At 40.5% G+C, this 61,586-nt stretch overlaps 1 protein-coding gene and 1 pseudogene across 5 annotated transcripts; one reads left to right on the top strand and one right to left on the bottom strand.

Annotated features, from left to right (window-relative positions):
• Nucleotides 1-24,801: 24,801 nt before the first annotated feature.
• FAM111B (FAM111 trypsin like peptidase B) lies at nucleotides 24,802-42,464 on the bottom strand. Of its 4 annotated transcripts, none has more exons than XM_082476088.1 (4): nucleotides 42,367-42,464; nucleotides 36,287-36,336; nucleotides 35,200-35,312; nucleotides 24,802-28,668 (listed from the first exon to the last, which is right to left on the bottom strand). In XM_082476088.1, the coding sequence occupies exons 3-4, from the start codon at nucleotides 35,278-35,280 to the stop codon at nucleotides 26,533-26,535; spliced, it is 2,217 nt and encodes a 738-aa protein (XP_082332214.1). In that variant the 5' UTR covers nucleotides 35,281-35,312; nucleotides 36,287-36,336; nucleotides 42,367-42,464; the 3' UTR covers nucleotides 24,802-26,532. The 4 variants fall into 4 exon arrangements, with proteins under 4 accessions (XP_082332214.1, XP_082332212.1, XP_082332213.1 ...); XM_082476086.1 differs by lacking the exon at nucleotides 42,367-42,464 and adding an exon at nucleotides 37,555-39,359; XM_082476087.1 differs by lacking the exon at nucleotides 42,367-42,464 and adding an exon at nucleotides 37,348-39,358.
• Nucleotides 39,234-60,419, top strand: LOC309667853 (elongation factor 1-alpha 1 pseudogene; annotated as a pseudogene). The gene is made up of 3 exons (XR_014268528.1): nucleotides 39,234-39,356; nucleotides 53,419-56,782; nucleotides 60,324-60,419. The product of XR_014268528.1 is annotated as an elongation factor 1-alpha 1 pseudogene (transcript).
• The last annotated feature ends 1,167 nt before the right edge of the window (nucleotides 60,420-61,586 follow it).

The following is a 61,586-nucleotide window of genomic DNA, read 5'->3' as shown; positions in this document are numbered from 1 at the left end:
TTCTCTCCCTATTGTCTCTCCCTTTGATGATTTTTTAAAATTAATGCACTTTATTTTGGGGGCAGTTTTAGGTTTATAAAAATGCTTAGTGGAAAATACATAGAATTCTCATGTATCCCATCAGTGCCCTACCCCTTCAGTTTCCCCTAATATTAATATCTTGGGTTAGTGTGGTACATTTGCTATAATTGCAGAGCGAATATTGATACATTATTATTAATTAAAGGCCACATTTTCCATTAGGGTTCACTCTTGGTGTTGTAAATTCTATGAGTTTTTATGTAGAACCCATAGAACATAGGTAGTTGTAACTCATTACTGTTTTAAGTTGCAGTTTTCTAATGACGTGTGACATTGAGCATCTTTTAACCTGCTTATTTGCCATCTGTCTTTGGTGAGATGTCTGTTAAGATCTTTGCCCATCTTTTTAATAGGGTTATTTGCTTTCTCGTTGTTGAGTTTTAAAAGTTTTTGTGTATTTTAGGTAACAGTCTTTTCTCAGATGTGTCTTTCACAAATATTTTATCTTAATCTGTGACTTGTCTATTCATTCTTGCTCTTTCTCTCTGCCTCTCTTTAAAGTAACAGGAGCTTGCCCCAGCTGGCCTGCTGCAGGTGCCACAGGGCCCAAGAGTGACAGGAAGTACCTCGTGTCCCAGTGCTCAGGCGCACATGGACTTTCTCCAACCTTGCCAGCACTCACCTTTGCACTGCATGGTGGTGGGGGTGAGGTGTCTTTCACAGAGCAGAAGTTTTCAGTTTTAACCAAGTCCAGCATAACATTTTTTTCTTTCCTTGGTTATGCTTTCGTGCCAAAACCAAGTTCACCTAGATTTTCCTTTGTTATCTTCTAGGAATGTTATAGTTATGTGTTTTACATTTAGGTCTATGATTCATTTTGAGTCTACTTTTGTGAAAGGTGTATAGTATATATCTAGATTCTTTTTTTTTTTTTGGATTTTTTGGCATGGAGCTGTCTAGTTGTTCTAGCACCTTTCGTGGAACAAACCATTTTGCTCCATCATATTGCTTTTGTTCCTTCATGAAAGATCAGCTGACTATATTTTGGTGTGTCTATTTCTGGGCTATGTTCCACTGATTTTCTTCTTTATTCTTTGACCAACACAACCCTATCTTGATTAGTGTAGCTTTATAATAATAAGTAGTAAAGTCAAGTAGTCACAGTCTTCCAATTTTGTTCTTCTCCTTTAATATTGTGTTAGCTATTCTGGGTCTTTTGCCTCTCCTTATAAACTTTAGTATCAGGTTGTCAATATTCACAAAATAACTTGCTGGGATGGTGATTGGGATTACATTGATGACAGATCAAGTGGGGAAGAACTGACAATGTGACAACACTGAGTCTTCTTATACATGTACATGGAATATATCTCCAGTTATTTAGATTTTCTTGATTTCTTTCATCAGAGTTTTGTAGTTTTCATCATACAGATCTTGTACATATTTTGTTAGATTTATGCCTGAATATTTCTCTTTGCGGGGAGTGGTAAAGTAAATGGTATTATGTTTTAAACTCCAAATTCCAATTCCTCACTGCTGGTTCATACAGAAGCAATTATTTTTGTATATTAATCATGTAACATGCAACCTTGCTGTAATTGCTTATTAGTTCCAGGGGTTTTTTTGTTGATTCTTTGCGATTTTCTGCAAAGTACATAGACAACTATATCATCTGTGATCAAAGATTAGTTTTATTTTTTCCTTCCCAAATAGTGTACCTTTTACTTCCTTTTCTTGTGTTATTGCATTAGCTAGGACTTTCAGTATGATATTGAATAGGTGTGGTGAAAGCCAACATTCTTGCCTTGTTTCTGATCTTAGCAAGAAAGCATCTAGTTTCTCATCATGAAGTATGATATTGGCTGTAAGATTTTTGTAGGTGTTCTTTATCAACTTGAGAAAGTTTCCCTCTATTTCTAGTTTGTTGATAGTTTTTATAAATGGGTATTGGATTTTGTCAAAATATATTTTATTGGAGTATAATTGCTTTACAATGTTGTGTTAGTTTCTGCTGTACAATGAAGCGAGTCAGCTATATGTGTACTTATCCCCTCCCTCTTGGACCTCCCTCGCCCCCCACCATCCCACCCATCTAGGTAGTCACAGGGCACTGAGCTGAGCTCCCTGTGCTATACAGCAGGTTCCCACTAGCCATCTATTTTACACATGCGGTGTATTTATGTCAAACCTAATCTCCCATTTCGTCCCACCCTTCCCTTCCCCTCACGATGTCCACATGTCCATTCTCTACCTCTACGTCTCTATTCCTGCCCTGTAAATAGGTTCATCTGTACCATTTTTCTAGATTCCACATATATGCGTTAATATACGATATTTGTTTTTCTCTTTCTGACTTACTGCACTCTTATGACAGTCTCTAGGTCCAACTATGTCTCCACAAGTGACCCAATTTCATTCCTTTTTATGGCTGAGTAATATTCCATTGTATTTATATACCACATCTTCTTTATCCATTCATCTGTTGTTGGACACTTAGGTTGTTTCCATGTCCTGGTTATTGTAAATAGTGCTGCAATGAACATTGGGTACATGTGTCCTTTTGAATTATGGTTTTCTCAGGGTGTATGCCCAGTAGTGGGATTTTTGGGTCATATGGTAGTTCTATTTTTAGTTTTTTAAGGAACCTCCATACTGTTCTCCATCATGGCAGTATCAATTTACATTCCCACCAACAGTGCAAAAGGGTTCCCTTTTCTCCACACCCTCTCTAGCATTTACTGTTTGTAGATTTTTTGATGATGGCCATTTTGACTGGTGTGAGGTGATACCTCATTGTAGTTTTGATTTGCATTTCTCTAATGATTAATGACGTTGAGCATCCTCTCATGTGTTTGTTGGCAATCTGTATATCTTCTTTGGAGAAATGTCTATTTAGGTCTTCTGCCCATTTTTGGATTGGGTTGTTTGTTTTTTTGATATTGAGCTGCATGAGCTTCTTGTATATTTTGGAGATTAATCCTTTGTCAGTTGCTTCATTTGCAAATATTTTCTCCCATTCTGAGGGTTGTCTTTTCGTCTTGTTTATGGTTTCCTTTGCTGTGCAAAAGCTTTGAAGTTTCATTAGGTCCCATTTGTTTATTTTTGTTTTTATTTTCATTATTCTAGGCGGTGGGTCAAAAAAGATCTTGCTTTGGCTTATGTCAAAGAGTGTTTTTCCTATGTTTTGCTCTAAGAGTTTTATAGTGTCCAGTCTTACATTTAAGTCTTTAATCCATTTTGAGTTTATTTTTGTGTATGGTGTTAAGGACTGTTCTAATTTCATTCTTTTACATGTAGCTGTCCAGTTTTCTCAGCACCACTTAGTGAAGAGGCTGTCTTTTCTCAATTGTATGTTCTTGCCTCCTTTGTCATAAATTAGGTGACCATATGTGCATGGGTTTATCTCTGGACTTTCTATCCTGTTCCATTGATCTATATTTCCGTTTTTGTGCCAGTACCATATTGTCTTGATTACTGTAGCTTTGTAGTATAGTCTGAAGTCTGAGAGCCTGATTCCTCCAACTCTATTTTTCTTTCTCAAGATTGCTTTGGCTATTCGGGGTCTTCTGTGTTTCCATACAAACTGTGAAATATTTTTTTCTATTTCTGTGAAGAATGCCATTGCTAGTTTGATAGGGATTGCATTGAATCTGTATATTGCTTTGGGTAGTATAGTCATTTTCACAATATTGATTCTTCCAATCCAAGAACATGGTATATTTCTCTATCTGTTTATGTCATCTTTGTTTTTTGTTTGTTTGTTTGTTTATGTCATCTTTGATTTCTTTCATCAGTGTTTTATAGTTTTCTGAGTACAAGTCTTTTGCCTCCTTAGGTAGGTTTATTCCTAGGTATTTTATTCTTTTTCTTACGATGGTAAATGGAATTGTTTCCTTAATTTCTCTTTCTGATTTTTTGTTGTTAGTATATAGGAATGCCAGAGATTTCTGTGCACTAATTTTGTATTCTGCAAACTTACCAAATTCATTGATTAGTTCTAGTAGATTTTTGGTGACATCTTTAGGTTTCTCTGTGTATAGTATCATGTCTTGTTGAATGTTTTAATGTATCTATTGATATGATCATATGGCTTTTCTTCTTTAGCCAGTTCATGTGAAGAATCACATCAATAAGGTTTTGAATGTTGACTCAGCCTTGTATGCCTAGAATAAATCTAACTCCTTTGCTGATTTTTATCTGTATCCTTTCACTGTCATAAACCATACCATGGGGGCTTCCCTGGTGGTGCAGTGGTTGAGAATCCACCTGCTAATGCAGGGGACATGGGTTCGAGCCCTGGTCTGGGAAGATCCCACATGCCGCGGAGCAACTGGGCCCGTGAGCCACAGCTACTGAGCCTGCGCGTCTGGAGCCTGTGCTCCGCAACAAGAGAGGCCGCGATAGTGAGAGGCCCACGCACCGCCATGAAGAGTGGCCCCCGCTTGCTGCAACTAGAGAAAGCACTCGCACAGAAACGAAGACCCAACACAGCCAAAAATAAATAAATAAATAAATAAATAATAAAAGAAAACAAAAAAAGATGACTACTATCTTAAAAAAACAAAAAAAACCATACCATGAGTATAATGGTTTTCTGAGCTCTACTAATCTTTTAGCAAATTATTGAACCTGAAGTTGGTCTTTGGGAACTTTGGAACTTGTACCCTATAAGAGTCTTGCCCAACAGGAAGCTCAGGAGCTAAAAGCGGTCAATCTGAGATGCCTCTCATTTGCCCTTTATCAAATAACTTAACATATTCATAGGTTCCAAGAATAAGGACATGGATGTCTTTGCAGGAATGCTCCCCACATTGCCCATGCAACTCACTTGTGGTTTTTATCTCACTCATGCTCAGTTCTGGGTGTACCACTTCCAAATTACAAGGGGATATTTTTGGCCACACCTGAATTATGACTTGGCAAATCTGATAGAACTCACCGCACAATGGGCAGTTCTGGATGAATTGTCACATGACGTCTCATGGTCAGGTGCTCCATCTTTACCTGGGTTCACTTGCTAGTGAACCAACCAACCAAAAGTTGTTATTCCAAAGACATATAATTCTCCACTGCAAATGGCATGGCCTTGCTGCAGAACCACAGGAGCCTGCATTGTGATTCTCCCACATGTGCTGTAATCTCTACATGGTATCTTTTTTCCACATCTGATACTTCTAATACCATAGGGTCAGCTAGGCTGGATCATCCAAGCAGCAGCACTCTTTTCACCACAGACTGGATTTTCTGTAGAACCCTTTCCTAATCTAAGTCCCATTCAAAGCTGGCAGCCTGTAACTGGGCCGAAGCAGTATACCCAGGTGTGAAATATGCTACTGCCAGAAACCAGAGGCAGTGTTACCTCCTTCTTCATAGTGGGGTATATCATTTTCTTTAGATGAGATGTCCTGGCATGCCCCTGACTTAGTGGGTTCTCCATAGGAATTATCTCCCAATATCTGAAATGTGTGAGTGCCAGGGCCTCTAAGATGTTGACTACTTCTTGGTCATCTGGCTTGATTAGCAATGTGATAGTCTGCTGGAAGTACACGCCATCCAGATTTTTCTCTCTCTATTGTAACAAAAGGAGAGTGTGTTAATACAGTCTTGGGGCAAAACTAAACAATATATACTATTGTCTCTTCTGTGTGAGTTCAACTACTTATGATCCCCTTTTTTTAATAGTAAAAGAAAAAAAAAATCACATTCATCCAATCAATGACCACATACCATATACCTGAGACCGTGTTTCTTTGCTTTAGCAAAGATACCACATCTGGCACAGTGGCCACAACTGGACCTACCACTTGGCTGACTTTGTGGAAGTCAACTGTCATTCTCCAGGACTTACTAGATTTCTGCAGGGGCCAGACTGATAAAGCAAATGCATATATGACAGAGATGGTTAATTCTGTGTTCTTCAGATCCTTAAGGCTGGCACTAATTTTCAGGCTTCCCCCACCCCAATGAGGGTAGGTAAGTCAATGAAAAGTGGAGCAGAGTTCCCTAAAGGCTTATGGTGCTGATGAGATAAAAATTGGAGTTCAGAATTTGATAAGGGAAGGGGTATTAGTAAATATCCCAAGCTCTCAGCTGGGACCCCTGGAGGGCAGAGCAGACCAGAGGTAGACAGAGTCCCAACATTTTGTAACTCCGTTTCAAGGCAGTTTCATCTCTGACTGGATTAAGATGATCTGATTTCTCTGTATCAGAAGGCAAGATGACTCCTCCTTGGAGGGAAAAAAAAGTCCTGGGGCGGGGTGGGGCGGGGATGAAGTAGGGTTTATGATTTCTCCCAGAAAGGCAGCTGCCACTTTTTCATGTAAAATCCAACAGGACGACTAGGCTGGGGGCTGACTGAGCTCCTGAATATACCATTTGCATTTGACTGCCAATGCCTTTCAATCCTTCCTTTGTTAGTCGGTGAGTGGGAGTTGAAAAACCCCCCAAAATGAGACGCCAGATGGAAATTCCCCTGGTCAGTTTCAACATCAGTTTAACTACCAGTGAAGGGCTGCTTTTGTTTAGAAAGTGTGCATTTTGTGGCTCTATCCAGCAGGTGGCGATGTGGTACCAGGAAAAGGCCTCTGAGAGTTCAGGCCCCCTTTCGGTCTTTAAGAAAAGCCCCGAATTCGCTTTCTCCTTTTGGGATTCTGTGTTATTTTTTTTGCTGGAATATCCAGACGGGACAGGGAAATAGTTTGGGGAAAATCTACACATCCCACATGAAGCAGTTCCTAAACAGGAGAAATCCCCTCTGGTGCTTATGAGATGGGAGTGGAGGCATATATGGCATCAATTCCACAACAGCCGTACATTGAGTCCATCCAAAGGGTCTCATCCACAAGTTCACGTCATTTCTTTCCTCACCTCAAATCTTGCTTAAACCCCATCGACTGAATTAGGTACCTTTCCTCCTATAGAAGCACAATGTAAATCAGGGGTTACAACAAAAGCTGCCATCTAGGGGGCCCAGGGAAGTCCAGGGTGTTGGAGAAAGGCCAGCTAGGGTTGAAAAGGGAGGATAGTGGGGGTAGGAGAGAGAAAACTTGATTGTCAGTCTCTTTTCCTCCTTTGGCCCCTTGCTCCAAGGTCATTGCCCAAGTGCCAGTGCTAGTTCCTTTCCCATGTACCTCTCAGTGTCTGGTGAGAACCAAGTTCAGGGGCTTCCTTCTCCCTCCACACACACTGCCTCAGCTCCATCCCTCAGGCCTTGGTGCCTTTGACCACTTGCTCCTGTGCCCAGAATCTTTTCCTCTTCCAGGGCAAGAAAGTGACTTGGGTGTCTGAGTAGCACAATGACTGACGCATGAATATGTTAACTTTTCCTTTCCTTCTTGGTAATGGTACTAATATTTTGGATCCAAAAAAAACAAAAAAGGAACAAAAGGTAATATAAAGGTACTCTGGGCATCCATACAGACTCTCAAAAAGTATCCCTTTGGCTTGATGCTTTCAGAAATGTCATACACCCCAATGGAACACTGTAATGGATTTCTGACTAGTTAAAAGATTCTTGGGCAGATATAGACACTTTCAAAAGGGGACAGGGGTAGTAGTACATGGTTGTCAGCTCACTGGATCATGGAGTAGGACAGAGAAAACCAGAACTATGTTGGTCTTGGCTTTTCTAGATACGGGGATGTTCTAGTTAGAACCGGATAAAAGAAAAGTTAAAGGTTTTTAACTTGCAGTCTAAAATGTTTACCATTTCTCAGCCTTCTTGTTGAAAAATTCAAGGAGCGTTTTAGACTCAGGAAAGGAGATGACGGTTTGATATGATAACAGAGCCCAGTTAGTAGGAAGAGACCTGAATTAATGTCAGTAAACTTAAGTCCAAGTCTTCATTCCACTTCTGCCTTAAGCAACAACTCACTCTTCTCTCTCCTCATCAACAAATTGAGGATAATAAAATCCTCCCTGCTTGCCTAACAAGGTTATGGTAAGAACAAACATTAAAAAAAATTGTTTTATAAACTGTAAAGCATTATACAAATGTAGGTTACTATTGTTATTGAATAGATCAGCCATGTTTGGGATGGTGTATATTTTCATGCTAGGAAATAGCATTCATTTTGTTGTCATTCCATAGTTTACTGTAATATGTTACATTTGATTTTTTGGTTGTTGTTCAGGAAGTGTTACAATAGCCTTTTATTAAAGGCTGCTTTGATATGGCCAAGATTCTTATTAAAACACCTCCCTACCACCATCCTACTAAAATAAGAAGAATAAAATAGACGAGACAGATTTTAACTTTTTTACTATTCCCTACATACAGTGAGGTCATTTCTTGGCAGGAAAACCTTTGAAGCCCAGTGTCAAGAATGGCTAAGTCTAATACTGGTATATTCCATAAATAGTATTTACAAACATACCTTATGAAAGCAGTGCTCAGTATTTGTCTTACTCTTTTTATCTGCGTCCTTCTGTGACTTGGGCTTCTCAGAGCTCATGATGGCTTGAAGATGAACAGACAATTCAGCTGAAACACTAATTTCAAAAAGGGTCCAGTTATAGCAGTGTCTTCATGGCTATCATTAATTGTACAGAGAGTAAGATTAACAGGGACCCCCTAACCCACCTTTCAACTCCACCCTCACTTTCCTTAGAGATGTTAATTTAGCATGTAGACAGTTTATCCACTAATTATAATGATCTGAACAATAACATCTCCTTTTTATAGAGCAGTATATCAAACACTTTACAAAAATTATCTCTAATTGCCAATGCCCACATATATATCATGTAGATATATCTTCATTTTGCAGATGGAGAAAGTGTAACTCAGAGAAAATAGGTGACCTGCCCAAGCCCAGAGCTACAAAGCAGAGATGGAATTCAAATGCAGGTATAAATACCCTACAGATGGATTTTCAGTTGGAGAATTCAAAAGTGTGTTCTAGATACACTGACGTTAAAATCTGGTCTCCATTTAAGAGCCCGCCGCCAGCGCCCCCCCCACCCAGGTCGCTCCTTATCTGGCGGAGCGAAGGCCTCCCAGCTCCGTCCAAGGCTGGCGGAAGAGAGCTCTCCCTCTTCTGCTCGGACAGCTTTAAAGGAGGGAGGTGGGGCTGAGGCTGCCTGACTTTCGGGAGATGCCGCTCCGCTTGTCCCTTTGGAGGCCTTCGCCTTCCTTTCCTCCCGGCTTCTTCCAGCCTTCTCTGGGTTCTTCTGTTCTTTGGACAACCGGGGAAGCGGGAACCTGACTGCTGAGGGCTTCCAGAGGGAAGCGTTAGATGCCATGCTTGTTTCAGACGGTCCCTCCAGCCTGAAACAAAACCTCCTGAACTTCTTCGTCCCCGGGACCCGCTTGAGAAGCAGATTTATCAGAGCCTATGCCTGTTCTCTTTCCTATGAGCTTTTCCTTTACACAAGTACACCGACATGTGACAAAGATAGAGACACGTTGTAGTATTGCTAATAAGGCAGATTTTCACCGAGTATAAGAGCTTTAAATATTTTGATCAGATAAGCAAAACGATCCCTAAAAACGTTTCTTTGCTCCCACGGACAAAATAAACTCATCACTTGGGGAATTCAACAAAGAGAAACTGGAGTTCAACTTAATATATGATTTACTTTCCCTACCTTTGAGTGCAGAGTGCCCGGAGAGAAAGTTCAAGGGACCGCAGAGGAACACAAGGATTCTGAGTCGGAGGTGTTGGGCTGCAGCAGCAGAAACTGAGTAGGTCTTGCTGGGACCTCCAAGAATGTCAACTGTCGGCTCCTAGAAAGATCCCCAAAGCAACCTGTTGCTAAGACAAAGCTACGTCATTTGCTTACAGAAGTCATGGAGAGCAATTACTTGACAGAATTTTGTTTGTGTCTCAGAGGGAGGAGAGCAAGATTGGGTTATTTATTAAAGTTTTGAAGTCTGGTTTAAGTTGTGTCTTTAACGTAGAGGATTGATTAGGATAAGATAAGGGTTGGGTAACAGTTTAGGATGTGGATATAACAAGGCAAGGACGTTGAGGCAAGGGTTCAAGAAGTCTTGGGATGTAAACTGTACTTTGAGCTTTTCTGTTGAAGAATGGTTGGGTCTTTGAGGAAGTTACTGGAATAAACAATGAAGATATTTGCAGCTTTCATGTCCCTGGGCAAAAGCTTGCTGGAATAGCAAATTTACGTTGATGAAAAAGAGTGAATAGGTCATATAAATGTAGTCACTTATAAATCTATGTGAATGTAGATGGCTTCAGTTCTCTCAATGGTGAACCTGCCTGTGAGAACATAATCAACATTTGTCACTTAGAGTATTTTATCCTGGAAAGAAGTTGACTCAGGAAAACACATTTGCCATGATTTGTTTGTTACATACAGAATTCAGAGAGAGAGTGATCTTAGGAAACATTTTTTATGAAGTTAATGTTGGGTCTTAGAAGACCCATCCGTTTTTAAAATTAGACCGTGCTCCCGCCTTGGGCACTGCAAAAGAAATACACATCCTTTTACTTTATTCTGTTCTTTTTACGTTTCCAGGGACAGACCTCATTTCCCCTTTCAGAAACAACTGTAGCCAGGACTACGTTCCAGGCCCCCCACCAAACCTGAGGGTTTTTTCGAATTGTGCCCCAGCCAGTGAATTTCCCCCAAACTTCAGATCAGCCCCAGGCTCAAAGGCGTAACTCAGGTAAGGGAAGAAGTGTCTTTCCCCAACCAAGCTCCCACTCGTCTGCTCAGGTAACGTGGCAGGAACCTCTCTAATTCCGAGATCTGGGAAACTGCGCCTCTTGCCAATGGACAGAGAGATCTTGGAGTCCTGCTCTCATTGGATAACAGCTCTGCTACTGAGGAAGCCGATTGGCTGAGCTCTAGCCTAGGTGTGGAGCGAGAGAAAAGGTGAGTGTGGGCTGGTCCACCTCCCTCCCCAAGAGCTCTTTCTCTTGGTTAAGATCGTGCTTCGCTACTCCGCTGCTCACTGCCCACAGGGCCTGCTTCAGCTCTCTAAGTCCTGAACAGGGGAAAGAGTCCGGGAAGGAAGAGGGGTCCGGGGGTGGGGAGGAGAGGGGGGGATGGGGCTAGAGAGGACTCGGGAGCGGGAGGCCCTGATGGCGGGAGGAGGGGCCCCTGGGGAGACCCTAGCCCCAAGAGCCAGACCCGGCTGCAGAAGGCAGAATGGGCGGGCGGAAAAGGGGCTCCCGGGTGCCCGGCAGGCCCCGCCTGGAGATCGTGGCGACACTAGCCTGGCGTCTGCAGCACACATCTCCACCTGCTCAGGGGCGCAGAGGACACTGCGCGTGGGTGGGGAGGAGGGGGCTAGGGCGACTCGGGCACTTTCCAGGGGTGTCATTCCCATCAGCTGGGACAGGACCCACGACAAGGACAATTAGGAAGAAGCCGCGAATGCAGGCGGAGTGAACAACCTCGTCACAAACCGATTCTCCAAACGTGCCTCCTCCATACGTGCAGAAGTTTACCAACCGGAGGAGGGAAACATTATGAACTCCAGGACTGTGCATCTCAAAGCTGACAAAGATCTCGATCGGAAAGGGCTTGCAGAGGCAGCCTGCTGTTTAAGAGTCTCCGTGGAGAGCAGGCATGCAAGTATTCCACGCTGTGCTCGGGAAGGGATCAGTGTCGCAACAGTGGCTACTTCTATGCAGTTTGACGGAGGAATATCCGATGTATATAAAGTCACAGGGTTGAAAAGTGTGTTGGTAATTACAATACGTGTGGTGATTCGGGAGAACTGGCCGTAATGTGCATACAATACACCCGAAGTGGCTAAAGTTCCTGCTTCCTCTTCTGCGGATTCTCTGCTGTTTGGATAGAGGAACCTTTAAAAGGTCAAAAAAAAAAAAAAAAAAGGCAACAACAACAACAAAAAACCCAGCATGTACAAAAGTTTCACCACTTCCTATCATTCTCTGAATCATTGTAGGTTTCTACATCTCTGCAATTATCACCAGAGAATTAGTATCTGGCTGATTTTTTTTTTTTTTTCCATTGTGTATTCTCAAGCAGCAAACATTTCAGTGACAAGTAAAAGGAGTAAAGAACACTAGGGTTGAAATTGCTGAAAAATCTGAGCTATCCTGGTGACTTCCAAACATTGAACAGCATCCTGCCATTCGATCTGACTTATTAATATTTGATAGGCTTTTGAGATATTGCCTGAAAATTAAGAAACGGATCTCAGAAACCTATGAAGAAGAGTGAAGTCATCCTTTTTGGAATAAACACAGGTATTGTTGAAGCCACTACATGTACAGTGAGAAGAACTATGATGGTAATAAGTACAACTGAGTCCACTGAGAATGTGTTTGTGCAGATGTGAATGATTTTCTGTGGTTTTTCCCTCCCTCCCTTTTTTTTTTTTTTTGCCTTTTGCCTTTTCCCTTTTGCCTTTTGTATACTTCAATGTATAAACAAAGTGAGTTAATAGACAATAGGCTTTAACACTTTCTAAGGCACGGATGTTAAGAATTCAACATACTCATAAATTTTGTTCACTGAAACATTAGTGCACAAGAAGATAATAAAACTTTACGATTACAGAGGATATAAAATTTGTTCCTCTAATATCTATGCTACTAAACCTACTAGTGAGATATCTATCATTTTTTCCTGAATCTTTATGTAATTTTGTACAATTTAAATAATCTATATATAAAAAACATTTCTGGCTTGGTAAATTAGGTGTTGCTTTATTGGGAAAAGGGTGTAAAGTAAGTAATTCTTAAACCTTAAATATATTTTCAATAAAATACATTTTGCCTTAAGGTAATAGGAATATAAACTTTTTTGGATGAATGATTACTGTCACACTTTTTTCATCATCCCTACATCTTTTCCATTTTCTTGATTTATATTATTGAAGTTCTTGATTTATATTATTGAAGTTCCTTACCTTAAAAATAAAAAAGTCTAAGATTGACATTTCTTTTTCTATAGCAGACTTTGGTTATTGTTTTTTTCTTCAAATTTCAAACCAAGTGAAGTCTTAATTTCAAAGTTACAAAATATAGCTAGTGAGACTTAAACCAAATAAAATTCACATTTTCAAGAGTACAAACCAAACAAGTTCTTTTTTTTCAGAATGTTTTATCTCTCTTTAATTTTTTGATTCTTACAAAGGAGTCATGTTTAAAATAAGCCCTACACCCCTGCAATCAACTACTTAGAGAATTTTTTTAAAAAATCTTTATTGGAGTATAATTCCTTTACCATATTGTGTTAGTTTCTGCTGTATACCAAAGTGAATCAGCTATATGTATACATATATCCCCATATCCCCTCCCTCTTGCGTCTCCCTCCCACCTTCCCTATTCCACCTCTCTAGGTGGTCACAAAGCACCGAGCTGATCTCCCTGTGCTATATGGCTGCTTCCCACCAGCTATCTGTTTTACATTTGGTAGTGTATATATGTCCATGCCACTCTCTCACTTTGTCCCAGCTTATCCTTCCCCCTCCCCGTGTCTTCAAGTCCATTCTCTACATCTGCGCCTTTATTCCTGTCCTGCACCTAGGTTCTTCAGAACCTTTTTTTTTTTTTTTTTAAATTCCGTATATGTGTGTTAGCATACAGTATTTGTTTTTCTGTTTCTGACTTACTTCACTCTGTATGACTGACTCTAGGTCCATCCACCTCACTACAAATAACTCAATTTCGTTTCTTTTTATGGCTGAGTAATATTCCATTGTATATATGTGCCACATCTTCTTTATCCATTCATCTGTTGATGGACACTTAGGTTGCTTCCATGTCCTGGCTATTGTAAATAGTGCTGCAATGAACATTGTGGTACATAACTCTTTTTGAACTATGGTTTTCTCAGGGTATATGCCCAGTAGTGGGATTGCTGGGTCATATGGTTGTTCTATTTTTAGTTTTTTAAGGAACCTCCATACTGTTCTACATAGCGGCTGTATCAATTTACATTCCCACCAACAGTGCAAGAGGGTTCCCTTTTCTCCACACCCTCTCCAGCACTTATGGTTTGTAGATTTTTTGATGATGGCCATTCTGACCGGTGTGAGGTGACACCTCATTGTGGTTTTGATTTGCATTTCTCTAATGATTAGTGATGTTGAGCATTCTTTCATGTGTTTGTGGGCAATCTGTATATCTTCTTTGGAGAAGTGTCTATTAAGGTCTTCTCCCCATTTTTGCATAAGGTTGTTTGTTGTTTTGATATTGAGCTGCATGAGCTGCTTGTAAATTATAGAGATTAAGCCTTTGTCAGTTGCTTCATTTGCAAATATTTTCTCCCATTCTGAGGGCTGTCTTTTCGTCTTGTTTATGGTTTCCTTTGCTGTGCAAAAGCTTTGAAGTTTCATTAGGTCCCATTTGTTTATTTTTGTTTTTATTTCCATTTCTCTAGGAGGTGGGTCAAAAAGGATCTTGCTGTGATTTATGTCACAGAGTGTTCTGCCTATATTTTCCTCTAAGGGTTTTATAGTGTCTGGCCTTACATTTAGGTCTTTAATCCATCTTGAGTTTATTTTTGTGTATGGTGTTAGGGAGTGCTCTAATTGCATTCTTTTACATGTAGCTGTCCAGTTTTCCCAGCACCACTTATTGAAGAGGCTGTCTTTTCTCCATTGTATATTCTTGCCTCCTTTATCAAATATAAGGTGACCATATGTGCGTGGGTTTATCTCTGGGCTTCCTACCCTGTTCCATTGATCTATATTTCTGTTTTTGTGCCAGTACCATACTGTCTTGATTACTGTAGCTTTGTAGTATAGTCTGAAGTCTGGGAGCCTGATTCCTCCAGCAGTGTTTTTCTTTCTCAAGGTTGCTTTGGTTATTCAGGGTCTTTTGTGTTTCCATACAAATTGTGAAATATTTTGTTCTAGTTTTGTGAAAAATGCCATTGATAGTTTGATAGTGATTGTATTGAATCTGTAGATTGCTTTGGGTAGTAGAGTCATTTCACAATGTTGATTCTTCCAGTCCAAGAACATGGTATATCTCTCCATCTGTTTGTATCATTTTAGTTTCTTTCATCAGTGTCTTATAGTTTTCTGCATACAGGTCTTTTGTCTCCTTAGGTAAGTTTATTCCTAGGTATTTTATTCTTTTTGTTGCAGTGGTAAATGAGAGTGTTTCCTTAATTTCTATGTCAGACTTTTCATCATTAGTGTATAGGAATGCAAGAGATTTCTGTGCATTATTTTGTATCCTGATACTTTACCAAATTCATTGATTAGCTCTAGTGGTTTTCTGGTAGCATCTTTAGGATTCTCTAAAGATGTATAGTATCAGGTCATCTGCAAATGGGTATTTTTTTGTTCTTCTTTCTCTAATTGCTTTAGGTGTTAAGTTAGGTTGTTAGATTGTTTATTTGAGATGTTTCTTGTTTCTTGAGGTAGGATTGTATTGCTATAAACTTCCCTCTTAGAACTGCTTTTGCTGCATCCCATAGGTTTTGGGTCATCGTGTTTTCATTGTCATTTGTTTCTAGGTACTTTTTGATTTCCTCTTTGATTTCTGCAGTGATCTCTTGGTTATTTAGTGTATTGTTTAGACTCCATGTGTTTGTATTTTTTACAGATTTTTTCCCTGTAATTGATATCGAGTCTCATAGCGTTGTGGTCAGAAAAGATACTTGATATGACTTCAATTTTCTTAAAATTACCAAAGCTTGATTTGTGACCCAAGATATGATCTATCCTGGAGAATATTCCATGAGCACTTGAGAAGAAAGTGTATTCTGCTATTTTTGGATGGAATGTCCTATAAATACCAATTAAGTCCATCTTGTTTAATGTATCATTTAAATCTTGTGTTTCCTTATTTATATTCATTTTGGATGATCTGTCCATTGGTGAAAGTGGGGTGTTAAAGTCCCCTGCTATTATTGTGTTACTGTCGATTTCCCCTTTTATAGCTGTTAGCATTTGCCTTAGTATTGAGGTGCTCCGATGCTGGGTGCATAAATATTTACAATTGTTATATCTTCTTCTTGGATTGATCCCTTGATCGTTATGTAGTGTCCTTCCTTGTCTCTTGTAACATTCTTTATTTTAAAGTCTATTTTATCTGATATGAGTATTGCTACTCCAGCTTTCTTTTGATTTCCATTTGCATGGAATATCTTTTTCCATCCCCTCACTTTCAGTCTGTATGTGTCCCTAGGTCTGAAGTGGGTCTGTTTTAGACAGCATATATACAGGTCTTGTTTCTGGATCCATTCAGCCAGTCTATGTCTTTTGGTTGGAGCATTTAATCCATTTACATTAATGTAGTTATCGATATGTATATTCCTATTACCATTTTCTCAATTGTTTTGGGTTTGTTATTGTAGTCTTTTTTCCTTCTCCTGTGTTTCCTGCCTAGAGAAGTTCCTTTAGCATTTGTTGTAAAGCTGGTTTGGTGGTGCTGAACTCTCTCAGCTTTTGCTTGTCTGTAAAGATTTTAATTTCTCCATCAAACCTGAATGAGATCCTTGTTGGGTAGAGTAATCTTGGTTGTAGATTTTTCCCTTTCATCACTTTAAATATGTTCTGCCACTCCCTTCTGGCTTGCAAAGTTTCTGCTGAGAGATCAGCTGTTAACCTTATGGTGATTCCCTTCTGTGTTATTTGTTGCTTTTCCCTTGCTGCTTTTAATTTTTTTCTTTGTATTTAATTTTTGATAGTTTGATTAATATGGGTCTTGGTGTGTTTCTCCTTGGATTTATCCTGTATGGGTCTCTCTGCACTTCCTGGACTTGATTGACTATTTCCTTTCCCATTTTAGGGAAGTTTTCAACTATAATCTCTTCAAATATTTTCTCAGTCCCTTTCTTTTTCTCTTCTTCTTCTGGGACCCCTATAATTCGAATGTTGGTGCGTTTAATGTTGTTCCAGAGGTCTCTGAGACTGTCCTCAATTCTTTTCATTCTTTTTTCTTTATTCCGCTCTGTGGCAGTTATTTCCACTATTTTATCTTCCAGAGCACTTATCCGTTCTTCTGCCTCAGTTATCTGCTATTGATTCCTTCTAGAGAGTTTTAAATTTCATTTATTTTATTGTTCATCATTTTTTGTTTGCTCTTTAGTTCTCCTAGATCCTTGTTAAACATTTCTTGTATTTTCTCCATTCTATTTCCAAGATTTTGGATCATCTTTACGATCATTACTCTGAATTCTTTTTCAGGTAGACTGCCTATTTCCTCTTCATTTGTTTGGTCCGGTGAGTTTCTACCTTGCTCCTTCATCTGCTGTGTGTTTCTCTGTCTTCTCATTTTGCTTAACTCACTGTGTTTGTGGTCTCCTTTTCACAGGCTGCAGGTTTGTAGTTCCCATTTTTTTTGGTGTCTGCCCCCAGTGGCTAAGGTTGGTTCAGTGGGTTGTGTAGGCTTCCTGGCGTAGGGGACTGGTGCCTGTGTTCTGGTGGATAAGGCTGGATCTTGTCTTTCTGGTGGGCAGGACCACGTCTGGTGGTGTATTTTGGGGTGTCTGTGACCTTATTATGATTTTAGGCAGCCTCTCTGCTAATGGGTGGGGTTGTGTTCCTGTCTTGCTAGTTGTTTGGCATAGGGTGTCCAGCACTGTAGGTTGCTGGTCATTGAGTGGAGCTGGGTCTTAGCATTGAGATGGAGATCTCTGGGAGAACTTTCACCGTTTGATATTACATGGAGCCGGGAGGTCTCTGGTGGACCAATGTCCTGAACTCGGCTCTCCAACCTCAGAGGCACAGGCCTGACACCTGGCTGGAGCACCAAGACTCTGTCAGCCATACGGTGCAGAAAAAAAGAGAGGAAAAAAGGAAGAAAGAAAGAAAAAAATAAAATAAAATAAAGTTATTAAAATAAAAAATTTAAAAAATTATTAAAAATAAAAAAATTTTAAAGTAATAAAAAAAAGAAAAAAAGAAGAGAGCAACCAAACCAAAAAACAAATCCACCAATGATAACAAGTGCTAAAAACTATACTAAAAAAAACCAAAAAACAAAAAATGGACAGACAGAACCCTAGGACAAATAGTAAAAGCAATGCTATACACACAAAATCACACAAAGTCCACCGCCTTGATTTTGGGATGGTTTGTTGTCTATTCAGGTATTCCACAGATGCAGGGTACATCAAGTTGACTGTGGAGATTTAATCTGCTGCTCCTGAGGCTGCATGGAGAGATTTCCCTTTCTCTTCTTTGTTCGCACAGCTCCAGGGGTTCAGCTTTGGATTTGGCCCCGCCTCTGCATGTAGGTCGCCTGAGGGCGTCTGTTCTTCGCTCAGACAGGACGGGGTTAAAGGAGCAGCTGATTCAGGGGCTCTGGCTCACTCAGGCCGGGGGTAGGGAGGGGTATGGATGCGGGGCGAGCCCACGGCGGCAGAGGCCTGCGTGACGTTGCACCAGCCTGAGGTACACCATGTGTTCTCCTGGGGAAGTTGTCCCTGGATCACGGGACCCTGGCAGTGGTGGGCTGCACAGGCTCCCGGGAGGGGCGGTGTGGAGAGTGACCTGTGCTCCCACACAGGCTTCTTGGTGGCGGCAGCCACAGCCTTAGCGTCTCATGCCCGTCTCTGGGGTCCACGCTGATAGCCGCGGCTCACGTCCGTCTCTGGAGCTCGTTTAGGCGGTGCTCTGAATCCCCTCTCCTGGTGCACCCCGAAAAAATGGTCTCTTCCCTCTTTGGCAGGTCCAGACTTTTTCCCGGACTCCCTCCCGGCTAGCCGTGGCGCACTAGCTCCTTCAGGGTGTGTTCACGCTGCCAACCCCAGTCCTCTGCCTGCGATCCGACCAAAGCCCGAGCCTCAGCCCCCAGCCCCGCCCGCCCCGGCGGGTGAGCAGACAAGCCTCTCGGGCTGGTGAGTGCTGGTTGGCACTGCTCCTCTGTGCGGGAATCTCTCCGCTTTACCCTCTGCACCCCTGTTGCTGAGCTCTCCTCCGCGGTTCCTAAGCTTCCTCCCTGCCTCCCTCCGTCTCCGCCCGCGAAGGGACTTCCTAGCGTGTGGAAACTTTTCCTCCTTCACAGCTCCCTCCCAGATGGGCAGGTCCCATCCCTATTCTTTTGTCTCTGTTTTTGCTTTTACCTTTTGCCCTACCAGGTACGTGGGGAGTTTCTTGCCTTTTGGGCGGTCTGAGGTCTTCTGCCAGCGTTCAGTAGGTGTTCTGCAGGAGTTGTTCCACATGTAGATGTATTTCTGATGTATTTGTGGGGAGGAAGGTGATCTCCACGTCTTACTCCTCTGCCATCTTGAAGGTCTCTTCTTCTGCCATTTTTAAATCAGCAGAAGATCCTTTTTTGATATTGAGTTATATGAGTTGTTTATATATTTTGGGTGTTAATCCCTTATCAGTCATATCATTTGCAAATATTTTCTCCCATTCAGTAGGCTGTCTTTTCATTGTGTCCATGGTTTCTTTTGCTGTGGAAAAGCTTTTAAGCGTAATTAGGTCCCATTTGTTTATTTTTGCTTTTGTTTCCTTTGTTTTAGGAGACAGATCAAAAAAAATACTGCTACAATTTATGTGGGTTCGACCATCTTTAAAGCCTGTTGCTAATTAACAAACATTGCACTGCTGTCTATGCCAGGCACTTTCTATGCACTTTACAATTTTTAAATTATCACAACACCTTTGCAAAGTGGGGACAATTTTTAGCAACCCCATTTTGCAGCGGAAGAACTTGGTTCCAAGGCTTTAGCCTCTAGAATTTTCTTCCTATCCATTGTTAGATTAATCTCCAGGACACCACCCCACCTCAGCTCTTCCCCACCCTGCTCTATTCCATGTCCTGCAGTCCTACCTCCATGACCCTCTCCCAGGTGCTGACTCACAGCTCCTGGGAGTGAGATCAGCGCCCACAGCCCCCTTCCAGGAAAGTCCCAGGCTGGCTGGAAGCGCTGGAAGCAAGGGCACTTCCTCACCATGGATGGAGTCCCCAGCACCGCCTGCAGATGGTGCTAGAGGTGAACTGGGAGGGTGGGCCGAGTTGGGGTGAGGATTGACCTCCATCACCCAATGGCAGTGCAACAGGGAGTTGGGTTTGCCAATCCTCAAGTTTCTGGGGCAGAGCTTGAAGCCTTCAGGAAACTGCTTTTCCCTCACTGGGTGTTGGAGGGGTTAGCAGAGTGTGAAGTTGGAGACCTGGGACGTTCTCTCACTTGCTCCCCTGTGATCTATCTATTGGTCTGAAGATGCTAGAACTGAGGTTGGCTTGGCCTCTTGGGGCTGCCTCACCATCCTTTCAGTTTACTCATGACCCACCTCACCCTCCTTGGGTAGAGAAGGTCTCAAATGTCCTTTTCTCTTTCACTAGTGATACCCTGGATTACTGTAAAAATGTAAAGGGATTCTTTGCTCAGGGTTAAGGAGTCTGCTTTTATTAACTGAGCTGCCAAGTATTTCTAGTCCTGAAAAGGAAAGAGTAGGCTGGATCCTTAAATATATTTTAAGTTACAAATATTTCCCTTGTAATATATTACATATTAGGAAGTTTTGTTTGTTTGTTTGTTTGTTTCCTTCTTAAACTTTGTTTTAATGGGTCCCAAAATTCTGTGACAGATTTTTGGCCAAGTTTTTCCATTAAAAAAGTACTGATTTTAAAAACTAATAACTTAAAACTGCCATACACAAAGCAAATTTTCCACAAAACACTAACGTTAGCTTTCCTTCCTAGCTTTTTTATAGTAGCAACAACAGCAAAAGCACACTGCGGTGCCAAAACCAATTGCAGACACTTTCTGTGCCCTGAAGCCCAGCAGTTAATGTATTTTACCCACCCTCTCCTCCTTTGCCGGCAGTAGTGGAAATAGTTGAACCACATGATTGGGCTGATAGAATCATTAGCCAGATTTCATGTTGAGTGGCTGTCTTTTAGTTCTATTTTAACTGTATAACTGACCTTCACAATAAACAAACAAACAAACAACAAACAGGGCTGAAGCCAATGTGCTCAATGAGGATGAATGGGCATGTATCTCACCAGCAAGAGGCGGGCCACCCTCTGATTTTTCTTCTTGGCTGCCCTTTGCAAGGTTGGATGAAACCCACAAGGATTAAGCAGGAGAGACAGAAAGGAGAGTGCTGGAGGAGCTCCACCCTAGGGACCTCACCTTTAGCTGATTTGTATGGTTCTAGTACAATTATCTGTTGGGGTAGAATTCCCATGAGTATGCTTTATGGGATAGCTGTTATTCATCTCTCATTGACCTGTATCTAAGAACTATCCCAGGATCTAAGTGTCTGATTCATATACATTCCAATGATAAGCTATACCTACAATTTCAGTAGAGAATGTTACTATAACCACTTAGAACCTCTGTTTGGCCCATCTGGTTGGACCCATCTTTGGTTCACAGGGATGGGGCAGTGATCATATTAGCAGGCAAGCTCAAGCAGTGGCATGTGACAAGGCCCTCAAGATGGACACTGAGAAAGGTAGGCTTCATTTGTGTACTATTAAAAAAAAATAATTTTGAAGATCTGATTCATTTAATTTGGAGCTTCCATGAATAATCTTCAATGGAAATTTAGTTGCAGCATCAGGATCAAGTGATTTGAAATCTTTGAGTGTGGGTATAGCAGGAGGAGTACTGGGCTCCCAGGGTTTGACAAGAGGGCCCATAGCTTTATGCAAATGTCTAAAAGTATCCCTTTTGTTAAAGTTATAGCTTACTTTTTGTTGTGAAATTTTTCTTTTCAGTTTCAGTAAATACTAAAACAGGAAATGTCAATCCACATTGGTAGAGAAAGAATGAGTCAAATGTTGAGAGAAGAACCTAATTCCCTATTATTCAGGTAGTAGTTAAGAAAGAAGGCTTGTCTCTTGAATAAGTACTCTGGGCTTGTGGATTATAAATAATTATAATCCAGTAAATAATTATAATATAGTATATATCTCATATATTAGTATTGGATAGAAGAAGATTATCACATTGTTCTCATTAAGTCTACATCTCTGCCAATTTTCTTGATACACTTTGCCCAAAAAAGTTCTTTAACTTTCAAGTCTAAGATTTCTTTTCATTTTTCTGTAGGAAATTTTGTCTTGTAGAAAACATTTGAGGCTCAGGATGATATAACCTTCCTCCAAAGAAACTTTACCATTCATTCCGGGAGGTGGCTGGGTGGGGGTCACTAGCCTAACCTAGGTTAGATCAACCTAAACTTAGTTGGGATTGAGAGTGTTTTCCAACTGACTTGTGTCCCTGTGAAGGCCAGGCTATTTGGGAGACATTCTTATACCTGATGGGCAATGTTTTGTTCCCATTCAAAATCCTGTGGTGTTTACTAGACCCCCTGCCACTTGATAGGCCTTAAACTCTAACTTTTGCCCCCGCCCCCGTAGCTTCATTATTCTTTTCAAATGTCTGGTCAGCTAGTCAGACTCTCAGCCATCTCCTCCAGAATTGGCAGGTTCCTCTAAGGTAAAAGTAGCACTAACTACAGAGCTCACTATTTGGGCTTCCCTCCTCACTTGGATGTTGGTCCTGCACTTCCTGACTGCTTTGGTAATGCTTTGATACCTTCACACAGATGTTTCCTAATTTTTGTTTATATTTTCAGGTTATTCAGTGTGTGCGTGCGTGTGTGTGTGTGTGTGTGTGTGTGTGTGTGTGTAGGGTGGGAAGGTTGGTTTGAAATACCCATTCCACCATTACCAGAAGGAGAATTCTGAGACTGACATTTTATGTTGCTAAATTCCAATGGCAATTGAATTCAAAACCTCTCCTGTCTCATATGTGAAATTTAGAACATTCATTTACAAAGGGTAAGTTTCCTAGAATTGGAGTTATGGTATTTGGGAGGTTTCTAAGACATGGAAAATATCAACCCCTAAACTTGAATGACACATTCTCTCTGCCGCTTCTCCTTTGTCTTCTGGCAGGAGAAAGACAACAAATTTCTCTCATGTTCCATGCCTCACTGTAGTGATCCTGTTACCAGATGTATTAGAGTTTTCCAGAAAAACAGAGCAAATAGGATATGTACATCCATCTATTTATTTGTTTATTACAGGTAATTGGCTAATGCGATTATGTGTTTGTATGTACGCATTTATTATAGGTTACTGGCTCACATAATTGAGGATGGAAAGCCCCAACATCTGCAGGGTGAGTCAGCAAACTAGAGACCCAGGAGAGTCCATGGTGAGTTCTGGTCAGCATCTGAAGTTCTGAGAACAAGGCAGGCTTGAGACCCAGGAAGAGTCAATATTTCAGTTCAAGTCCAAAGGCAGGAAAAAGCTGGTGTCCCAGTTCAAAGACAGTCATACAGGAAGAATTCTCTCCTACTTGGGTGAGGGTCAGTCTTTTTGTGCTATTCATGATTGTGCCTTCAACTGATTGGACAAGGCCCACCCACATTAAGGAGGGCAATCTGCTTTAATGATAATCTTATGCAAAACCACCCTCACAGAAAAACCTAGAATAATATTTGACCAACTATCCGGTCACCTGGTGGCTCAGTCAGGTTGACACATAACATTAACCGTCACACCAGATTTAAAATTACTATGATCTGAGGGTGATTTGAAGAATATGTGAAAAAGAAGTTTTATGCAGAGAGAAGTTTTAGAATTTGCTAAACTCCATCATCAGAAAACCAGGGAATACTTGTGGGAGTGGATTTTAAAGATGCTTAATAAAAAAGATGCAAAATGATTTGGCTTAGTGCTTTGAAGTGGTGCATTTTCCTGAGATTCCGTATTCAACACTCTGTTATAGGATGCCAGTGGAATTTATACTAAATTTCATGATGCTAATGAAAACGAGGATCAGATACTGGCCCACAGTAAATGCAACAGGAAGGCCCAATATCCCTTGACACCACCTAGGAAGTATTTTTGGCAAAAAGTCCAGTCTGAATATAATCAACCCTCTAGATCTAACCGCCAGTTTACAGGAAATCCAGGGACTAGAGCTACACATCCAATGACATCACAGAGATGAAACAGCAAAGTCCAGAATGTAGAATATTCTACAGGACAAGTATGACGCACTTTCTCCAGTAAATAAACGTCTGGAAAATATAGAGAGGAAGGGGAAATTCATACATTAAAAGTGACTTAAGTGACTCATACAACCAAATACAATGTGGAGACTGTTTGGATTCTGATTTGAAACAATCCAGATGTAACACAAACAAAAATTAACAACAAATTAAGAAGTCAGGGGAAGATACACACTGACTGAAACTATCAATAAATTTTTGTAAGCATGCTGATGGCAGTGTATTTATATTTTATAAAAAAATGCTGCTTAGCTTTTTGATTGGGTAGTAGTCACTTGAGTATACGCATTTGCCAGAATTCACTGACCTGTACACCAAAAAGGACATATTTTACTGTTCATAAATCCTAACTTAATAAAACTAGACATTACAAAGAGAAGGAAATGGCCACAGAGATCAATGGACAGAAAAGAACACCCTGAAAGACAAAATCTGGGGCTCTGAGAGACAATGGTCAAGGCTGTTCCAACTCGAATAAGCAGTAACCAAGAGTTGTAACGTGAACTAAGCATAAATTGAACTCCCTACTGGAGCAAAGCATCCTGGCAATTCCTGAAAAACAGGACTTGATCATTGCTATGGGATTGTGACTGCCGAATTTTCCATTCTCCTCTTTTTTGAATAAAAATTTAAGTTATTGGATTCTCACCACACTCCACTCTGGTATATCAGGTGTGTTAGTAGGATGAGCGGGAATGGGCAGATATATCTCCGGGCCATGAGGAGCTGCATTCAGATGTGATGGAGAGAAATGCACATTACCCAGAAATGCCGGACTATATTGGAGAGTAGGTAGGTGTGCTTCATATGTGGAAGGAAGTGTATATAAGATACTAGAGGGGCTAGATGGGTGGGACTGTGGTTAAGACTTATAGTTTACCCAACATCTATTTTCTTTTTTATTCTACAGTAATAGAATTTAGGCTGGGCACCTGGTCAACCAGAATAAACACTATGTTTCACAGCCTGATTTTCAGCTAACTGAGCTATGTGACCAAGTTGTAGACAATGGGTATGAGGATCTGTGATATGCAGTCTCTGAATGGCGTTCTTAAGAGAAAGAGGTGCACTCTCCTTGTGCAATCTCCCTTTTACCCCTGGCTGTGGCATAGGTGTGTTGGCTGGAAGTTTAGCAGTCATCTTGGACCATGTTGCATGTTGAGGACTGTGGTGTAATAGAACCTGATTGAAGAAACCTAATACCTTGACAACCTGGAATTCCCACAACCACAAAGGACAGTATGTTCAGACTATTACACGAGAGAGAAGTAAACCTCTTTTATTTTTGAAATTCGACAGTTTCTAATAAACATACAAATCTAAAGTTTCCGAAACAACAATTTTTCTGAGTCAGGTTTCTGGCTCTTGCACGGCTGGAAGACTATCATATATTTGGACAGTTCCATCAATTGCTAGTTAGTATGGAGGGTATGTCAGAGTTCAGTGCAGGTAAAAGAGATATAACTGAAGTGGTTAGTGCTGGCAAATCTTTAGTATGATAAAAAGCAGTGGGATTCAGAAGGCCAATATTGGAATTATTGAGTTCAAGAACACACCTTCATAGCTGCAATCCAGGAATCAGGAAGCTGGACTAGGAAGCTGTTACAAATGCCTCTCCACACCATCTAAGTGAGTGACCAGACATTGCAATGCTGATTCTGGCTGCTGACACTGCCACAATTACTCCGGTACCCATGAAGCTGATGACTAAACACTGACATTGAATGTGGCCAACACTACTGTCTCTAGACACTCACTTTTCTGACTTAGTTTGCCAGAATATGGAGAAGAAAGATGGCCTCCATTTAATATCTGTCTTCCAAATTACATGCAAGTGCATCTATTTAGAGGAACCTGATTTATATCCAGAATCTTAGTTGCAAATTGTGGACTGACATATTTAGTTGTTAGCTTTCTAGACTGTGAACATGAGAGGGTGGAGATAGAGACTAGTCAAGTCACTCTTTATATCTGCCAGAGAAGGGCAGAACTAGAGAAAAGAACTGAAAAGCTGGGATTTTCTATTGGCAATTACAATAGAGGCTGATGTCACAGTGGCATAGAAGGGAAAAAAGATCAAAGAATTTTGGATTTTAGAGGAACAATATGTCTTTTTTCCTTAACTCTAAAGGTATATTTCCCTATTATCTTGTTACACAGAGAATAATAATCACTTCACCAGTTATAAAGATGGAATGGATATAACATCCTAGGCATTTAGAATGGCGAACACCAAACTATTTGAGTAAGTGACCTAAGTTTTTAAAAAAATTTTTATATTTTTAAAAATTGTTATACAATTTTTAAAGGTTACACTCCATTTACAGTTATTACAAAATATTGGCTATATTCCCCATGTTGTACAATACATCCTTATAGCCTATCTTACGCCAGTAGTTACCACCCAACCTAAATATTTTAAGTGAGGCTTGAGGTTGTTTAAAAGAAAAAGCCAATGAGAAAAAAAATCAATATTCATTTGAACTCTAATATCTGTTTTGTACATCCACATGATTCTCTGTAAGTTTTCTAACTGAGAAATAATATTCATTATACTTTAAAGAAACAGCCCCAAATACTTTAAACTATTGGCATATTTTTTTTAAAGCAGCATCCTTTTCCTAATATTCCATGGGTTCAATCTGATGATCTTGAAGTAACGACTCTTGTTTGTTATCTTTCTCTTCATGGTGGTTCTCATTTTTCTCTTCTGTTAATAATTTGTATAAGCTCTCATCTTTCTGTTTAATATCACAAAGAACTGAATTCATAGAATAGCCATATTCGATAAAGGCGTAAACCTCATCTCCATGTTTATAAAAGTGCCCAAAGGAGTGCATAGCAACCAAATTGCCAGATGCATTAAACACTGGGGAGCCAGAGGCCCCAACAGAAAAACAAGTATCATAACTAATTGTGTGAGTGCTCTGAACCTCTGATGGGAAACTTCTCTGGGTAAACATAGGGCGAGCATTATAAGTGGCAGCATAGGGTCCTGCTACCCCATCTTGATGATGGTCTAGATACCTCTCTAACCGTTGTTCTAAAGAAATCACAGCACAACCATCTATTTTCTTGATCTGGCCTTCTGGGTGACCAATTAAATAAAGCAAACCACTAGATGGTTGAGGGGAAAATTGTCCACCTAGGCCTGGAGGAAATCCATTTCCATTTTCTCTTAGTTTTAAAATGGCATAATCTAGAGTTTCATCAGACATCACCAAACGAGGCTCCATGGAAAACCAATCAACATCAGTAGGGCAGAACTCATTATAAGTGAAAGTGACCTTTGCACACCTGCTTATTATATGCGGCCACGAATCTGAATCTGTATCTTTTCCCACCATGAAATGTAAAACATGTTGACAGGTCAAAATAAAACCATCGTTGATGACAAAGCAAGTAGCATTGCCTGTGTTTCCATTATTGTCCCATTTCATGAACCCAACTGACTTACTAAGATGAACAAGACGTTCACAGATTGCAACTGAAGTCGAATTTTCAGTCACTTTTCCAAAGTACTCTTTATAGATATTGAATTGTTCAAATGTTGGCAGTTGCGTTCTCTTCTGTTCTTCCTCAAAATAATTTTGTATCCGAAGTGCCTCTTCATTAAAATGTGGATATTGATGCATCATAACTTCGCTCAACACCTGTAACTTCTTCACCCAGAGATTAGCTACCTCCCTCTGGAGATCCCAATTCATAGCATATTGCATACCCAGATGGGGCCTTTGCCTAACATTTGGGTTTTTCCCCCTACGATTTTTGAAGCAACTATTATTGTAATAACGTTTGGTTTTGGAAGTTGTCTGGTGTGTCTTATCTTCAATATCATCCCCTAGACTTTGAGGTGTGAGAATTTTTTCTCTGTTGTGTTCTCCATCTTCAGTCTTTCCATCTTTCTCTGGTTCATGGACTTTGCTCTTAGACTGTATCAAATCCCAGGGACCAATTTCATCAGTGGCATTTTCATCCTTCTGTTTAATTTGTTTATGGGTACCTTTCCTGACAAATGGTCTTTTAAAAATGTCCAATTCTAAGACTTTTCCAGATACTTCATCCACCATGGACTGTTTTCCATGAATTTTCTGGTGACCTTCCATTAATTTCCATTCAAATGTGTCTAGATCAGACCGAAATCGGCCATCCTTGCATAGGGCTTCTTTGATAGTCTCACCCTTCAAAGCATAGATACAAACCGTAGTTCCTTTTTCATGAAGTTCTTTGATCTTGAGAATCTTCTTTATGTTCTTCCCAACAGCAACAATGTGAAAAAGAATGCATTCAATGTTTGGATTTTCACATTGGCGTAACATCGGATCATCTTCTTCCTGGTCACCCTTTCTTTGACCAACCGTTATTTTAAAATGGGAACCTCTAGGTAGGCATCTGAGAGGCATTCCTAAATTTACATATCCTTCTATTGTTTTTTCTTCATAAACAATAATGTTCTTTTTAAAATGATTCTCCATCCATCCACTAAAATGGTCATTAGCACTTAGAACTGAGTAGATATTCTCATTGAGTTCACCATATGCTGTAAATACACTACGGTCTGACTTCCTGGAGCGTTCATTCAAAGTAAAGGTGAAACGACATTCTCTGCTGGTGCTCACATGTGGGTTCTGACTTTTAGCGGATGTTTCATGCTCACTGACTTCACTCTTAACTTTAATGGTGCTGTTACACTCTCGTATGTCAGATAGAGATTGATCAACAGGTGTGCCAGAACATGCCTGCTGCATGACAGTATCCTTAGAAAAGGAAAGATTAAAAATTTAATAAGAATCACCTTTAATAATAATGTTCCATGTTTTTCTAATTATAAAATTAAATTATACTATGCTGCATATGAGTTTATTTTTCACTAAGCAATCTGCCAGTGCTTTTGCATGTCATTAAACAACCTTTGAAAACACAATTTGAGGGGCTATATGATAGTTCACTGTACAATAGTTTCTGATCTATTCTTCTGTTGCTGGATGTTTAGATTGTTTCTAATTTTTTACTACTGTAAATATGACAAGCTTTTCTATACATAAAACGTTTTGTCTGAAGTCTTAATATTTCCCTAGGCAACCTGACCTTGGACTTTGAACCTCCAGAACTGTGAGACAACATATATCTGTGTTTAAGTCACCCAGTTTGTGGTATTTTGTTATGGAAGTCCCAACAAAGTAATATAAAGATATTTTCATATATCTTATGGGTTTGTCTCTGCTCTGTTTCAGTGGTATATTTTTCCATATCTGTGCTAAATATTGTTTTAATTACAACCTTATAATAAGCATTCATATCTGATAAAACAATTTCCCTCACTTTACTCTTTATCTTCAGAAATGTCTTGGATATTAGCCCTCTGCTCTTCTAATAAATTTTGATCATCCTGTTAAATGCCAGAAAATTAAATTTTTGGAATTTTAATTGGGCTTGTATTGAATCAATAAATGAATCTGGGAAGGACTGACATTCCCATAATATTGAGTTTTCCTACACATGAATATCTGATATCTTGACATTGATTTAGGTCTCCTTTCATGTCTTCCAACAAAGGTTTATAATACTATACACAAAGGACTTACAAATCATTTCTTACATTTATTCCTAGGCATCATGAAATAATTTTTCTAGACATCATAAAATAATTTTGTGATATTATGCAGAAAGCATAACAGAAATAATCAGAAAGATGATTTCCGATCAAGATAAATCATCCATCTTTTTGTAAATATCAATCTTAAATCTAGCCAACTGCTAAATTATAATCATTTCTAATATTTGGTCTATGGATCTTTATGGTTTTCAAAATAGGCAATCATATCATCTGTGGATGTTTCATGAATATGACTTGTTCCTTCCTTTTCAATTCTTAACTGTATTTTTACTTATTTTTCTTATCTTATTATACTGGCTAGAATCACCAGTATAGTGTGATGTAATGATGATTATGTAATCACCAGCTAATAGTGAGTATTCCTCCATTCTCCCTGATTGTAAAGGAAATGCTTCTAATGATTATTTAACACAGTGTTTCCTGTAGAACTTTTGAAGATGCCCTTAATCAATATGCTGGTATGTCATTATTTATATTTTTAAGAATAACAGAAGAGAGCAGCTAAGATGAATTAATTCCATTTTAGCCTATTATTCTTACTAATTATAACGAAAACCTCTGGAAAGAATACAAAAAGCAATGTCTCAAATTTTCACTCTGGCCAAGATGGAGAAATACAGACCTAATTTACATTCCTGCCTGAAACAACTGGAGAAAAGGACAAAATATATGAAATGGTTTTCAAGACACTGGTCATTAGGCAAGAAAGGACAGAGATCCTTGAAAAACAGGAAAAAAATGAAGCAAAGCATATAATTACCCCAGATTGTTCCCTGAAGATAGATTCTGGTTGCTAGGAGTGGGCTGTGGGTGGGGTGGAGGAAATGGGTGAAGTTGGTCAAGAGTACAAACTTCTAGTTATAAGACAAATAACTTCTGGGGATCTAAGGTACCGCATGTTGACTACAGTTAACAATACTGTATGGGATAACTGAAAGGTGCTAACTAAGAGGGTAGATCTTAAAACGTTCTCATCACAAGAAAAAAATTTAACTCTGTGAGGTGATGAATGTGGTGATCATTTCATAATATATACATATATCTAATCACTATGTCATACACCTTAAATTAATACAATGCTATATGTCAATTATATCTCAATAAAACTGGGGGAAATTTTTAAAAAAGAAAAGCTATCAGTGTAATTAACTCTATTAGGAGAATAAAAAAGAAAAAACATACAGTCATCTCAACAGACAAAGAAAAGGCATTTTAGCAAACTCTGACATCTATTTTTGAGAAAAATGATTAGCAACCTAGGAATAGAAGGGAACTTCCTCAATCTCAAAAAGGGCATCTACAAAAAACTTACACGTAACAGCATACTTAATGATTAAAGACTGAATGTATTCCTCTTAAGGTTAGGGAAAAAGGAAAGGATGTCTGCTCTTGCCACTTGTATTCAGCATTATGCTGGAAATCCTAGCCAGACAAGAGAAAGAAAGAAAAGACTTTCAGATCATAAAGAAATAAGTAAGACTGTCTTAATTCACAGATGATGTGACCATCTATGTAGAAAATCCTATAGAATTTATGAAAAAGATACCAGAAAGAAGTGAGTTTAGCGAAGTTCCAGGCTACAAGCAACAAACAATCAGAAAGATAAACTTCTAAAAAGTTCTATTTACAATAACATCAAAAAATATGATATTCAAAGGAAAAATGTGACAAAAAGATATTCAAGACATTTATCCTAAAAAAATATTGGAAGAAATTAAGACCTAAATAGATAGAAAGATATACTGTGTTCAGGATTGGAAGATTCAATATTGTTAAGATGTCAATCATCTACTAGTGACCTATAGAGCCAATAAAATTCCTATAAAAATCTCAGCTGGCTTTATGAGGAAATTGACAAGTTGACTTTAAAGTTTACATAGAAATGGAAAGGACCTAGAATAGCCAGAGCAACTTTGAAGAACAAAGTTGGAAGACTTCCACTAACTGATCTTATGAATTATTATGCTGCAGTGATCAAGATAGTGTGGTATTAATAAAGAACACACAAATAGATCAATGGAATAGAACAGTAAGTCAGAAATAGACCCAGACATATATATTCAATTAATTTTTAACAAAGGTGTAAAGGCAGTTCAGTAGAGAAAGGGTAACATTTTCAAGAAATTGTGCTGGAACAACTAGATGCCATATGCAAAACAAATTAATTAATTAATTAACAAATGTTAACTATTGACATGTATACACTGATATGTAAAAAATGGATGACTAATAAGAAAATAAATAAATAAGTAAATAAATAAACATTAAAAAAAAACAAATGCTAACTAATGTGTGTTTACTATTATTATTGTTCTATACACACACTGTATTGTAATAGAATATATTGTATTACTATTGCTCAATCGATACATTGCACCGTAAAAAATAATAAACTCAAAACAGATCATAGACTTAAACCTAAAATTATAAAAACATCTAGATGAAAACCCAGTAGAAAATTTTTTGTGATCTTAGATTTGGAAAAGTGTTCTTTGACATAAACCCAAAAGCACGATAAAAAAATTGATAAAATGGGGGCTTCCCTGGTGGCGCAGTGGTTGAGAATCTGCCTGCTAATGCAGGGAACACGGGTTCGTGCCCTGGTCTGGGAAGATCCCACATGCCGCAGAGCGGCTGGGCCTGTGAGCCACAATTACTGAGCCTGCGCGTCTGGAGCCTGTGCTCCGCAACAAGAGAGGCCGCGATAGTGAGAGGCCCGCACACCGCGATGAAGAGTGGCCCCCACTTGCCACAACTAGAGAAAGCCCTCGCACAGAAACGAAGACCCAACACAGCCATAAATAAATAAATAAATAAATAAATAAATAAAAGAAAGAAAGTGATTATTAAAAGGTGAGAAATTTAAAAAAAAATTGATAAAATGGGCTTCATTAACATTGAAAACTTTTTTTCCCCAAAAGACAGTATTAAGAAAAAGAAAAAAAAAGAGAGAGAGAGAAAGGGAACGGAAAGACAAGCCACAGACTGAGATAAAGTATCTGCAAGTCTTCGTCAAATGAAGCAATCTTACAAAGGACTTGTTTCCAACAGATACAAAGCACTCTCAAAACTCAACAATATGAAATTAAACAAACCAATATCTTAATATGGGCAAAATATTTTAATAGACACTTGATCAAAGAAGATATATGGATGGCATTGGGGTGGGTGGAGGACAAGGGTGAGTAAAAGGGAACTATTTAAGGTAATGGAACTGTTTTGCATCTTTATTCTGGTCATGGTTACATGACTGTAAGCATTGGTCATAAGCCATAGAACTGTACACCAAAAATACTAAATTTTACTGTATATAAAATAAACACATTAAAAAGTAATAGTAAAAGTTAAAGTCTTTCATGCAACCAGTAAGATAACCAACTTTGTTTTTTGGTATTCATTTCTATCATTTATTTTGTGTGCATTCTATTTTCCCCACTTTTTCTAGATTTACATTCTCCTTCTTTGTTGCCTCATTTAGATCCATTTTCCCCCTCATCACCCCATATTCCCTCCAAACAGTTTGGAAATTTTACACTGTAGTTCTGTTCTGTAAGTGAGTGCCCCAGATTAGTACTGCCCAATAGAATTTTCTGAAGTGATGGAAATGTTCATCATCTTCACTGTTCAATATGGCAGCCACATGTGGCTATTGGGTACTTGAAATGTGGTTAATGCAAATGAGGATCTGAATTAGTCACTTTTTTCACCATTTAATTTCAGTTAAGTTGAAGTTAAATAGCCACATGTGGCTAGTGGTTACCATATTGAACAGCACAGCCCTAGACACTTTAACTTGAATATTCAACTTAAAGTTTAAGTTAAATCATTCTTCATAAATAATACAAGGATAAGAACGGTAAATACTTCTCCTTTACTTACAGAATAAAATCCAAATACCTAAACATGGTATAAGTAAAAGATACCGCAGCTATTTTCCAAAAAGCTATTCTACCTCTCTCCAATTTTTTTTCAGCAGTCATAAAGGTGTATAGAAATGAATTCATGCCAGCTCAGGAATAGATCTTGATTCCCCTAAGTGCCTCTTTAGCCACAAGGTTTTGTGCAGGAAGGTTGAGCTACTTAGCTTGAGACAATTAGGCAAAGAGAAGTTGCCTCAGGGTAACAGGATAGACTCATTATCTGGATGGTAAAGAATGAACTTCGAAATTACTGCAGCTATATTGTCACTAGGCAGAAAGTCAGCCAGAGGAGTACATGAAAAGCAGAGTATAGGGAGTGAAAACATAAATAAGTCCTTGAAAATATTGTGTACTACTGAATTAAAGCTCAGCTGACCTCTGGACTTTCCAGATGTGTGAACCAATGAATCCATTTATTTTTTTCCCTCAAGGGGCTAAAAAATGTCTCTTTTTGAAAAAAGGCTAAATAAATATTAGCAAATAATGCTGATAAGAATGATAGGTTTCACCACACAGAATCTTCCAGTAGAAGGGTATTTTAGAACAGTGTTTCTCAAATTTTAATGTGTATAGGAATCATCTGGGTACCTTGTTAAAATGCAGATCACGCAGATCTAAGAAGCTGATCAGGTGATATCAGTGCTGCTTGTAAATGGACCACACTGAGTAGCAAGGCCACAGAGTCCCTTAATCTGGAGTAGCACTGTCCAGTGGAAGTTTGTGCAATGATGGAAATGTTCTATATCTGCTTTGTCCAATATGGCAGCCATGAACCACATATGGCTACTGAGCACTTGAAATGTGGCTAGTGCATAAAGAAAATTAATTTTAAATTTTATTTAATTTTAATCCAATGAATCAATTTTGTTATTTCACAATTAGAGGATTTTTTCCCTGACAAAATAAAATGTTCTTACTGATATAAAGCCTACTGTGATCTTGTAGCAAACCATCTTCCCAGTATTATTTGCCTACTACATTCTTGAATTCTCCTTACATACCAACAAGTCTAGCTATACTGTTCCTCAAATACGTTTTCATGTGTACATGACTTTACCAAGACTATTCCCTTATGCTTGATACACCTACCTTGTGAAACTGTGTTCATTCTTTAAGATCTTTCTCATATGATATGACAAATTTCTTGAGTCTGAATTAAGGACTCTTCTTTCTGCACTTTAAAAGCACTTTATATCCTGATTTAGTATTATCATTTTGCATATTTTGAGTAAAACAGTGTGTTGGTCAAAAATCAGGCTCCGAAGCCTGATTGCCTGGGTTCAAATCCTTACTCTGAACTCCATTACTTTTGCAGTTTTAAGAAAATTGAGTGTCAGTTTCTTCATTTGTAAAATAGGGATGATAATATCTATTGCATAGAGTTTTACTAAATGTTAAAGGAGATAATCCATAGGAAGTGACAGCTTAATTCCAAGTACTCAGTAATTTCTCAGTACACATTAACTACATTATTATTTTTGCCCATCCATATTTCCAATGATACTAAGTGTCTATACTGTTTCTAAGTCATCTTGTTGTCTAACAAGGTACACTTTGCTTTGTTAATTAATACACTATCATTTTGCTTTTACACAAACACTTATATGTATGATCTCCCCAAATATATTTTAAACAACACAAGAGAAGGGGTTAAAACTGCCATTCTTTACGTACTTATCCCCTTTGGGTATCCTAAGATAGTGCTATGGTTAGAGTGTCACCCCAGCAGAGTTGTTTAAAAGTACACATACCTTTGAAACTTCAGGTCTGGTACTCTGGTGATTTCCTGTAGCAGTGAATGACGTGTTCTCTTCAGCCTTCATGAAATTCATGATGAGTTCCAAGAGAATATAACTCACTTCCACTATTGGCCAAGATAGAGAAACAAGGATTGGATTTACCCCCCTACTTGAAATGACTAAACAAATAAAACGCAAGATATATGAAATAATAAGTTTCAAACACTGGCTATCAGGCAGGGCAGAACAGTGATCTCTGATCCCTAAATCAAGGTAGGATCTGGGGATATCTAGCTTACTGCCTGGGGAGCGTTTCCAGGCTATATCTCAGGGAAGGGAAACACAGGCAGAGCCTGGCAGTTTCCCTCAGTTGAGAAGACAAGGTAAGAGCCCTGGGAGGCCCAAGTGGCTGGAGTTTTTAGGGCAGAGTACTAGAGAGCTACAACTACACAGATGGAGAGAGTGTCAGAGATCTGTAGTGGGTACCCCTGAAATTTCAGCTAAATATTGGTCAGTGCATGAATGTAATGAAACTGTTGGAAGTCAGGGGAAGAACCACCCAAAGGGAAAAAATGGAAAAATTCTGAGCCTCATACAGGGCTGAGAATAGTTTCTGTTTCTCATACAGGGATGAGAATAGTTTCTGTTTCTCATACAGGGCTGAGAATAGTTTCTGTTTCTCACACAGGGCTGAGAATAGTTTCTGTTCCCAAAAGTCGAACTTCATAATTCATAACGTATCAGGAGGAGTATTCAGAAAGGTATTGCCTCTACAGTGGGACAAAATTAGCCCTAGACTAAAGGCTGCTCTGGTCCCACCTGACAAAATTTAAAAGCAGGCTTTGGAAGGATAAAACTGTTTCCAAGTAACATAACTGTACACTAGAATGAAGCTCAAGAATATTGATAGGAACAAAAACATTTCTAGCACCCAAAAAAATGTTAAATTGACAAAGCTTGATATCCAGTCAAAAACTCTAAGGCATAAAACGGAGGAAAATATGACCCACAATGAGGACAGACATCGATGAATAGAAACAGATCCAGAAGAGACAGAGATGATAGAACTAGTAGACAAGAACATTAAAACCGTTATTACCTTGGATTTCTGGCCAAATAAAGTAACAGCATCCAGATTTACCCTTCAGTCTGAAAGCAAAACAAGACAAAATAGGTAAAATAGATGAAACAGTAATTTGCAAGGAACTGGACACCATGCAATTAAGGGCAGTGACAAATGAGGTGTACCCTGTGATTATTCCAGCTGACTTCCTTGAGAGATTTCAGGCCAGGATGCAAGGAGGGGCAGCAAGCCAGAGCCAGTTGGAACTCCTGATTTGAGGAGACAGAGCTGAGAGACCAAGGTGGCAGGAGTTCAAAGGACACAGAAGGGAGAGACCTGCACAGAGAGAGAACTCCGGATACATGAAGGATATATGAACTCTGGATATATGAATACCTCCAGGTATTCAGCTGAGGATTGATCAGAGCAGCAATGGAAGAACTACCCACGGCCAAGAAAGAACCTCTGCAAATTGTCAAACCCTCCCCAGATGACACCCCTCTTAGGAATCTCAGTTTCCTCATTTGTAAATGAAGGAGTTTGGTTCAGATCAAACTTGTATTGGTTCTGAGAATTCTCCCCTCTGAGTTTGTTAAAAAGAGGGAGGAGGAGGAGGAGGAGGGGGAGGGGGAGGGGGAGGGGGGAGGAGGAGGAGGGGGAGGAGGAGGAGGGGGAGGAGGAGGGGAGGGGGAGGGGAGGGGGAGGAGGAGGAGGGGGAGGGGGAGCAGGGGGAGGAGGGGGAGGAGGGGGAGGGGGAGAAGAAGATACCAGAGTCCCATCCTCAAAGATCATGATTCAGTACGCCTGGGGCGCAGTTATGGGATTTCCACTTTTATCATTACCGCCCCCGGTCCCCAACACCGAAGGCACACGACACGTTGGTTGGAACAGCTACTAGACGATCTCAAAGTGTCTTTCCAGGTGTGAAACTCTTGACCTCTGAAGCGGGGAGGGGGTTACCACAATGGGGAGCTGCTTATGCCCCCCTCCCTCCGAAACCTCCTTGGATCTGGGCTGAGATCCCTCGAACTAACTAGTGCCCTTAACAACCACCCCTAAAACTCCAGGTCCTTTTCGAGACCAGAGGAGCCGCTCACAGAAGCTGAGAATCTGTCCCAAAGGTGCCCGTGACTGCCGAACCGGGATCCGCAAGAGCTGCGAGGATGGCGCCTGGCTGGTCCTCTGCGGGAACTCTTCGAGAGGAAGAGTGGAAGCCCCGCATCCCCGCCTGGGATTTGACATCGCGTCTGGCCAATGGCGGCGAGGTTGCGGAGGCTGTCTGCCCTCATTGGACAGTAGCTCACCCACTTCGGAAGCAGAATGGCCGAGTCAGACCACTGAAGGAGGCGGCGGGAAAGGATGGGCGTGGCCCCCATCGCGCGGGCTGACCGGTTGAAAGGCGGTGCGCGGGAAGATGCGTGCCCAGCCCGCCTGCTCGTGCTGAAGATCCTGCCTCGATCCCATCCATCCACTAACTCCCCACGCTCGGGCCACAGTCAGCTTCCCTGTTCCGGGACAAACTTCAAACAACCATTTCCCTCCATTTCTTCCTGCTCACGCGCGTCAGCCGTCTTCAGGAGAGGAGCTGAGCGAGCGGGGCGCGGGAGTGGGAGGAGCCGGCAGATTCGCGCCTTACCAGCGGCTCCGATGACACAGCGCCTGCGCGGAGCTGGAGCAACGCGCCCCGCTTCCGGAGCCGCAGGACTCACAGCTTGGACCATCGGGGCCGGGAGCGCGGCCGTCACAGCCGCTTCAGCCGCTGCGGGGTGGGCGGCGGCGGCGGTGGACGGAACTTCCCGGGAGAGGCTCCGGGCCCAGAACCTGCGGACGTGGGCGCGGTGGGTTTCACCAGCTTCCAGCGCACGGAATTGCCCAAAGCAGGCAGCTGACTTGGTGTCCGCAGCAAAGGAGCCAACTTCGCCTAGAGGCTGTTGCACAGACTCTCCAACCAGCAGGAAGAGGCCAGCACCCGCACTCCCGGTTCCCAGGCCATGCATTAGTATATGGAGGATTTTCAGTCCTAAGGGAGGGCTCCAGAGTTAGGCATCTCCAAACTGACGACCAAAGAAGCGGCTTGTGAAAACATCTTACTGTTTAAGAAACTGAATAGGAGGGGATGCCTTTAGTATTGGGTGCTATTTTTGAAAAGCTGGTCAAAGAAGGGGAGAACATAATTGATATGTGATGATGGTGACAACTCTTTTGAAATAGAACAGATGTTTATGTAAAAGTCGATGGTGTTGGATAATATTGAAAGCTTTTCCTAGCTTGACTTGATGTAAAATATATACAGAGAAACTAGAATCACTGCTTAAATTCCAGGTGCTCAGTGGGGTTTGGAGAGAGTAAACCTTAGAAGTGTAATTGTAAAACTAACATTAAAAAGCTAGAGGAAAAGAAGAGAAAAACTATGATAGTTTTATCAAATCACTTAATTTATTCCTTAAATTATCTTAAAACGTACAGGTGACTGGTAGTAACATACATAGATGGGGAACAAATTATTGCACAAGGGGACTTGCTGATTCTCTTTTCTTTATGGACTCTGGAGATGTTAAAATGTTATGAAAAGGAAGAGGCAGTAGAGAATGGCGCTATTGAAGTTGCCTGACATTTCTGGGGACAGAGAATTTGTCCTGGAAAGGAACATACCTTAAGGAGCACATGTATTTGCCATTGCCGCTAAGCACCTTGTAGGCCATAGTAAGGCGGCTGGATTTTATTATAAGCGCAAGATTTATTCTAAACAGAGGGTTTGAAGCAAGGGAGTATATGACCTGATTTTTAAAAATCCCTGGCAGCTGTGTGGACCAGAACCTCTAGGGTATGAGAGTAGCTGCAGAGGGAGAAAGCGATTAGGCGGAGCTATTCCAGCTTTCCAAAGATGTGGAAGGCACAGCTTCCAGTGGTAGTGGTGGAGGTGTGAACACCGGTTGGATCCTGCATTTATTTTGAAAGGCACGCCCATGAGCTTTGTTTACGGATGGGGAGTTCCAGAAACAAGAGAAAAAGAGGGCTCAGTGATGATTCCTGGGCTTTTGACTTGAGCGACTTGAGCAAAGATAAAGTCTTCCTTAACGGGTATGGGAAATCCAAGGAAGGAGCGGTGTGTGTGTGTGTGTGTGTGTGTGTGTGTGTGTGTGTGTGTGTGTGTGTGTGTGTGATTTCTACTTTTGACATGTTGACTTAGAGATACTAATCCACTCCAACTGAATGACAAGGCGTGAAGTGAAAGGATTCACATTCAATACGTGATAGTGAATACCCAGGGAGGGTCAGGAAGAGACATAGGACTGGACATGGGAAGGAATAACATAGACCAAAGTGAAAGAGAGAGAGAGACAGAAAGACAGAGACAGAGAAGCTTGGACTTTATGATGGTAATGAGGTCGGCCATTAACTGAGAACTAAATTTGAGATGCAGTGAAAAGGAAAAGGAAAAAAGAATTCAAAGGGAGATAGCTCATCAGAAGACAAAGAAAAAGCCTGCCTTGTTTCTCCAGATCCTCTGTTTCTTAGGTGACATTTATATTTTTACCTCCCAATGGACTTTTGCCCATTTGTAATGGCATCTCAACCAGCACATGGTTCCTGCCAATCCCAGAGCATCCTGGCTCCCTGAGCCTAGCTAATAGCTGATGCTTTACTCCGTGTCTGTTTACTGGTCACTGGAATAGCAACTGAACCATAGGCTTGAAATAATTGGCCTGATGCCATTTTAGGTGGCAGTCTTCCATTTCTGTCTTAAGTGTAAAACTGACCCTCACCAGAAAACTAACAGCCTAGAGCTGGCTGAATCAGGACCTATAGGTCCGTGGCAGAGCTCCAGCACTGCTTTCCCCTTCGAGGCTGTGCTCTGAAAGCTTCGATGCAAACCCACTGCAACTTGGCAACAATGACAGAGTAAGGATTGCTCAAGGAATCTGCTGAGCCACCAAGGAGACTTCACTTTCCGCTGATGCTGATATGATGCTGTTGAAATAGTCTGACATCCTTGAGAACAGGTGTTTGCCTTTGATAAGACTACACACTGCACAGTCCCTTGGACTCAGCACCTTGTTGGCAGTATGTAATAGGTAGTCTGCATTTCATTATAAATGTGACAAGAATACGTCTGGCCAAGTCGCAGGTGGTTGGGTTATTTAACTGTCGTCAAACCCATAATGAGGTAAAGACCACTCACATGTTCTGGAGAGATGGGGATTCATCAAATACTAAAGCCAAGCCTGAGAGAGTCAGGGGACAAGGCCAGTGCTTTGGAATGGTGACTATTCCATGAATCCTGACAGATGTCTCTCCCCCCACCACCACTCAAAAAATCCTAACAGAGAGGGCTGATTTCTGTATTTAGTTGCAAACAACATGTTCTGGGAACAAAGAAGAGACTATTGCCTCTACCTGAGGAGAGTATGGGGGCGGGGGAAGAGAGAGAGAGGGATTTAGAGTTGAACTTGATAGGTGAGGGATGAGGGGAACTGTCATCAGATGTACAAAGGCAAAAGCAGCATGGAGGGCTAGAGCGTTGGCCTCTGGGGAGGAGCTGGGGATGAAGGCCTGGATATCCTATTCCAGAACTGGCCCTGAGCTATGCAAAAGCACAGAAGGGATGGTCTATTCCTCCTCTCCTATGAGTTCACAGTGGGCTCACCTCACTTTGGCTTAGAAGCTGTCCTCCTTTTTAAAAGAGGACAGGAGTGGGGTCTTTAAATTTCCAGAAACCACATAGGGTCAGCCCTGAAGGCCTAGCAGCTAAACTGTCTACAGAGACCCCTGGTCCATCCTATCCTAGGAAGACAGTGCACTTACAGAAGGGTAAAGCCCTCCCTCCCGGGACACCAGAGGCTCCAAGAAGGAGGCCGCCAGCAAGCCGGGATTTTTCTCCAGTAAAAGAAATACGAGGGTGGATGTTGCCTGGGGCTAAGAGACAGTGGTGAGCTGGATGGTTTCTCATCCTCTCTTGCACTCTGGGACTTGAAAACCCTGGGCTGTGCTGGTCTTTCGGCTCAGGGGATGGCTCAGGACTGGGCTGGGCCAGACTCAGGCCAAACTAAGAGGCCTAGACATCTGACTGTCTCCCTGAAGCTCCTCTCCTGGTGACTTGAGTTTCCAAGGAGTCTTATTTTATCAAGCGAATTCCTAGAAGGAAAACCACCCTACAGGGTTCCAGGCACTTGCAGGAATTTCAGGCTCTGAGGCCTGGAGATGGATGAACACTTCAGTCCAATCTATATCCCCAGTGGGGACTTATCTGGGTCGCATTTGATCTTCGCAGTCACCACTTGATCTAGGTGTGACTTTTGCCCCCATTTCACAGATTACGAAACAGGATAGTTTGTCGGAGGCTACCGGTCTAGTTGGGGTGGGTGTAGGGGTGTCCAGGAGGAGTTTAACCTTAGAGCCTCACAGCTTCTTAGGACCCTGCGGGGAGACCTTAGGCAAGCTCCCTTGCCTCCTGGGGTGGGGGCTGTTCTTATTTCCCTATTTGTAAATTAAAGTGATTGCCCATTTGTGATTCTCCATCCATTCCTGTTCAAACTCATCACTTGAGTAGCATTTAAAAACCACAGATTCTGGGACTCAATCCCAGTGTAAGTTCAATAGGTCTGGGGTGAGTCTCCGTAACCTGCATCTTTTAACAAGTAGAGGCATCAACAGATCTGCCTGAGAAACTCAGACCAGTGCTTCGCAAAGTTTACGCTGCATCAGGATCCTCTGGGGAGCTTGTTGAAACACATTCCTGAGCTCCTGTGAGATCCTGATTCCATAAGGCTAGAGTGTGGCCAGGTGCATTTCTCAAGAGCTGATGCCATGCTGCTGGTGACCATCTTTCTTCATTGAACAAAACTACTCTAAGGACTTTACAAATATTAACTAATTTTATCCTCATAACAGCCATAGGAGGCAGCTACAGTCATCCCCGTTTCAAAGGAAACTGTCTCCACAGAGACATCAAGCAATTGGCCTCAAGACACACAGCTCTTAGCAGAGCCTGGATGACCCACCAAGCAGTCGGCACGTGACTCCCCTCTCCCCACCTCCCCCCTACTCCCCCCCCCCCGCCCCCAGGCATTGCTTCTCCGCTATAGTTCTAATCAGCTTCCACTACCCCAGCTCACCTCAGCACTTCCCGGGGCTGCTCCACTCCAGTCCCGCTCCCCGATGCCCCAACCTATCCCTCTGTGACCCTCCCTCGCTGCTCCTGGGACTGAGATCATCGCGGACAGCCCTTTTCCAGGTCCGCCCCCGCACACTAGCAGAGCCGGAAAGAACCTCGCCCAGCCCTAGAGCAGCTAGTACTCGCTGCGGGCAAAAGCTTCTTCAGGGCGGATGGAGTTCCGCGTGCGGCCTGCAGATGGCGCCGGAGGATCAGCCTGAGGAACGGGGAGGGGGAAGGAGGCGGGGGAAAGCGGAGGTGGGTGAGAATTGACAGTCATGACGGCCAATGGCAGCATGGTGTGGTTTGCGCAACTTCCGTGCTCTGGCCCCCAAGAGCTTCCCACCCCTTTAGGGGGCTGCAATTGTGGCAGGGAACTGAGAGGTGGAGGTGCCACGTGCTGCGTCACGTGGTCCCTGAGTGTAACCCTGTTAGTCCAAGGTTGCAATAGCTCATGGGGGCTCAACCTTTTTTTTTTTCCCCCGCGACTTATCTTCCTCTCAGTTCACTAAGGCTCATTTCACCAGTCTCTGGCAAACTTGTGTCTCCATCACTCTGGGTCCTTGTGGTTTTGGTAAAAGGCATCGTGGGCGCAAAGCCGGCGCCGCTACCTGTCATTGTCTTAGCGGCTATTTCCCGCACTGACAGTGCGGGGCGGGCTGCCTGGCGGGTGGGGATGAGGAGAGCAGAGAGATGAAAGGTGGGAACCACCCACTAAATGCCAGGCATTGTGTTTTGGTGTTTTCCACAGGATTGTCTCATTTCATCATCTTTGTCTTTAATCCATTTCCTGTTTCACAGATGAGGGAACAAGGTGAATAAATTGCCCGTGGGCAGTCCTTGGATGATCTTGACTCCTGTCAGACGCCAACGCCCAAGGTCTTTTTATTGTGCCAAGGCTGCCTTTGCAGCGTTTCAGTGCATGCAGTTCCGGTAAATCACCTCTCCCCACATTGATTCACTCTTCCTACCATCTATTCATCTATTCATTTCTTAGGGACCCATCCGCAAGGCACAGGCCTAGTTGCTATTAAAAATACCAAAAAAAAAAAAAAAAAAAAGAACTCTGCTATGAAGTAGAGGAGATAAAAAAGATATATACAGGAGATTAAAAAAAAGATATACACGGAATATTGATACCTATTTTGTTCCAGATAATATGATGGCGTCTGAAGACAAAGACATGGATAAAATTTATCCTTGCCTTTCAGGAGGCCTTAGGCAGGAGTAATCTCTGAACTTTTAATTTCCCACCCCTACGATTTTCAACAAACTGAGCATCCACTCCATATATATTATTTATGTTATATATGTATATATTCTTTTGTAATTGATACATTAAATGTTAGCTCACTTAATTTCTTATTTTTGGGGTAAAAATATAAATGGAGGTGGAAGTATTTTTTTCATTCACTCCAGTGGACCATCTTGGGCACTTCCTGGAGAGCTTTCTTGATCTGGAACCCCCAGCCCTGGTACATGCCTGACTCTCTCCCTTCTTTCTTTAGATGTCTGTTAAATGCCAGGTTTCCAGAGAGGCCTTCCCTGACCACTCCCTATAAAATATTGTCCTCTCCTCCTCTGTCATCTTCTGTCCCCTTATCCCAATATTTCATATACTACATTTCACTGTATAGTACATATCATTATTTTTTGTTAGTTTGGTTTTTGTCTCCTTGCACTAGAATGTAAGCTTCCAAGAACAACAGGGTCCTACTGTATAGCACAGGGAACTATATTCAATATCCTGTGATAAACCATAATGAAAAAGAATATGAAAAAGAATATATATATGTATAACTGAGTCACTTTGCTGTACAGTGGAAATTAACACAACATTGTAAATCAACTATACGTCAATAAAATTAAAAAAAAAAAAGAATGAAAGCTTCAAGAGGGGCAGGGAGGAGTCCTGAACACTGGGGGCTTCGAGACAAAAGCAACAAAGCCAGAGGGTTGGGGATAGAGGGAGAAAGCCTTGCCCAGTGCATCCTGAAATCCCCTGGGCTGGGGTGGGGGTAGAGGGAATATGGGGACTGTTTATTCACGCCTCTCCTGATTGCTGCATTCTTGCAATGCTCAGGGCCAGTATCACCCAGCCCTTCCCTCTCCCCCAGTTATCTATAGTCTCCCCTTCTTCTCTCTGATTTTTAGTGAGGAATTGCACATTTTCAGTCCTCACCCCCACACGTAGCAAAGGTAAAGGTCTGATACACAAAGACTCTGCTGTTTGTTTCTCTCAGCATCTTCTCACTTAAGACGTTTGTGGTTGTAGAAAGTGTTCTGGCCTAGGAGCCAGAAGACCTCATCTCTATAACTGGATTTGCCCCTGAAGAAAAGAGTAAAGGGGATGGTTGAACACCCTATTCCCACACTGTCTGACTTCCACCCCATACACAGGAGCCAAGGACACCTAGGAGCTGATCTTGGATTGAGCTTCTTACCCAAACTGTGTCCTGAACTAATGAGAAATGAGGAATCCTGCACGGTTGCCTGTTTCTGTGTAATGTAAGGAGAACATGCTGAGAAACCTACACAGAGTGTAGAGATTTTTATTATGATTTATAATCAGCTGCACCCAGCTGATCTCATCCTTGGTGCACCCCCGCTGCACCAAGGATGAGAACCACACACCCCTGAAGACCTAGGGTGGACAGTACGGTATAAAGTGGAGTGCACCGACATGCACTAGCTTCCCTGTACTGACATGGTGCCCACCCATGCCAGCCTCACCTCTGGCCAGTTCTTTGCAGTCTTACACCATTTTATAAATTTGAAGTTGGGTTAAACTCTATTTTATCCTATGATTTTGATTGTTACTCCCTATCTGAGTTCCCCCCCCCCCACCCATTACTAGTCACCTGCTTCTTACTAGCTATGTGACCTGAACAGGTTACCTTCTTTTTTGAGCCTCCATTTGGAAGACTTCAGAAATTATATCACTAACATACTCATACGTAGAAAATACTAGAGTAAGAATTCTAACCAAACATCAAATAAATAGGAGCAGAGACCTCAGTTAGGAGCAGAAAAAAAGGAGAGCGAACAGTGGTGAGCAAAAGAATCTGGCAGATTTTGTCTATATAGTTAAATCTAAACGGACAGTGATAGACACTCTAGGAATGTGTAAAAAAAAGTTTTAAAAAAGGATTCTTTAAGTGGAGGTGACTCACTGCAAGGGAAATTCTATGATATCTGGAGCTGAAACATTCAGGGTTTGGCTCAGGGGGACCACAGGTAGAGGGGTAGTGCATTTTGTCTCACCCGTCCTACTCTTCTGGATGTGGGGAGGGAGATGAATAGGGGAAATGAATCTTTTGGAGAGATGTCGTCTTATTGGGATGCAAGTGGAAGCAGAGGGAGAGTAACTGGTACTTTGCCCATCTATAGTAGAAGTGAATTTTTGTTCAGCTGTGAGCACTAGGAAAAATACTATTGACTGAATAAAAAGCTAATAAGAGAATGTGATGAATAAGCAAATCATAAGATTCCTTAGTGGAGGCAATATCCCCACTAAAAAACAGCCCTTATCTTTTCAATAGACACAGGGTACAATCTTCAAAAGAGAAGAAGCATATACAGGGGAAATAAATTAATTTTCACCCCATTCTCAAGACACTATCTTTTCTGGGATAATTGATGACTATACAAGCATAATAACTCCTTTTCAACATACTTCACAGCAGCCGAGCAGTTCAGTGTTCATACATAAGAAGACTGGCTAATCTGGCAGGAAATGAAAAGTTTTACCTTAGATATATTTCTCATGAATAGTTTTTAGGCGGTCAGTGAGTATGCTCAAAAAGGGATTCACAAACCTCTATAATACATGAGTTTGGGACACAGAAAGCTAAAGATTTGGACTAAGTTTAGATGAGATCAGGAGCCAAAGAGGCTAGCAGAGGTGTGTGTGTGTGTGTGTGTGTTCATATAGGTATAGGTGGGTAGCCATTAGGCTGCTAGTGAGATGTCACGATCTCCAGGTCCTGGAGTAGGTCCTTGGGAAGACAAACTCTTCTAAAAAGTTGGTGCCCTTACCATTTTAAAATATTTTTATTATTACTCCTGGGCATCATTGTTCAATTTTAAAAAATATCTCGCACAGGCTACTATTCCCATGGTGACAAGGCAAGGCTTGGTTGCCAAGAGCTTCTGTTGGACTGTCCCTAATTTTTCTTTGTGAGAACAAGGTGCTTCTTCAGGGTAAGGAAGGGAGGTGGGAAGGTCCCTAGTAACCTACTCCCTCTCCCTGTTCAAAGGACTCTAAAAGAGCACAGCAGAGACAGTCCACTGGGATCAACTTTAGTGCTTCCCATACTCCTGAGCTGAGTCTTTCCCTGAAGGTAAAAGAAAAGACTGTTCACTGGGTCATGGGAAAATTCATATGTAAAGCCCAAGACTCAGGTACTATTTCAGGGGAGTTTGTATCCATGGTAAAGTAGGATTGGCCCAGGTTCATCTGACTGCAAGGGCAACAGTATAAGGCAAATATGAAGGAACTGATATGATGTGGAGGGTGGGACCAGCCTGGGAGAAAGAGTGGAAAGGGAGAAAGCTGGGTGGAGAGGGTGAACCAAACACGTGTCCATCTTCTTCAAACCAATAATTATATGAAATAATGGAAAAAATAAAAAGAAACAAAAACAGAATAAATCTGCCCCAATAAGGTACTATCATGGAGCCTGAAATTTTGAGCAGACGGATGGACATAGAGGAAACACCAGATTGAAACACTTACGGGACCAGACTGCTGTGAAGATAGGAACTGTAAAAAACTTGAAGTTTGGGCATGATGGAAGTTGGGTGGGAGATGGTCTAGGATATCTAGTCAATCCCTGTCTCTCCTCCATCCTCACATCCCTGTTTGTCCTAAGCAACATTTATCCACAGGCAAAAGTGATGAGTGTCAGCACCAGGCTAGAGATACAAATCTTGCCCAACAGGTAGTTGATGAGCACAAGCAGGGACCAGAAATAAGACTTAGAAACAAGTTTCCAGTGCCCCCCATGTGGACACACAACCCTCGCCTCCCCCAGGGGCCCTGTAGGTCAGCTATGATGAACAGGCAAACAGATGAACGGTTCTCAAACACAGAAGTAGAAAACCAGAAACCACAAAAAATTCAAGTTATAATGGTATTGTATAAATCCAACTTTAAAAAAAATTACTTGATCTGTCGTTTTCTGGGGAAAGTGTCCTGAATTTTCCCACTATGACTGTGGATTTACCAATCTCTCTCTGTATGTCTATATATTCTGTAGCTGTCTTGTGTAGTTAGGAAGATGCATGACCTATCTTGTGGGAGGACTCTGTGTTTATCAGATGTTCACCTTAAGTTTTTTTTTTTTGCCAATATTGACGTTATTAGCTTGCTTTCAGTTTAACATTTGTCTAATGTATCTTTTTTCCATCCTTTTAACCCTCACATGTTTGTTTCAGATGTGCCTTAGTATGGATTGGATGTTTTTGTGCCTCCCCCTCACAAATTTATGAGATGAAGCCCTAACCCCCAATGTGATGATTTTTGGAGGTGGGGCATGTTTAGATGAGGTCATGAGGGTGGAGCCCCCATGATGGGATTGGTGTCCTTCTAAGCAGGGGACAAGAAACTACAGCCCTCTCTCTCATCCTCTTTCTTTCTCCACCATGTGAGGACATAGTTAGAGGGCAACCATCAGTAAGCCAAGAGAAGCTCAGCTTAAATCTACATTGTTAGCACCTAGATCTTGGACTTCTCAGACTCCAGAACACTGAGAAATAAATTTCTGTTAAGTTACCTAGTCTATGGAATTCTTTTATGGCAGCCTGAGCAGACTAATATGCATCTTGGACTTTACTTTTAACTCAATATATGAGAGACCTGCATTTTAATAGGAAAATTAATCCACCTACTTTTATTGTGATTATTGATAATTTTATGCTTATTTTTGCCATATTAAAAAAATCTGAAGTCCCTCCCATCAAGCCTCTTAGATAGCCTCATCCACCAGAGGGCAGACAGCAGAAGCAAGAAGAACTACAATTCTGCAGCCTGTGGAACAAAAACCACATTCACAGAAAGATAGACAAGATGAAAAGGCAGAGGGCTATACACCAGATGAAGGAACAAGATAAAACCCCAGATAAACAACTAAATGAAGTGGAGATAGGCAACCTTCAAGAAAAAGAATTCAGAATCATGATAGTGAAGATGATCCAGGACCTTGGAAAAAGAATGGAAGCAAAGATTGAGAAGATGCAAGAAATGTTTAACAAAGACCTAGAAGAATTAAAGAACAAACAGACAGGGATGAACAATACAATAACTGAAATGAAAAATACAACAGAAAGAATCAATAGCAGAATAACTGAGGCAGAAGAACGGATAAGTGACCTGGAAGACCAAATGGTGGAGTTCACTGCTGCAGAACAGACTAAAGAAAAAAGAATGAAAAGAAATGAAGACAGCCTAAGAGACCTCTGGGACAACATTAAATGCAACCACATTCACATTATAGGGGTCCCAGAAGGAGAAGAGAGAGAGAAAGGACCCGAGAAAATATTTGAAGAGATTATAGTCAGAAACTTCCCTAAAATGGGAAAGGAAATAGCCACCCAAGTCCAGGAAGCACAGAGAGTCCCATACTGGATAAACACAAGGAGAAACACGCCGAGACACATAGTAATCAAATTGGCAAAAATTAAAGACAAAGAAAAATTATTGAAAGCAGCAAGGGAAAAATGGCAAGTAACATACAAGGGAACTTCCATAAGGTTAACAACTGATTTCTCAGCAGAAACTCTACAAGCCAGAAGGGAGTGGCATGATATACTTAAAGTGATGAAAGGGAAGAACTGACAACCAAGATTACTCTACCCGGCAAGGATCTCATTGAGATTCGATGGAGAAATCAAAAGCTTTACAGACAAGCAAAAGCTAAGAGAATTCAGCACCACCAAACCAGCTCTACAACAAATGCTAAAGGAATTTCTCTAAGTGGGAAACACAAGAGAAGAAAAGGACCTACAAAAACAAACCCAAAACAATTAAGAAAATGGTCATAGGAACATATATATAGATAATTACCTTAAACGTCAATGGATTAAATGCTCCAACCAAAAGACACAGGCTTGCTGAATGGATACAAAAACAAGACCCATACATATGCTGTCTACAAGAGACCCACTTCAGACCTAGGGACACAAACAGATTGAGAGTCAGGGGATAGAAAAAGATATTCCATGCAGATGGAAATCAGAAGAAAGCTGGAGTAGCTATACTCATATCAGATAAAATAGACTTTAACATAAAGAATTTTACAAGAGACAAGGAAGGACACTACATAATGAACAAGGGATCAATCCAAGAAGATATAACAATTATAAATATATATACACCCAAAATAGAAGCACCTCAATACATAAGGCAACTGCTAACAGCTATAAAAGAGGAAATCGACAGTAACACAATAATAGTGGGGGACTTTAACACCTCACTTACACCAATGGACAGATCATCCAAAATAAAATTAAATAAGGAAACAGAAGCTTTAAATGACACAATAGACCAGATAGATTTATTGATATTTATAGGACATTCCATCCAAAACCAGCAGATTACACTTTCTTCTCAAGTGCACACAGAACATTCTCCAGGAGAGATCACATCTTGGGTCACAAATCAAGCCTCAGTAAATTTAAGAAAATTGAAATCATATCAAACATCTTTTTTGACCACAATGCTATGAGATTAGAAATGAATTACAGGGAAAAAAACGTGAAAAGCACAAACACACACTACCTAAAGAAGCAAGAAAAATCTCAAGTAAACAATCTAACCTTACACCTAAAGGAACTAGAGAAAGAAGAACAAACAAAACCCAAAGTTAGCAGAAGGAAAGAAATCATAAAGTTCAGAGCGGAAATAAATGAAATAGAAACAAAGAAAACAATAGCAAAGATCAATAAAACTAAAAGCTGGTTCTTTGAGAAGATAAACAAAATTGATAAGCCATTAGCCAGACTCATCAAGAAAAAGAGGGAGAGGACTCAAATCAATAAAATTAGAAATGAAAAAGGAGAAGTTACAACAGACACCACAGAAATACAAAGCATCCTAAGAGACTACTACAAGCAACTCTATGCCAATTAAATGGACAACCTGGAAGAAATGGACAAATTCTTAGAAAGGTATAACCTTCCAAGACTGAACCAGGAAGAAACAGAAAATATGAACAGACCAATCACAAGTAATGAAATTGAAACTGTGATTAAAAATCTTCCAACAAACAAAAGTCCAGGACCAGATGGCTTCATAGGTGAATTCTATCAAACATTTAGAGAAGAGCTAACACTCATCCTTCTGAAATTCTTCCAAAAAATTGCAGAGGAAAGAACACTCCAAAACTCATTCTATGAGGCCACCATCACCCTGATACCAAAACCAGACAAAGATACTACAAAAAAAGAAAATTATAGACCAATATCACTGATGAATATAGATGCAAAAATCCTCAACAAAATACTAGCAAACAGAATCCAACAACACATTAAAAGGATCATACTCCACGATCAAGTGGGATTTATCCCAGGGATGCAAGGATTCTTCAACATACGCAAATCAATCAATGTGATACACCATATTAACAAATTGAAGAAGAAAAACCATATGATCATCTCAATAGATGCCGAAAAAGCTTTTGACAAAATTCAACACCCATTTATGATAAAAACTCTCCAGAAAGTGGCCATAGAGGGAACCTACCTCAACATAATAAAGGCCATGTACGACAAACCCACAGCAAACATCATTCTCAACGGTGAAAATGGAATACAAATTGGAAAAGAAGAAGTAAAACTGTCACTGTTCGCAGATGACATGATACTATATATAGAGAATCCTAAAAATGCCACCAGAAAACTACTAGAGCTAATCAATGAATTTGGTAAAGTAGCAGGATACAAAATTAATGCACAGAAATCTCTTGCATTCCTATACACTAATGATGAAAAATCTGAAAGAGAAATTATGGAAGCGCTCTCATTTACCATTGCAACAAAAAGAATAAAATACCTAGGAATAAACCTACCTAGGGAGGCAAAAGACCTGTATGCAGAAAACTATAAGACACTGATGAAAGAAATTAAAGATGATACCAACAGATGGAGAGAAATACCATGTTCTTGGATTGGAAGAATCAATATTGTGAAAATGACTATACTACCCAAAGCAATCTACAGATTCAATGCAATTCCTATCAAATTACCAATGGCATTTTTTAACGGAACTAGAACAAATCATCTTAAAATTTGTATGGAGACACAAAAGACCCCGAAGAGCCAAAGCAGTCTTGAGGGAAAAAAATGGAGCTGGAAGAATCAGGCCCCCTGACTTCAGAGTATACTACAAAGCTACAGTAATCAAGACAATATGGTACCGGCACAAAAACAGAAACATAGATCAATGGAAAAAGATAGAAAGCCCAGAGATAAACCCACACACCTATGGTCAACTAATCTATGACAAAGGAGGCAAAGATATACAATGGAGAAAAGACAGTCTCTTCAATAAGTGGTGGTGGGAAAACTGGACAGCTACATGCAAAAGAATGAAATTAGAATACTCCCTAACACCATACACAAAAATAAACTCAAAATGGATTCGAGACCTAAATGTAAGACTGGACACTATAAAACTCTTAGAGGAAAACATAGGAAGAACACTCTTTGACATAAATCACAGCAAGATCTTTTTTGATCCACCTCCTAGAGTAATGGAAATAAAAACAAAAATAAACAAATGGGACCTAATGAAACTTCAAAGCTTTTGCACAGCAAAGGAAACCATAAACAGGACCAAAAGACAAACCTCAGAATGGGAGAAAATATTTGCAAATGAATCAACGAACAAAGGATTGATCTCCAAAATATATAAACAGCTCATGCAGCTCAATATTAAAGAAACAAACAACCCAAACCAAAAATGGGCAGAAGACCTAAATAGACATTTCTCCAAAGAAGACATACAGATGGCCAAGAAGCATATGAAAAGCTGCTCAACATCACTAATTATTAGAGAAATGCAAATCAAAACTACAATGAGGTATCACCTCACACCAGTTAGAATGGGCATCATCAGAAAATCTACAAACAAATGCTGGAGAGGGTGTGGAGAAAAGGGAACCCTCTTGCACTGTTGGTGGGAATGTAAATTGATACAGCCACTATGGAGAACAATATGGAGGTTCCTTAAAAAACTAAAAATAGAATTACCATATGACCCAGCAATCCCACTCCTGGGCATATACCCAGAGAAAACCGTAATTCAAAAAGGCACATGCACCCCAATGTTCATTGCAGCACTATTTACAATAGCCAGGTCATGGTAGCAACCTAAATGCCCATCGACAGACGAATGGATAAAGAAGATGTGGTACATATATACAATGGAATATTACTCAGCCATAAAAACGAACGAAATTGAGTCATTTGTTGAGACGTGGATGGATCTAGAGACTGTCATACAGAGTGAAGTAAGTCAGAAAGAGAAAAACAAATATCGTATATTAACGCATGTATGTGGAACCGAGAAAAATGGTACAGATGAACCGGTTTGCAGGGCAGAAGTTGAGACACAGATGTAGAGAACAAACGTATGGACACCAAGGGGGGAAAACCACGGTGGGGTGGGGATGGTGGTGTGCTGAATTGGGCGATTGGGATTGACATGTTTACACTGATGTGTATAAAACTGATGAGTGATTAAAAAAAAAATAGTGCCCATTATGGGAGAGATGCCAAATTGCAATGGATTCAAAAGTATGTAATGGGGCCTTACGTACACAACACCATCCAGCGAGTCAATCAGAATTGCATGTTTTGTGCTAAAAATAAACCCAAAGACTGCTGTTGGACCTCCCCAGATGAGGACCCAACATAGGAACCTGTGCCACTGAGGACTGGACTCAAATGCCTTGAGCTGCAGGAGATTTCAGATACCTGCCAGTATTTGTGGATACTTTTTCAGGATGGTTAGAAGCGTATCCCACCTGGACAGAAAGTCTCTGAAGAGGATGCCTGGGTCTTGAACAAACTGAAAGCTGAACGTGAGTGTGGTATCACCATTGATATCTCCCTGTGGAAATTCGAGACCAGCAAGTCCTATGTGACCATCACTGATGCTCCAAGACACAGAGACTTTATCAAAAACATGCTGACTTTATCGAAATCATGTTGACCCAGGCTGACTATGCTATCCTGATTGTTGCTGCTGGTGTTGGTGAATTTGAAGCAGTTATCTCCAAGAATGGGCAGACCCGTGAACATACCCTTCTGGCTTATACTCTGGGTGTGAAACAGCTAGCTGTTGGAGCTAACAGCTGGTTGTTGGAGCTAACAACAGATTCCACTGAGCCACCCTACAGCCAGAAGAGATATGAGGAGGTTGCTAAGTAAGTCAGCACCTACATTAAGAAAATTGGCTACAACCCTGACACAGTAGCATTTGTACCAATTTCTGGCTGGAATAGTGAAAACATGCTGGAGCCAAGTGCTAGCATGCCTTGGTTCAAGGGATGGACAGTCAGCCCTAGAAATGGCAATGCCAGTAGCGCCATGCTGCTTGAAGCTCTGGATTGCATCCTGCCACCAATTCATCCAACTGACAAGTCCTTGTGTCTGCCCCTCCAGGACATCTACAAAATTGGTATTGGCACTGTCCCTCTGGGTCGAGGGGAGACTGGTGTTCTCAAACCTAGCATGGTGGTCACCTTTGCTCCAGTCAACATTACAACTCAAGTAAAGTCTGTTGAAATGCACCATGAAGCTTTGAGTAAAGCCCTTCCTGGTGACAGTGTGGGCTTCAACGTCAAGAACATGTCTGTCAAAGATGTTCGTCATGGCAATGTGGTTGGTGACAGCAAAAATGACCCACTGATGGAAGCAGGTGGCTTCCAGCTCAAGTGATTATCTTGAACCATATCAGTGCTGGATATTCACCTGTGCTGGATTGTCACACAGCTCACATTGCTTGCAAGTTTGCTGAGCTGAAGGAGAAGACTGATCATCGTTCTGGGAAGAAGCTGGAAGATAGCCCCAAATTCTTGAAATCTGGTGATCCTGCTATCGTTGATATGGTTCCTGGCAAGCCCATGTGTGTGGAGAGCTTCTCTATCCTCCTCTGGTCATTTTGGTGTTTGTGACATGAGACAGATGGTTGCTGTGGCTATCATCAAAGCAGTGGATAAGAAGGCAGCTGGAGTTGGCAAGGTCACCAAGTCTGCCCAGAAAGCTCAGAGGGCTAAATGAATATTATCCCCAATATCTGCCACCCCAGTCTTAATCAGTGGTGGAAGAACGGTCTCAGAACTGTTTGTCTCAATTAGCCAATAAAATTTAAAATAAAAGACTGGTGAATGATTAACAATGCATGATAAAACTTTCAAAAGAGAAGGAGAATGTTTTGTGGACAAGTTGTTTTGTGTGTAGCAGTTTTTAAAATCAGCGCTTTAGAAAATCACACACATAAATAAAAAATCAGTACTTTTTAATTGGTTAAAGCCCTCCTGAAAGAAATTGTCCCCTGATTTGGATTAAGGCATTGGAACAACATTCATCCTGGAGACCTCAATCAACAGGAAAAACTGAGAAAATGAATATTAATTTACCTTGGGATACAGCCTTGCCAGCTGCCCTGTCATGGATCAGTGGCTCCCAGAAGCAGGCTTAAATTAAGCCCCTTTGAAATATTGTATGATAGGCCATTCCAGGTGTCTGCCTGGGTGGGAGAATCCATAAATGCTCTAGAAGAACTAGCAGTTGCCAAATATGGTAGAACATTGAGCACTAAACTGAACTCTGTTCATGAGGTCAGCCTATCCAACTGAAGTAAATGGTAATTTCATTGTAGCTGGAGAAGCATCAACCTATTTGTTTATTTTTGTCCAAATAAATAGCATAGGAATTTAGTATATGTATTGGGAACTGGAACCAAAACTCCAAGTTCAATTACAAATTAGACAACAAAATGCTAAGGGGTTTCATCAGATTCAAATAGTCGCAGATAAAAAAGGAAAGAGGATTTTACTACTGACTAAAGATTCTAAGGAATATTCATTGCCCCCATTCAGCAGAAAGTAGCCAGAGTGGTCTTCATCCCTTTCCCCACAAGATTGTGGAATAGACACTGACAGTGGGGAACTGTGATAGGGAACAACCTTTGTATTCTATTATAAGTTAATCACAAAAGAGATGTTGCCTATAAGCTTAAATTATACATAATGGCCCCTCTCTGGGAACCCTGCCTCCCAGATAATGAGCATGAAGCTAAAATACCTTTGTTAAGCTCACAGGAAACATCCCGACCAGGTCCACCTGTGAATAACTGCAGGAAGGAAGAAATTAACACATCCTCTCCAGAGACTGACTGGAACCAGGAAATGTTTGGCTTTAGTCCCTCTCCTTTTAGTATAAAAGAAGCCTGAATTCTAACTCAGGCAAGATGGTTCTTTGGGACACAAGTCCACTATTTTTTGGTTTGTTGGCTTTCCAAATAAAGCTGCTATTCCTCGCCCCAACAACTTGTCTCTCGATTTATTGCCCTATTGTTCTGTGAGCAGTACGAGCTTGGACATGGTAATGTTATCTTCTAGACCTTACTCTATAACTTCTGAAAGTCAGCCATTATTTGTACTTTTATTCCCTTATGTATAAAATATTTTTTCTCTGGCTACTTTTAAGGTTATATCTTTAAATGGGGTTCTCAGTAGTTTAAATATATGCCCGGGTGTGGAGTTCCTTCTGTTTATTCTGTTTGAGGTTTACTGAGCTTATTCTAAGGGGGAGAATTCTAAACCCTTTAGTCTTTCCAAGTAATTTCTTTACTTATGGTAAAAAAAAAAAAAAAAAAAAAAGCTCTGAATCTATACATCAAATCTAAACAATAGTTGTCCCTTGCTTTTGCTGCAGGTATTTATGAAAGGGAAGAGAAGGAAGTAGGTATTTCTTGTAGCGATCCACCTGCCTCCCCAGTTCTTAGCCAGCTGGTTTCACAGATCAGAGTTGCTGAGTGTTGGCAGGACCTTTAGGACCAGAAAGCAGCTCAGCCTTCTGGAAAAAGAGCCTCAGGAGGCACTCTGCCAATGTCTCAATGTTACAAAGCCATGTCCCTGAACATGGGACCCGGAGGGAGGGACTCCATCTCGCACTCCACTGCCAGGCATGCAGCTTGGTGCATGAATTCTATTACGAACCTCAGCTCAGCAGTTTTTGGATCAAACAGGTTAAAGTACACTTTTCAAGACCACTATACCCAGAAGACATATTTCATCTTCTGGAAAAATCGGCCACCTCTTTTTTTCTGAGGACCTCTGCAGAGACTGAATGAGAAGACAGCTTTGCAGGTGAGAACAAAGGATCGTTGCTCAGAGACACCTCATCTCCTTCTGTTTCCGCACTGAAATGGAATGAATCAAAATGCTGCTGTTGGATGTGGATAAGAATTTCTGAGCTCATCTGTGTTGAGGATTATGTCAGATGAAAAGGAAACTATTCCCTTTGAGAAACCTGTATCAGGCATCTACTGTGTGTACGGCAGTATCCTAATTCTGTGAGAAGTTTTTCACTGGATAAAGACAGGCTTTTATTCTGAATTGATAAATGTGGAGCAGTTTGGGAGCTTGCCATTGGTAGATGGGTGATAGAAAATGTAATAGCATCTGGCACGGAATAGGCTGGTTCAGGTCTCAGTATATAACAGAGATTGTTGACATACTATGCAAATATGATCTTATTTAATCCTCTAGTAACATACTGAGTTACACAGTCAGATTTTTTTCCCCCTTGGATAAATGATGGCCAGGGAAATTAAGTGCCCTGCTTAAAGTGTCAAAGAGACAAGGTAGATTCTAGTAAAAGAATTACAATACAGATGATATTAAATATGAATGTAAAACCATAAAAAAGAATGTAATTTTAAAAATCTCAGCTGTAATGCCCCTATATTTGGTGTTTCCTTCTAATTTTTTATCTTTACATGATTTATGTAAATATGCACAGAAAAAGACTTTATAGCTAGTTAGAATTTTTGCACTGTCATTTTTATCCTTTTCATGTTCATCTTTAAGACTCTCTCATATGACAACATATATATCATAACTTTTATGTTAATGGGTTTTAGAGTAGTAAAATAATGATAGATCATAATTTATGTAGATTACAGAGAGACACTGAGATTGTGTCCAATACTTCCCTGTTACTTAATATTGTATTGCTTTACAAACTTTTTCAGGGTATTTTTCTTCGTTTGAATTGTTTTCTTTGAATAAATTCCCAGTACTGGAATGGCTTTGTCAAAGGTTTCAAAGTGTGCTTTATAGGACTTTGCCCACTATCGATGCTGGCAACCCACTAAAATGAATCTCCTCAGTTTTAGTCAACTGCATTTACTGAACACCACATTTGTGTTTTCAGTGTGTGTGTGCACACACGTGCAGAAAGTTTTCCCAAATGTACTTGTTGATACTTTAATATCCCCAGTAATCTGGCATCAAATTGAACTTTTCATTTTTTCATGTAATCTTTTTGTGAAATGCTCCTCGCTAATGTCTGATTAGTCTTTACAAATGAAACATGTCTACTACTGTCTTGATACTTTCCAAGATATGGCACAGGTACTTCTATTCTGGTCTGAGCCTTTTTTCAAAGGAGCAACTAGTAGAAATTCCCATGCCCAGAACATAGTTGGCCTTCTGCAAGTACTTGTTGAATGAATGAAGGAGTCTTTTCCCCCTTGGTAAGCAGAGTGACTAAATCGATTATGTTGATACAAATACATAGTACATTCAATCACTAAACAGATATTGAGTCCTTACTGTGTATAATAAACATTGAGAATAATAAAATAAATCGTTTGAGGCCCTGCCCAGAGGACTGATAATCTAGAAGACAAAATGCAATTTATTGTAACAAGTTGTGTGATTGAAATATGTACATAATCTTAGGGGATTGCAGAAAAGAGAGTGATTTGTTTTGTTTGGATTGAGGAAATAGAGGGAGTCAATAGGGGAAAATCTGAAATTTGAGTAAGACTTTGAAACGAGAGCAAAAGCTGGATTTAGAAGGTCTTCTGGAAGTAGAGCAGAAATAAAATGAAGAAAGGCAGGAGTTGTTAAATCAGATACTGAGTTAAAGAAATGTTCTGTGGTCTTGTGGGGAATAGAAGGACAACAGAGGAGACTTATAGACTTTACCTTGATAGTAAAAAAAAAATTCATTTACAGGGCTTAAGTGAGTCTTACCAGTCCCAGTGACTGCCCACAGCAGCTACAGTCAAGATACAAACAACACTTTAAAAATTAACTTAAAATGGGTTAAAGACTTAAATGTATTAAAACTTGAATTCGTAAAACTCCTAGAAGAAAACATGGGGGAAAAAACTTGACCTTGGTCTTGGCAATGAGTTTTTGGGTATGACAACAGAAGCACAAGCAACGAAAGCAAAAAATAAAGTGGGAGTATATCAAACTAAAAAGCTTATGAAAAAAAAAAAAAAAAAAGCTTATGGAGAGAAAAAAAACAATCAACAAAATAAACAACCTATGGAATGGGAGAAAATATTTGCAAACCAATAAGGGGTTAATATCCAAAATATGTAAAGAACTCATACGAGTCAAGAGCAAAATATATATATTGTATATATATTTAATCCTGTTTAAAAATGAGCAAAGAAGCCCTGAAAAGACATTTTTCCAAAGAAGACATACAAATGGCCAATAGGTACATGAAAAGATGCTCGAAACAAAATCACAATAAGATAATACCTCACACTTGTTTAAATGGCTATTATCAAGTAGATAAGAGATAAGTGTTGTCGAAGATGTGGAGAACAGGGAAACCTAATGCACTGTTGGTGGGATTATGAATTGGTGAAGCCACTATGGAAATAGTATGGAGGTTCCTATAAAAATTATAAATAGAACTACCATATGATCCAGTAACCCCACTTCTGGGTACATATCTGAAGGAAATTAAATCACTATCTTGAGGAGACATCTGCACCCCCATGTTCATTGCAGGATTATTCACAATAGCCAAGACATGGAAACAATCTAAGTGTCCATAGATGGATGAATGGATAAATAAGTTGTGGTATATCTATGCATTGGAATATTATTCAGTCATGAGAAAGAAGAAAATTCTGCCATTTGTGACATGGATAACTTGAGAGCATTATGCTAAGTGAAAAAAGTCAGATAGAGTAAGACAAATACGCTATGATCTCAGTTACATGTGGAATCTGAAAAAAACCAAACTGATAGAAACAGAGAAGAATGGTGGTTGCAAGCGACCTGGGGTTGGAGGAGATGCAAAGATGTTGGTCAAAGGGTACAAACTTCCATTTATGAGATAATTTCTGGAGATCTGGTGTGTAGCATGGTGACTATAATTAACAGTGCTGTATTATGTACTTGAAAGTTGCTAAGGAGTAGATCTTAAATGTTCTCACAACAATGCAAAAAGAAATATGTGATGTGATGGAGGCGATAACTAACCTTATTGTGGTAATCATTTTGCAATGTACATATGTATCAAATCGTCACATTGTACACCTTAAACTTACACAACATTATATGTCAATCATATCTCAATAAAGGTGGGGAAAAAGAGAGATAACCACTCCCTTAGTGGTTCTGGTCAAGACTCTCCTCCCCTCAAATCATGATGGGACCTCCTGGTTAAATGAAGGGACTATTTTTCTCCCCAGATAACTGACAAAAATTCCAGGTAAAAGGGAACACATATGAAAAATCAAAACATTAATTTGTCCAAGATTCTCCAACATGTTAAAACAGCAGGATCAAAAAATGAAATGAAGTTTTTGATAACTGAAGCATGACTGCCAATAGACACAAACTAATACTAGTACCATTTCTCCAAGTACAGATTCTACCTGCTCATCCCAAAGGACCAGCCTTCCCAAAGGGCTGAGCTAAAGAGGAGCGGGCCCTGAACACAGGGACCAGAGAGTTGGGAAGCCAAAGTAAGTATTGGTATTTACTTACAAAGTAAGTATTTGGTATTTTTGGATACCAAAAATAGACCAGGGATGACCTTTAAAAGAACAGTCAGGAACATAGGTAAATAAATGAGTTTAAACAACAGTGACTCTCTCCTAATATCTACAGGGTTTTGAATATTCCAAGTTTAATGCCATTTTGAGTCTAACAAAACTTTCTCCATAGTTCTTGTCAGAAAGAGTTAGCCAGTCATTCCCAGGAATATGGCCGCTGACATCTAACACCATCCTCTCTTCAATGGCCAGTTCTAGTGCAATCTCCTTTAAGAACGCTATAAGCTTCCACTGAGAAGTATTCTCTGTCTTTTGTGAATCTCGTAGGCCTTAGGCAGAACATTTGATTTGCCACAGTCTTCTGTCTACATTTTTAGTCAGCATGTTATGATCCAATTCTTCTGATAATCCTAATTACATACAGTGAGTCAAAATGTAGAAATGCTGCTTTATATTACATAGTAATATATACTATACACATCAGACTCTTAGGTTTAGGGATGGGATAAGGCTCAAGAAGAGGTGAGGATTGGGGATACGGTGACTGAATTCGTTTTCAATATCATTTGGTAATAAAAATGAGAAGAATAATTTATATTTTAAAGCATATCAAAATGGCTGCTTCAAAATGTCATGAATTCTATAGCATTGTAATTGCATATTTATGGGATAAGTTAGCTCTTTCTATGGGGCATGTGTTAGTTGTGTACGTGTTTTATTTTCCTTATTAGATTATGAGTGCTTAAACGACAGGAAATCTAAGCTCACAGTTGCTCAGAGAGTTAGTTGATCAAAATTAAGTGTATCGGTCAGGGTCCAAGCGGAAAAGTAGATTTGTTACAGGGATTCGACCTTATGCAATTGTGTGGCCTAGTTCAGCAGTTTCTGTAAGGCTGTTTCTTCCCATCTGGTGCTGAAGACTGAAGTACACAGGGAAGGTAGCTGGGAAAGGAACGTGAGAGGGAGAAAGAACAAGCTGAAACCCACAGTATAAGCTGAGGCTCACGGGGCTGGAGAAACTTTGTCAGTCCTACCGACCCTGACCTTGGTAGAATGGGTGTCCCGCAGAAATCAGGTTCCTTTGTTAAGGAGCCAAACACCCACACCTGGCCCAGGTGACAGACAAGCTGAAGGCA

Source organism: Balaenoptera physalus, assembly GCF_965194825.1.
Source record: "Balaenoptera physalus genome assembly, chromosome: 10".
Taxonomy (NCBI): Eukaryota; Metazoa; Chordata; class Mammalia; order Artiodactyla; family Balaenopteridae; genus Balaenoptera; species Balaenoptera physalus.
This window is presented reverse-complemented; position numbering and strand designations above follow the sequence as displayed.

Coding starts and splice junctions, on each gene's coding strand:
- FAM111B (XM_082476086.1), bottom strand. CDS start 37,718: ATGGATGGGATCGAGGCAGGATCTTCAGCACGAGCAGGCGGGCTGGGC. Junction 36,337..37,554: donor CCATTCTGCTTCCGAAGTGG/GTGAGCTACTGT, acceptor TTTTGCTTTCAG/ACTGAAGGGTAAATCTGGAT. Junction 28,669..35,199: donor CCAGACCTGAAGTTTCAAAG/GTATGTGTACTT, acceptor TCCTTTTCTAAG/GATACTGTCATGCAGCAGGC.